Below are 67,883 nucleotides of genomic sequence, written 5' to 3' on the forward strand. Positions count from 1 at the left end.
TTTGATACTTTTTTAGTTTTGTACGTACATTTGAAGTTTACATTTCCGATGTATTTGACAAGGGAAATGATGCATCTACCAAGAATGTATCCTGACAAAAGCTATCGATTCATTTTTTTTTTTAACTTAATTGTTAAGGAAGGATTTTAAATGAGCTTGTGATTTTTTTTTTAAAAATGTTTAAAGGGGTTCAAAAAATGACTGAAAAAAACAAAAAAAGTGCACTTTGCACTCCTCTATAGAAATCCTCCAGGCCACTCTCGGTTGCCCTAGCATGATTTATTTGACAATGTTTGCTGTGTGATACTGGGTTTCTGTGGCCCAAAATGAGTTTTAGAGTTATTTGATCGACAACTTTAGATGTCTTATTCAAACTCATAATACTCTTTTTTACGATTATCTAAAATTATCCATTTATACGGTCTAAATTTATATAGTAAGAAAATGCCCACTAAAACTGAACTACTCGATTAAAAAAGAAAAAAAAAATTACAGGTGACCTAGATTTTTTAGATATAATAGTAAAAAAGAGGGCCGGAATTTTATATTTCACTAGTGCTCTTGGTGTGAGGCCAATTGCAGGTTACTTTTTCCTTCTTAAATGGTATCTTGGAAAGGCCTAGGATGTGGTGAATATAGGTTTGATCGTTTTGAGGCATTCCCCTTCGAATAAGAATGACCAGAATCTTTTGAGTAAGGGAATTCACTACAAGAAATTTCCACGTTCCCCGAGGGGGCTTTTCGTGGCAAAAAGCCAATTTTTGGCGGGGATATACTTTTTCCCACAAATTCTGCCCGTGGGAGTCTCGTGGCATATAATTCGCCGCAAATGCTTCAATTTCCCATGATAACTCTAATTGGTGGGGACTGAATGTTTTTAACCACGGAATGTTCCGTGGTTAAAAACTCTACACTTCATCGCAAAAGCCAATAAAATTGCTATCAATATTATGGGTAAAAGAGATAATGCCACTAGATCCATCCGTGGGAAAAGGTATAATTCTCACGTGTACAACTCATAGGCAATAGAGTAATTCCCACCAGCGCTACCTTTGTGCAATGGTATTTTTCCCATAAGTTGTACTCGTGGGTAATGAAGCAAGTCCCTCCTTAAAAATTCGTGGGGAAAGATGCAACAGTGACAAATGAATTTTGTGGGTATACTTATTAGCCACTACTTGTTTTGTGGCAAATAAGCCCTTCTCCATTCATATATTTGCTGATTACCCATGATTGGTTTCGGTGGGAATTACATAATTTACATGAATTAAATTGCCGTGGGAAAAATCTTAATAAACAAAGAGTTTATTTTTTTCCCCACAAAACGTCACTCCTAGGAATAAAAATTTGTCCATGAGAAATACCTTTAGGAAATGTGTCGAATTTTAAGTGGGTGATTTTTCCCCACAACCATATTCCATGTAATACCTATATTTTACATGGAAATATCCTGTGGCAAGGAACCTTTTATGGATTCTTGTACTATATCTTGATACCCACGAGTTATTCTCCATGAGTTGATCGAGATAGACACCACCATTTACCAACAATTCTCCCACAACTAACAATGTAAGCATAATTCCCATACATTAATTACGTTCCCCTGTTTCTTACAACTAAACACCCATTAAACATAACTGTGCTGGGATACAGACAACAAATCCATTCAAAACTATTGCCCCATATATATATTTATAACATTGATCAGGAATGTTCCAATATGCATAGTCTTTGAGGGAAATGGAAAATTAATGTTTACCTTGTGGGAAGGAGAAGAGGGTCATCAGCGTTTTTAACAAACTTTAGCCTATATGCATACAACAACTACACAATTCTGCATGGGGGATACACTTCCAGCAGAATAACCTCCCTCCAACGTAAAGTTCACTGGTAGCTCCATTGAAAGCAGGTATGACATATGTAACGGTTGATCTCACCATTTTTCTTTGATACTACCAGCTGATCCTGATGCCCACATGCCTCTCTATACCAGAAAATATCCACTGGCTGAATGAATATTGACCTGAAAACTTTATTCATACATGATGTTATGAATTTTTTTAAAACACTAGCAGCAGCAGTAGTAGCCCTACAATTCTAGGAGAATCAACAATCTAACTTCAACAAATGACAACAAAATCATAGGAACCATCCTACTTAGCACTAATTAATATATCTGCTCATGAACAATATTCCATCCAGGGATGTTAGAATGCAATCCCATGATTGCATTCTGAAAATTCCTGCTGCATCAGTAGGTTTTTATCCAACAATTAAAGTTTACATTCAGATATTGACACCAAATACAAGAGGGTGCAGTCCCTACAATGAAGGTGATGGCACATTGTTATCAATTACCCTTGGTATCCATTTGTATACATGGTGTTACAACATGATATCTATGTAGATGTCATTTCCATATGGAAGAACTGGCCAATATAGTGGAGAAGAATTTATTGGGATTCTGTTGTGTAAATGCCAAGTCCTAACCTATCATAATGAAATGATGTATTTAAGGTGCTAATAAAAGCCTATTGAGGTGTTTAGTTTTTCTTTCATAAATTGTGAATTCCTGCAAACTAAAGTTAAACTATACTTCTTAAACCCCATTTTCCATCAACAGTTACCTGCTGAGTTAGTAATCCCTAATATTTTTGTTGGTCATTTGCTGTTGAAAAATTAAAACTTGAAGCTGCCTTTTTCCCAGCACATTATGCAAAACAGGGCAATATTCATCAAGTTGCTATATTCATGCTACAAGCATCATAATTCAATGTTATATAATTACCTATGGTATCCTGCTGCATTCAAAATCCGGTTTTGAGTGCACCATGAAAAAATCATACTTAAATATAAATTGTGATATCTGTGTCCAATGAGGATTCATTACAGCTCCAACACATGTTTTTAAAACAACCAATCATAACCAAAGTCATCGATATCATTATACACATCCAGTTATTGTGGTAGTTGCTTAACTTGCCATTCAACTCTAGTGAGTGACCTAGTGAGTTACAGTGCACGTGAAAGCCTGAGGATTTTTTAACATCCATATGGATTCCTCATTCAGATTCTGATATAATATCATGAGTCTTAAGTAAATGAATTTTAAACCTTTTCACTCTAACCTTTTCAATTTTAACATATATATAGCCCAAATCTGGACTTCAAAATGTAATAATCTGATGTGGGTTACAATATGAACCACCAATTTTGATCAAACCAAACATATGAAGGTGGCTTATTCTCTAAATACAGATAATTACTGTGGTTCCCCCCCAATTCATACTCCACCTAATTACCTGTATCAACCCACTAGTCATTTCCTAAGCAGATGCATTTTCCTAAAACATGTACAATGATTTCTAATAATCAAATTGTTATGGACTACCCTAAGGAGCATATAACATCATCTATTGATTGAAAATATCAAAAATCATTGTACATAAACCAAGAATTTTGACAGAAAATTTAAGCTACCATCACCCAATCTGGAACTTGTCCAATTACCTTATATAGGTCACTTCGCATGGTGGTTGCCAAACAATGTTACTTCCATGACTTTCCAATAATGCCTTCCATCACTGAAAAATAATAAACCTGCTGGAACCCTTATATGCAGATCCATTGATGCACTACTTGTGTTTCCCTGAAGTGAAAAAATCAAAATGATTTGCATTTAACTGTACCCAATCATTTTACAAATATCCAGGAACTTCCAAACACTACTTCATAGTGTTTTTGAAATATATACTCACTCATTCAGCAGCAAACCATCACCTGATGGTAACACATATGATAATCTAGTACCCATTCCCATATTAAAGTAGTTTATGGAATTCCCAAAACAAAAACCTGTGTCCACTTACATGGAACACCTCCCATCCCTTTTTTCACAAAACATGACCCCCAACCTTTCCCCACAGTTGATCAAAATAAATACATTATAATTGTTTCCAAAAGCGATAGGGGGAACAAAAACTAGTTATATCCCCATGACCTTCTTCAAAAAACCTTTACAATATATTAGGAATTTTATAAATCTCCTTGAGTCTCTTGTTGAGACTCCCTACTTGACCCCAAATGTGAGGATATGGCCATGATTTGTTTGTCATGCTTAGAAAACTGTTTTCGCAGCTCAGCCATATCACCCAGCAGTGCTTCTAGTTTACTCTTATATAAGTCAGCAGATTCCTTGTTTCTTTCATTCTCCTCAGCTATACGTTTGAATGCCTTGTTCTTTTTCAGAAATGGGGAGGGCTCAAGTATGACAAAGTGGCCCAGACCTAGTGCGTAGCCAGATTTGAACCCCAACACCTCTTTGAAAACATCACCATTGTCGAGTTCAACATCCTCTTCAGTTTCTTTCTCACCCAACCTCTCAAGCATCAGATTCTGAAAGAAAATACAATAACACCGTAAATGCTATTTTAAAATCTGCCATGCATAAGCCCATTATATAATTAGAAATCAGAGGGAAATTAAGATAACTCACATAATTGTGTTCACTAGCTGCATTGATCCATTTACCCTTCTTATTGGACCAGTGTGTTTCTTTGTAAAACTCTATCATATTACAAGCCTCCTTACCCTTCAAATAAACATGATCTAGTTAGTTAAGCCTCACAAACAATAATGAATCCATAACACATAGGACTCACTTCTACAAAGAAACATCTAGCTTACCCTCTCTTCCATAAGCCTAACAAATAATTTCCTCCCACTTGTATGTTTAATCTTCTGTTTTTTCCTGTTGTTACTGTTCCTACGAGATTGCTCCTGAAATATGACAACCAATAAATATTGTCATGCACTTAGAGTTATGTATGAGATCTCCTGAAAGTGTATTTATGTATAAATACATATATATTTGTAGATGGATGAAAAAAACTGGACCCAATTGTATGGACTCAAATTGCAACTGATTATAAAACCAGAATCCCAAACCTTGAATTTGGGGCTGGCCCACATTTCACATAGCCACTCCCATACGTGTGGCTCCACCCATTCCTTCCGACCAGCTAATGCCTCCTCATGCGAATCAAATTTCTTGTAATGTTTGTGTAATTCATAGTGGTAAGCGTTGTACCTATTAGCTAGTGTGTTTACTACAGCTTCGCGATGATTGTCTCTACTCCAATCCAACACGAAGTCAGCCTGCATAGACATAGTAATAAATTATCACATTCAAACTGTCATTCAAAATGTACTATAACCAAGTTGTTCATAAATAACAACATAAACCACAAATTTGGGAACCCCTACTCTAACACGATTGATGAGCTCGTGCTTCTCCTTCTCATCTATCACACTCCAACTTGCATGTCTCATATCAGCATGTACTCTTATAATCCAGCTCACCCGACTAGTGAATATTGTGGCATTTTCGCATGATGGGCCTCTATGCCCATCCTTTATATTTAATGGGATCTTCCCCATCTTTCGTAACCTCTCAAACATAGTACCCTTAGCAGGCCCTCTGCCTCTTTTTTTAATGGGTGGCACTGTAACTGTGAATAACATAAATAAACTAGTTAAATAGGGAAGCTGGTTCACTACTAAATACAACAAGTAGAACCAGCTTATTTACATGTTATGAATGCAAACCAAGCATACTATACTAACAAACCTGTGCTGTTGGCCCCCTCATTTCCATCCTGCTGTTCAATTGCAGGTTGAGACTCTTCTATGCCCACTGCTGGTGGTGCTTCCTGTGAGGCATCAACATAAGTATCCTCCTCATCTCTTAGGCTACTCGTGGGAAGCACCAAATCTGGAACTTCTTCAGAAACTGCTGGTACTGCTCCATTTGATGCATTAAATATGGGATTGACATAATCTCTTAGGCTCCTTGTTGGAGGCACCTGAACTGGAGCTTCATCACTAGAGCTCGCTACTATGAGCGGACGTCGAGGTCTAATTCTTCCCCTCCGGCCTCTTTTTCCAAATATCACCATTAATACCTACAATGTTTATTCCCATAAGTATAATATGTGACTGAATATATATTTGATAATCATGTATAAAGTAACAATATTTATCCTCTGCACCTAAATATTGTTGTTTCTTTTTCTTCTCTTTATTTATTCGGATTATGAAGCCACCATTACATTGTTGTAAGTAAATAAGGATGTTTGAAAGTGCCTGAAAATTTGCCATCGTGTCCTCAGGTTACAAAACTCAAATCATTTGTAGTTGACCCCTCTTTTTTTTAAATGTGAAAAGCTGTTCAACTTTTCACTGAAACCTGCAACAGGGGGAAAAATATTTCCCCCCTTTCATTTCCCAAACACAATGTAAGGCATCTATTCTCTCTAATTTTTACTAGTTATAATCTAGTACCCATTAGCTACTTATTTGGAACTACATTGCTGCCCCTTTTCACATGACAAATATACTTAACACCTTGGATGCAGTTGGAAGATCAAAAAAGATACACCCTATACTGTAAACAGTTCAGTTTAGCACTCAACTTCATGGATTATACCAGGAAGTTCAAACTATTCCAACTAGAGTTAGGAAGTTTAGGGTGTACTCTTAAAATCTCCGGACTTGTCACATTTTTGCAACTTTACTTTCTCGGCCAAAGTACCCATTATTTGCTAAAACAAACCCCAAGCACCTCAATGAGGTTTTGCTCTAAACAACTCTTACCCTGCCGGGTATGCAGCTAGCCTGAATGGCTTCACTAGCAACAGCAACAATGCTTGACAAAAACCCAACTAACATTAACCACTGGGTCTGAATCTGACTACCACCCCACCAAACTTGTTTGTACTCTGTTCTTCTAATTATGGGTAATATGCAAACCCATATGTTAATTATCCAAACAGGCAAAAAGTCAGATTTCCTACAATATATGAAAAGTGCATTGTACTATATCAACTTTCATAGCAACCTGAAAGCTTTAATCTTCTTTAAAAGGAGGCATTTTTGACATGAACATTATATGTCCCACAGAAAAACCATCATGCAAAAAAGACATTTGCTTAGTGGAAACTAAGGATGTGATTGTGGGGTGAAAATAGGGTTTACCTTTTCTATCTTCAATATGTTGGTCTGTTTGGTTGCGAAGAGGAAGAGCTGTGTGCAGTCTTCAAGGTTTTCTTTCGGATCCCAGGCTTCAGTGAGTACTTATCAACATATATTCAGTGTGTACACCTTTTCTCATTGCTTATATGAGAAAAGCCCTACTGGAACCTAGAGCAAACTCACCACTTTTCTGCCCTTAGGTACCCGACCACTAATCTATGATGAAAAGCCAGCTTCTGTCACTTCAGCCTCAGACACTGGCGCGAGCTCACATGTTTTCCAAAGTTAAAAGAACCGCTAGCAACATAAAAATTTTAGTTTCCCGCGTATGGACTTACAGCTTAGCCATGTGTCTAATTATATATGTGTACGTGGTTAAGTGTTATCTCAAGCACCTTGGCATTGGGACAGGGGCTGCCCAGCTTTGTATGTGGTGTATATTAAAACGCACTGGGTTAGTATTTATGTGAGTTTTAATAATGAATCAGCCGCCAATGATATCTATTTCTTTTATTTAAGGCTGCAAGCAACATGCTTTATACAACTAAATACCTTTTTTGGCTGGCCATGATAACCGGACTTATGTATATTATCACGGTGAGTATCTTGTCAGGATGTTATTGTTGTGTCCATACAATTTGGACACAAGGCCAAATCTATTAAATATTGCTGGGCCCCAGTTGGCATAATCATTTATATAAAACAAGTATTTGAGACACCACTTTTTCTGCCCAGTTTACATTACATATACCTCTGATGAGACGTTAGTTGATTCAAGTCAAGACTTGTCTGTTTGGACACCACTTGTCTAAAAGCCTCAAAATTTACTCCTGTGGGACCCATTGGCATACAAGGTGCACTTAGTGTGTGTTTTGGACACCACCTTTTGTAATATGTTTAAAAGTAATTTTTTGGACTTGTCCCTTGGCATATAACAAATCTACCAAGGTCTTGTTTCAATTATAAACTTTGGTAAAATGCTTGCTATATCTCATTATCAACCTATTCTACTATAACACATACACGTATACCCATGCACCATGCTTGTTTAGCCATTCCGGTGCCTTATACCATCATCACTACCACTGCATTTGAATTGTTTCAATGTAATTTAGATAAGCGTAGTTCACATTACGTAAGTCAGCCACTTATGGAAGTAAAACCCTCTTCGAAATATTGGTTTATGCCTAAATTTTTTAGATGCTATTCTAATTCCCTTTTAGCTCGATTTATCAGTGTAACGTATTCTTCATTTAACTTTCCAGATTTATGCCTTTTTTCCAATATGTCCGATACATCGACCGTTTACCGCGTTGTAAAATTATGACTTTGGAATCTATTTACATCCAAGATAGCCCAATATGGTGAATACATGTCCATTATATGGCAGATAACATGTAAAATAACAGTCTTAACAACCTTGCATCGGTCCAAAGTTGAACAGGCTTTGTATTGGTGTGCGCCTTTTTTATAACACTTCCATTTCATGCCTTTACCATACTGATAATAGCATAATTACCAAGTATATCTTCAGTTTTTGTCGGTGTTTACCTTATCCTCCTTTCATACCCTTTTAATCTCAGTAGGTTTGTACAAAACTAACATTAATAAATTCCTTTTATTAGGTCTATTTCATGCCATTTCCATTCTGCTACTATCATAGCAGTATGTCATAGTAGCAACAGTTACCTTATCCCCCTTTCATGCCCTTTTAGCTCAGTTTATTGTACAAAACAAATCTAATTGAACTTTTTGTACGCTCAAACTTATATTTTCGTCCAAATGTTACATACTCAGCTTGCCATACGTTTGCTCACACCATTTAAATTTTTATAATCCATTTTCTACTCTGCCATGTACTATGGTGAATGCTATGACAATGGTGGTCAAAGACTTCCACCATTGGCTGCATCTTTCCCACGTACGTCGCATTGAGGTCATCTTTTATGCTGCATGCAGTCTCTACTAGTTCTTCTAATTATTTCTTGACTACTGAGGCAATGCTTGCTTTAGCTAATCCAATGCCCTGTATATAACAGGTTTCCAATACATGCTACATCCATTATTTCAATGATATCTGTTGGTAACTGATTTGACATTGTTCAGGTCTGAAAATGGTGGAGACAGTGAGTAATTTTAATTGAAAGCAGCATCCATTCCAACATTTTCCAGAGGCTTTTTATGTAAAATCAACCAACTGTGCTCCACCACAAACCACTATGTCATTAGGCTTCCATGTAAGATTTATTTGAACTACTCGATGTCATTGAGTTAGATGGGACAACATATTCCAGATTATTATACATGTTTTTGTCAGCAACATATTATTCTATACAGTTGGATTCATCAGTCCAACTGTATAGAATTGATCCGGTCATTTTATAAGGGAGTGAATTTGGTCAGTAAACTGATATCCAGATTTGATGCCTGTACCAGATTAATAAAATAAAAATAACACAGATCTGAATCTTATTATGCTTCCATCTGTATTTCATAACCAACACTAAATCTGTAAAGGGCTCAGGTATTCAGTGTGACCTTTCAACCAGGGGTAATTTTTCTAGCGGAAACTAGTTGGTTTTCCAATCCCTTCACTCGTGAATATGTTCTAGACCTTCTACTAATTTCCTGCCCAGCTTATATTCAAAGCACCAGAGTATGATGCCAGACCATTTCCACCAGTGGTCTGCTTATATCTTAATGTAGATGGATATAAGAGGCAGTGCATCTGTATTTCATGACCTTTTCTAGTTACTGAGGGGTTTACAGCTTAGTGTCTGTTTTGGACTCTTCTTTCTTGAAAGTGAATGTATGGTCATGGTTAACAAGTATTTAAATAAGACTAATAATCAAATCTATCAAAAACAGGCAATTGGGAGAAAATTTGCACAAGCATAGCATGGAAGATCATAGGCATGTTAGAGCATTCACATTGGTCTATGCATATGCATATGCAAAGTCATATTTGCATAATATGAGCCTAAATTCATCTACATTAGATTATGCATCTTCAAATATTTGCATAACTATGAACAGTACCTTTACATGTTTAAAGATCTACTATTCACTCTCCAAAACATATTTTATTTATTCTTTTTCTCTCCTCCCACTCTCTTTCTACATATTTTACCTTTAAATATTTTATTACATATTTTACTCATTCACTCCCCAAAAAATATTTTACTTAAATATTTTACATATTTGAATATCAAACCCTATTAAAAAAAAAGCAGAAAAATAAAAATAAAATGATAATATTTTATTATTATTTTGTCTCAAATTTGCATAAGCCAATGTGGAAATTTTGCTTGTATGGCAAATTAGATCTCTAAAAGATGTGATTTTGCATATGCATATGCCTAAACCAATGTGAATGCTCTTATATTCCAAAATCATGTCTAGTATAACAAGCAACATTCAGCATATACGAAATGGGATAACTAATCCTCTGATTACCAAAGTTTCCTCATTCCAAGTCAAAGTAGAGAGAGCAACCACGCTGGACCACTTCTTCATCTGTCTTATGCTTCACACGGGCGTACAGTTTGTGCTCATATGATCTTGGAAGAAAGAACAGTCAGGCGCTGTCTGCAAACGGAGGAAATAAAAACAGATGTCAAGCACCGATAAAAATCAAGATACAATATATAAGATTATGTAGGTACATGATAGTACTATAATAGAATGGTACAAAAAGCTTGTGTGTCAAACATCTTTTTCTCCTAATTTGCATGTATTCATGAAAACAACAATGGAAGCATTTAATGCCATTTCAATAGCTATGTAGAATTGATTAACATAAGCCTCCATTAATTAGAGACTACATGCATTAAATAAAAGGAGATGATAAACCATCAATCTAAAATAGTCCAGGCAATGGAATTGAGGTTTTAGATCAATACCATCACTATCCACAGCAGGCATGTTCTCCATATCAAATTGCCGGTTAAGGTCTTCATCATCAACACAATCCTCATCGTCAGTTTCTCTACACAATTGTTTAGGTGACATGGTTGACGAATCAACCGGCAAGTTGTCTGAATCTCCTCGGGTCACTGGATTGAGCGTCTCCGGGCTAGTTTCATTAACTGAGACATAATGAATAACATCAGTATCACTCTCATCTTCAGTTTCAAGAGTGTCCGACCCATCATCGTCATCATCAGCATCATCATGCACGTCCGAGGTCTTGTGGCGAATATTATAAAGATTCCTATTGGTTATCTTGTGTACCGCATGCCAACTTCCCCCCCAATTCGGGTCCTTGATGTAGAATACTTGCAACGTTTGGCAAGCGAGGGCGAACGGCTCATCTTTATACCATTGCCTAGAAGTATTAACACTCATGAAGTGGTCCCCAACATGTATCCCCCTTCTTCTATCACCAATGTCCCACCAATCACATTTAAACAAGAAAACACTTACGCCACCCCATATAGCGTAATTCTATGATGTCTTGCAACACGCCGTAGAAGTCAACAGGCACTCCTTCATGGTCGCCATGAACAACAACCCCACTGTTTTGGGTGCGGTGATGCCCTTCAAGCTCCTTTGTGTGAAATCGAATTCCATTCATTATACAACTGGCATATCTCGCGACCAATGGATCTGGCCCACATGCTAAAGCAAATATGTCATCGGTCACCGCGGGGGGAGTCATTGCATGCAACTCGGCAATCTAACATTAAAGTATTTGACATGTCATTACAGTAATATAGAAAATGACGTTATCACTTTTATAAATGAAAATGATTGGTAAATGAAAAAAGAGAATAACATACACGTGTTCTGAACCACATTGGGAATTGCATTTGGTGCCTATGCTTGAAGTTACTTGGGTCCTCTTCTTGCATATTGTTACGGTGGTCCCTACAAAGATTCATGCTTTAATAACGTATTCAACATGACGTACACGAAGTAGAATGTTGAACATGCTTTACAAGGGTGTACTTACTCTAAATAGTCCTCAATCTCCGGGCAATTATTAAGGACATACCACGTGGCCTTGGCCAACAGAGCTTCATCTAATTTTGAAATTTGGGCTGCCCCTAGAGGGCGAACCTTTTGGGAGAAAACCGATAAACTTGGCTCTAGGGAGCTCTGCCCAACTGTGTCAATGTTCCGTTCCTCTCAATTATGTCTAGTCTCGATATCATTCAAGTACATAGAGCAAAATGTCAGGCACTCCACATGCAAATAGGCCTCTGCAATTGAGCCTTCTGGATGGGCTCTGTTGCGGACATACCGTTTGAACTTACCCATATACCTCTCGAAAGGGTACATCCACCTGTATTGGACAGGTCCTGCTAGCAAAGCCTCATCTGGCAGATGAATAGCAAGGTGCACCATGATATCGAAAAATGCAGGTGGGAATATCATTTCCAGTTTGCAAAGAATGATGAGAATATTAGCTTGAAGCCGTTTCAACACTGTTATGTCTAGTGTTCGACCACATAATTCCTTGAAAAACGAACACAACTCTATTAAACATCGACGCACATCGGGTCGTAGGTACCCACCAATAACAACCGGCAACAAATATTGCATCAAGATATGACAATCATGACTCTTCATACCCATGATTTTTCCTTCAGAAACGTTGACACATCGGGCAATATTCGAGGCAAAGCCGTCAGGAAATTTAACTTCTGACAAGCGTGCACAAAAACTCCTCCTCTCATTTACGTTTAACATATAACAACCAAGACTCATAGAAGTTTGATTACCATGATGCTGTAAATGTAATTCTTTCCTCAGTCCAAGATCTTCCAAATCCCTACGCGCAGTAGCGGTGTCCTTGCTTTTGCCTTCAATATTCATCAAGGTTCCCAAAACGTTATCACAAATATTTTTCTCAATATGCATGACATCCAAGTTATGTCTCAATCCCAAGTCTAACCAGTATGGTAGGTCAAAGAAGATACTTTTTTTTGTCCAGTTTAGTTCATTCAGTGTACGTTTTCTCTTCTTTAATAATTTACCAAACTGCAAATTTGAGACCTCATGTAATTGCTCCATTAAAGCTTGTCCCTCCAGAATTTTCGGTTTGAGACGGTGTTCGTCCTTACCATTAAAAGCTGTCTTTTTCCTTCTCCAAGCATGATCTAGCACCAACCACCGACGATGGCCCATATAACAATGTTTCCGGCCATTCACAAGCCACAAAGAATTTGTTTCTAAGTTACATGTAGGGCATGCCAACTTACCCTTCGTGCTCCAACCGGACAGATTTGCGTATGCAGGAAAGTCATTGACGGTCCAGAGTAACGCAGCCCTCAATTGAAAAGATTCTCGTTTGTATGCATCATATGTATGAATTCCCTCTACCCATAATTCTGTCAACTCATCTATTAGGGGACGCAAGAACACATCAATATCATTTCTCGGTGCCTTTGGTCCAGGGATCAATAATGACATCATCACGTATGGATCTTTCATGCATAACCAAGGTGGCAAGTTGTACGACACAAGTAGCACTGGCCAAATGCTGTACGGTTTGCTCATATTATTAAATGGGTTGAACCCATCACTTGCTAGACCAAGTCTAACATTACGAGGATCTTGAGCAAACCAAGGATGTTTGTTATCAAAATCTTTCCATACAGTAGAATCAGCTGGATGTCTCATGAAGTTGGGGTCGTCAACACGCTCTTCTACATGCCATCTCATGGATTGGGCAGTCTTTTTAGACATAAACAGCCTTTGCAACCGCGGCTTCAAAGGGAAATATCGGAGGACTTTTTGGGGTATCCTCTGTTGGTTAGTTGTACTTAAGGCCCACCTAGATGCATTACATTTAGGGCACTCGTCTTTATTAGCATGATTCTTCCAAAACAATGCACAATCATTTGGGCATACATGGATCTTTGTGTAACTAAATCCCAAACCCTGCTGTAAGCGGCGAGCATCGTGGTATGAGGCGGGGAACAGTGCTTGAGGAAATGCTGCTTGCAACAGCTTAATAACCATGTCAAAAGACTTCACAGTCCAACCCCCAACTGTCTTTATGTGAAGCAACTTGACTATGAATGATAGTTTCGAAACGTTGGTGCAGTTTGGATAAAGTGGCTTTCGTGCATTTTCCAGTAACTCGTCGAAATTACCCAGTATCGGAGCCTCAGCGGTGTGTCGTGACAGCCCGTCGTCTACATAAAATTCTGTTCTACCAGAATTATCCATAAAGGATCCCACACGGATGTCATCTAACATCTCATCTACATCATCAATGTAGTCATTGTAGTTATCATCATCAGGAACTTCTTCATCAGAAAATGCGGCATCATTTTCTGTTTCCTTCTCGCCGTGGAAAATCCATGCAGAATAAGATGTATCAATACCTACGATGAACAAGTGATCCTGAACCAATGAAATGGGATGGAAAGTTCGATTTCGACATCTCCTACATGGACACCTAATGCAGTCTCTACCCGGTGAATGGGCCTTTGCCAGCTCTATGAAATGTTTGACGCCTTCAGCATATTCGATAGAACGCATTCTATCTTCAATATGCATCCAAGCCTTATCCATCTGTATGTGTGACAAGGAATGGTACGAGTTAACAAGGATATGAGAAAATTCTGGTTTGAATATGACGGTTAAAGAAAGCAAGTATATCCATTATCATGAAACTAGTTGAAGGAAAGCCCCAACCAGCATGCGAAAGTAAATTCAAAGTTTCATTGGAGTGGTAAGATCGAGAGCAATACGTATGGATTTATAACTGTTAGTACATGATATTGAAGGGGGTAGCCAAAACTTTTTGGTGAACATTGGATGACTCTAACACAGTTGTTACTAAAGGCGGTGTCAAGATACCTGGTAAATGGGCTCAATCCTATTGGACACCACCAATTTAGTTTTATGGATGATATGCCCTACTCTCATAGATCTGAGTATACATGCAATATAGTGAACTGTGCATATTCTAAATTGCTCCTTACTATAATGAAGAAGAAAGAATGTTGTCAAGGAATACAACATTCCTACCCTCTCTTCTATAATTACCATACACCACATGTTCCAAAAAGTACATTTATATATATACATATAACTGGTTTATATGTACAACAACAGGCACATTTTATAAGAGTTTATCTATGAATAACACCTAGAAAATAAGAAAATTCGAAAAGTAATGCAATATACAGCTTAGATGCTAATGGCCTATATAGATGGTGGTATTAATAGTTTAATAAAACTTGCATTATCAAGTAGTGAAATATCCATAGTACAAGCAGATAAGGCAAGCATAGTAGGATTACAACAAGAGAGATTCTTGTAGCAAGCAGGTTTCATCTGCTATGGGAAGCAGATTTCTTAATTATAGATTTCAGTTTTCCAGATTGATTTTTGTTGCATGTAAATGGCAAGTTCCAAACTAAACCATAAAGTTGCTATAATTTATGGGTAGACAAACAATGGGATATTTGTTCTCTATTCTCGCATGCACTACCTATCGAGATATCCATGAGCTCCTGCTGTATATGTCACCATGGGAAAAGAGGGTCCCATGCATATATTTCAGGACTGCAACTGCTTGGGAAGTAGATAGGCTTCAAATATTCCATGCAAAAGTTTACAGTTTCAAGGCCAAATGTTCTAAGTATCATGAAATTGTTCTATGAATGCAAATGCATTACGCACTAGTTATATGGCTCTGCTTGCTTACGTCATCAGTATATTTGCATTTAAACCTCACAAACTATACATTAATGTCAGCTGGAAAAGAGCTTTCAACTTAGATGTATGTTTTCAATTTGAGGAAAATCAGCCCCATGTACGACCTTATTTGGCTTGTAATAAATTAAAAAACCTTATATTACCTATTGGACAGTGGACATAACATAAACCAATATAACCCCCAGAAGACACTAATTTGGGGCTGTATCATAATGTAGCCTTATATTCATGCTTATATGGGGTGTGGATTTGTAGAAACACCAAGGCTTTCAAGAGGGTTTACCTAATCCAATGTACTCTATGACTTCAAAATAGCTCCATTGAAGTCAGCAGTCCAATGTGCATGGAAAGACATATAAACGTAAAATTGGGACAATCCATAAAATCTAGAAACTCTAATGTCAATGAAGGGGGACTTGCTACAGAAAATTCCTTTCTGGATTCTATTTACATTTGGGAAAACTTTATGCGTTGGCTCCTTTTAGTCTCTACTAGCTCCATATTGCCCACACGAATTTGTCATGGGATTTTACAATATTCGTGGTAAAATCCCTTATTTTATGTAGTGTATATATAGTATAGTTAAGTGTCAAACTCCATGTTTCTTTGCCAAATTAAGTGCTGGCAAACTGGAGCCTGAAGCCAAAAATTAATGCCTCTCTTTTATAGTTTTTGTCTGCCTGTGTATTAATTTCTTTGCAAATATATTGTAGTAATTCCTACACACTACGTAATTAATGAAGGTATGTACGTACGTAGGCAATGATTCATTATAAAAACAGGAAATTAATTAAGAAAGAAGTCAGAAAGAAAAAGAAGATCATGGCCGGCATCATGTATATATTCTACATGGTATAATGCATATAGAAGTAGTAGACAATATATTAATTAATTTCTCTACTCTCTGAACAAAAGTGATATTTATGTATAAGGCCAGTCAAACGGATCATTCGATCAATGAGACACGGTTTGATGATGTTCTGGTGAAGATATCTATCTACATAGGAGCAGTACTTTAATTCCATATATATATATAGATATATAGAGTAATATCTGAATTTGTGGTACTGCTTGCATGGGGACAGCCATTTAATATATTGAAAAACACATTCAGCTCATGATGTCTTTTTGCTACTTGTCCTACGTAAACAAGGCAAACAAAAGAGTTTCCATGGCCTCAATGTTTCATGTGATTAAAGAAGTTCAGATGCTCCTAGCTATATATATTTATATATATATTGACTAGGTCAGACAAGATATATAAGTGTATATATATATCATGTATAACAGCTTGACCATCATATATTTAATTATTCTAATGCTCAAGCTAGCTACTGGTTCTTCAACTTATATTATTCTTAATGTGAGTTATAAATTGCAGTGCAATTGATCTGAAGGAATAATAAAGTCGATCCAAAAGTTGAAAAAATGCGTTGAGAAAAAGACAATACCATATTGAAACAAAGTGCGAAACCATCAAAGGAAACATGCATGTATGATTCTGCTAATGTGGTCTTGGTATGTGTGTTTGTTTCCAAATGAACACCAACAAGACCAGAAAAGATTGACAAAAGGGGAGATTATGAAGATGCTATAAATTCGTTGTAAGAAAAAAACAAAGTATAATAAATAGCTAGCTAGGTAGGCTGCGCCCTAGGCCGTGGATATTCATAACCAAGTTGCCTAAATTAAGTTTATATCCTTGTAGATACATAGCATCAGCACTAAAATATGGCCTAAATCAATCCAAGACATTGACAAAAGGGGGCAGTTTCTATTCATATACTGGTTTAAAAATTCAACTCCGGAAGCTTGGAAAACGTAGTCAGATAAAATATCAAGACAAGGTCTTTGAAAAAAATCAATAAACGTGGTGTACTGCAAGTTATTGCATGCTATGCTAGGGCATCTAGAAGGAGAGAATGTGGACAATTCTTTAAAGGACGGTAGGTTGATTCCCCATTTTTCTTGCTATTTCTGTCTAAGGGGCTGGCATCTTCTAAGCCTTCAGAACTACCGAAGGACCCCCAAGAAAAAACCCTTTCATAGATCTCAAAAGCAACCCAATATAATAAGGAAATAATTAATTAGGCTCTTGACCAAAGACACAGATTTTGAAGAATCAAAAGATACCCGGCCATCTTAATCCCTCCATCTTATTGCAGAAAGGATAAAGAAGAAAAGGGAAAAGATCCAATCTCTCTCGTCTCTGGTTCTATCCCCTTGGGTTACACTAAGGAATATCTATGAGTTATTCCCCACCTAGTGCCTCCAATAAATAGTCAAACGTGTCATTCGTGTCCCATATCCCAAATCTCAGCACTCACAATCTCTCTCTCTCTCTCAAATGGAAATGATAGAATACAGAGATGAGGAGGAGCTTTTGAATCTTAGCCTTGGAATTGTCACAGATTCAAGTGTTGAGAAGACAAGAAAGAGGAAAAGATCAAAGGATGCTTCAATTCCTACACATCCATTTGAAGGTTGTGATGGGAAGATATTCAGCCTCCTCCAAATGAGGGAACAAATGCTAAAACTAGACCGCAAGAGACAAGCACCAGTAGAAGATGGAAATGGCCTCAACCTAATTCATTTGCTGCTCATAACAGCCACTGCAGTTGATCAAAACAAGGTGGGCTCGGCGTTGGAGAACCTGAATGAATTGTAGGGAAATGTGTCCTTATCTATAATCTCATTGCAACGAGTCGTGACCTACTTTGCAGATGGTTTGGCAGCAAGGCTTCTTACACGAAAATCTCCCGTCTACAACATGATCATGAAGGATCCTACAGATGAAGAAAAGTTTTTCGCATTTACTGATCTCTATCAGGTTTCTCCGTATTACCAGTTTGCTCATTTCACTGCAAACCAATCCATTATAGAGGCCTTTGAGGAGCAGGAGGAAACCAACCACAGAGCATTACATGTAATTGATTTTTATGACTTTTATATGGATGTCAATGGCCTTCTCTGATTCAGTCTCTTTCTGAGAAGGCATCCAATGGAAATCAAGTATCCCTCCGAATAACAGGATTTGGAAGCAGTTTGGAAGAACTACAAGAAACAGAAAGCAGATTGGTAGGCTTTTGTAACGGGGTTTCGGAACATGTAATACTTCGAATTCCAAGGATTGTTAAGAGGCTCTAGCCTCATTAACATAAGGAAAAAGAAGAACGAAACAGTTGCAGTAAATTTAGTTTTCTATAACATCACCATTGAATAATTATACGAAAGTTTCTGACACATTGAAAACTGTACATTCACTCAACCCCTCTATCGTAATCCTAGTAGAACAAGAAGGGAATATCAAGAATTTATGCTTATGGTCTTTAATTTTCTGCTAATATCAATTGCCAGAAGCAGAAAAAATTAGAGGCTGTTCTTGAAGCAGTTTAAGTCTTTATAAATTTCTACTTATGGAAAAAAATTCTACATATGGCAGTTGAATAAGCAGTTGCTAACACTAAACCATCATCCCAACCATCACAAAGGACATCTATGCTAGCATAGAATCCATATCACAAAGACAATGGTGTTTCTAAAGCAAGGTTATTGGGTTGAAAGTCAGGTCATTGTTCATAAACTGTACATGCTTCAAAGATATGGACATAATGTTTAAAAATTCAAATAATCATAATTTCTACCTCATAAATCATTCTTTTAATTTGTTTCCAAACAAATGTAACTTGTTTAAAAGTATTTTAAACATAGGGTTACCAAACAATAAATAATTTTTTAATAATAAAACTTATTACTTAAGTTATAAGCCATAATTCCTAAAGATATAAGTTATATTTTCTTTCGTAATCCCAAACATGCACTTATTCATAGACTCTTGGTTTGTTCACTAACTTAACCATCAAAGATATATATTCTCCACTGGGATCACTTGAAGTTGTTTCTCCATTTCGCATGCAGCAATCATGAACGTGGAGGGCACTGCAGGCACCACTGAAAGTTGTCTCAACACTTACTATTACAATTTTTGAAAGAAAATCCAACTTATTTGGCGGGAATTCGCTTTCTACACTTGTTTTGGGAAGATGAAATGGTATTTGATAAACTCTACTGTGTAGCTTCTAATATAGGATTCAATGTAAATCATTTTAACAAAGTCAATATATCTTATATATTGATTTAACACAAGAGGAAATATGTTCTTCCTCCTTTAATCAGACTAGTCACTTGGGCTGTATTTTAATTATATTTGAGGTCTTTTTTTATTTACAGGACTCACCCAAACTCTATAAGAACTTAGTTATAGAGTCTGATCTTGCACTTGAGCATGTCTCCTGAGTGAGATTAATTACCAGCACACAACCACTTGAGACGATGATATAATAATATAAAAGTGGTCGATCTAAAAGCCTCAGATTCATACAGAGTAGCATTTTCTTTGTTCGGTTGTTTACTTTAATTAACCTATCTTTGGTTCAGATCACTTAAATTTTCCTTAATTTGAAGTGATGATGATCAAGAAGTTTTCCAACATCCCTCTCTTCCAACCAAATTATTATTGGAAAATATCCTGAAAGATCATTGTGCAATATGATGTGATACTTCATTGATCTCTTGATGGAAATGACAGTACATAACAAAATAATAGGGACAATCTCTTACAAAAAGGTCAAAAGGGTGTTCATTTCTCTCTAAATAATAGCTGGGATCGATGAAATCTGAAGATTTTTATCAAATCCATCTCTTTTCCAAAGAAGCATACAACTTCAAATAGGTTCAACCTTGTCTGGTTATCATTTAATTAATACGGTAGTATCCATCAAACACAACTTAAGGAAATCATATTACCTAAGCAGAATTTCTATTAGATTCTATCCAACAATTCAAGAGCGTTCTTGAATTCTCCTAAAGAAAGGAAATTAAAATTTGGATTTGGCATTAAACCCCAAACCTACTTATGTATAGTTATGGCTAAACATAATACAGCTCCAAAACTGTGAAGAATAAACCGGACTCATGAACCAGATCAGATAGATAGACACAGAGAAAAGTCCAACGATTTACCAGGCGGAGAGGGATACGGCGAGCCAAATTTGAGAAGAGAACACGCCCCTTCGTGCGTGGCGTCAACTGGCTGTAGAAGAGAGGAACAGGGCGGCAACTGTCGGCAGCGACTGGACGTACGTCGAAGGGGGCCGATGCAAGCAACCCACTGGCGTTGATTCCACTAGATGAGAGTATTCGAAGGAAGTGGGGGATGAGAGTATTCGAAGGACGTGGGGGATTTTGCAGGTTGGGAGTCGGGGAGTAAATGGGTGATTTCCAATATTGGTACGTCTGGAAGAGGCAAAAGACTTAATTGCCAATTGCCAAAGCTTTTAACACGACATATATGTTGTCGTTGAAGGCCACATTTACCCACGGCTTATGGCTCGCCGCACGCAATCTGGTGACATTTGGGAAAACTTTACCTGACGGTGACTTTTTATGCCATAAGCTTCATATTGCCCACCAGCGGTTGTCATGGGATATTAAATTCGTGGTAACATCCCTTATTTCTTGTAGTGGAAGAAAAATTGCAGATTGTGAGCCTAGAAAGCAACCTCTCCAGCAGATTTTCTAATCTTTGCCAAATCGAGTAACAATGCAGAGAGCAGTGTAAGCAAAGTTATCTTAGGGTCCTAAATTTGCCACTTCAACAATTAATATATAAGAGTATAGACCCTATGCAAGTTATCTTTGATCGGGCCAATAGAAAACGCAAGTAAATTTTTACATCATGTGGATCACGAACAAAGATAATTATGTTTTAGGACCATTAATTATAGAAATTCTTAGAACCAAGCTCTAATTATCAGCCAAAACTAGATACAGATAAACAAGAAGAACCAAAATCCAGGCATTAAAAAAAAAAAAAAACTAAAAAGCATCCAATCAAATTACAAGAGATGATAGGACAAAAACCAAAACCAGACCCAAAACCAAACCTAGCCTCTAATTCATATTGAAATCATGTAAGAAGGGAAACAAATATAAACTAAAATCGAATAGATTATCTCAAGTACCCAAACATGTGACCTCATGCATGTTAAATGAATAGACATGCATTATAATCACTACAAGAAATATGTGTTAAATATTTAGGCCTGAATATTTTTTGCACTGATTTAATATAAAGGGGTTGAATATTCAAGCAATTTATTTGACATGATTAACATAATTAATGCATATTTTATATATGCTAGTCAAAACAAACAAATACATGATACTAATAAGGTTGTTTTTAAGGTTTTTGATCAAAATAATCAAATAATAATGGGCTTTAGTAATTGATTTATTTATTAACAGGGTTTGATTAAGTCAATTCATTTTGACTTGAATCTTATAATTAACGCTAAACGCTAACTCTTGCTTTTATATTGAATTTGTATCGGGATTGTGTATCTTGCATGTTAAATATATATTATGTACTTGTCCTTAGACTTGGGAGTTCTACTCTTGTGTGTATGGGACGTACATGTCATGGTATATATAGTTTCTTAATGTACGTACGTGTAGGCCATCTACAAGATAAAGGAATTGTATATGAGTAACACGATATACCATATTTTCATTCTACTATGTAAGATATGATATACACTATAAGAGATATGATTTTTTGAGACAAAAAATTTTGTCTCAAAAAATGGAAATTTCGTCCCTAAAAGTTTTGGGAGACGAAAAAATTTCGTCTCTATTTTCTTTCAAAAAAGCTGTCTCAGAAAGTTTTTGGAGACGTCTCTGACAAGTATTTTTAGGGACGAAATTGGGCGGAACCGGTTGAAACCGTTCGAACGGAAAATTTTTTCTGAGATAAAAAAATGTCGTCTCAAAATCAAGTTCGAATGAAAATATTTTTGTTCGAACAACATGAAATGTTAATTTGAACCAATAACCATATCTGATCAAGTCCGTTCGAACAAATAAGTTCGTAAGTGACTTTAGTTCGAAGAAAAATATTAACTGTTCGAACAAATGATCTATTTACAGAAATCTTCTATTCGAACGGACTTTTAGAAATGAATTTATTCGAATGAGTATTTAATTGTTCGAACGAACGCATGGATTGTATTTCCCGGTAAGTTCGAATGGGTATATTTTTCTTCGAATGAGAATTTTTTGGTTCGAATGGATATGTTTTTGTTCGAATGTATGCATAAATGATAATTTACCATTCGAACGACATTGATCAAACAAAATGAAATTGATACTAATACAAATTGTAATCTATATACATCAATTGTTCAAATGTTTACAAACATCATAAATATTAAAGGCAATTAAAAAAAAAAATCAAATGAATTATGATTGTGGTAGTAGTGGTGGTATAGGGTTTTGAGACATCATTAATTGAAATTGTTCAAACATTTTTTGGTTATTTAATTATAGCCTCTCTTCTAATCTTGCTTCTAAATCTGCAGCTTGATCTAATCGGGTCAGCAACTCTTTTTCCTTCGATCTCAATCGTTCTATCTCAAGTGCAGCTTCCTCTAATTTTTTAGTCTTGTCGTCATTCGATCTGGTTTTAGAAGATGATGAAGATGTTGAGGATGGCTTCACGCAACGTCCTAAGCCCCTCAAATATCCAGAACGTGATCCAAGAACTTGAGAAAAGATTTGAGCATCGTTGACAGATGATTCATCAGATGGATCCGCAACAGTGTCTTTAAGAGATATCATCTTGTCCTGGAAAAAGAAAAACATTAAAATTAGTATATGTAACAAAAGTATATTTAGACAATGAAATTAAGTAAACTTAAACTTACATAATTTGCATCTACCCCAAGATTGCTCCAAACACCATCACGATTTTTATGTGCTTTAGCATACAATTGGGTCAGATCATAATCAGTAGAATTTTTTTCTTGCTGCAAAATGAAAATTAATATCATAATTTATACGAAAAAAGTGTATATATTAAGATTTAATGGAGACAATAAGAACTAACCATTTTTTTTGACAAGCGATGAAAAGATCGAGAACCCGCATGATGGTGTATCGTTAAATTTGATCTATTTGCTTTGTTCACTGTACTCCGTTTCTAAAAAAAAGTATTATAATTTTTATTTAATACATCTATTATATATTATTAAAAAAAAGATAGTAGCGAAATTACCTGATAAGCAGGATCTTCAAACAGATCACAAATTTTCTCCCATACGTTTGGTGTAATTGCTTGGAATGGATTTTGACGCGCCTCTATCGTAGTACTGAATTTCTGATAGTGTGCATGGCATCGATCTTTGTACCTTCGGAATGCATTCGACATTAGTTCTTCAATCGTTAGTCGATCCTCCCGCCGACCAAAATTTAGTTCAAAATCATCATTCAAAGAATTATAAACAATTAGTATAATTTCAAACATTCAGATTTAAATAAAAATGTTATACGAAGTAACTTATTACTAGACAACGATTTTTGATGTGGTCTTTCACATCTTGGGGAACTTTAGCCCAGGAGGATGTAGCCATCGGTGCATACGTGCGAGTAAGTGTACTAACATAAGAAGCAAGCCAAGCTGCCGAATCCCCAGAGCCACCGATGTGATCATCAAATATATCAACTTTAATTTTACCCACTTTCCTTACTTTTTCTATGCAGACACCCCTCGTAATGTCTTTAACTCGGCGCTGGTTTACAACAGCTATATATACAAAAATTAAAGCATATATTTTAATTAAATTAATTTTATTTGAAAGATATACAATGAAAAAATACCTTGTTCTGGTTCTGGTGACGGTGGCCCACCATTGTTGGCAGGTGAAGCACACGGGGATTCGCTAAGTGGTGGGGATGACTCACGTGTTCTTTTGCGTTTAGGAGGCATATCTGTTTGAAATTATAATAAATTATTATTCGAACAAAATACATGAAATATTTTTATAAGAATTTTACCTACACAAATATCTATTTGAAAATCATTCGGTATCAATATTGCTGGACCAATCGCTCTCATCCTCAGTAGACACTTCAGTTGATTCATGTTCTTCCGACATGTCACCTTCAATTACTTCGGCTTGAATATCTTCTCTGCGCAATGGGACCATGTCATAATGGCTTAGATCAACAAATAGATTGATGCCTGATTCATTTTCTTGATATGCTTCTTCATGGTCTGGACTATCAACTTCTTCATGTGGTTTGTCTGCCTCTGGAATATAATCATATACATTTCTTGGTGCAAATTTCTCGACTATTCTCCATGGATTTCTTAACTCCGGATCATCTAAATAAAAAACTTGATTTGTTTGGCATGCGAGAAAATTTGGGTCATCCTCATACCATTTGCGAGATGTATTGACACTTACAAAATATTTATCCTTACGCACTTCCAACCTAGGATTTGAGACATCCCACCAATTACATTTAAATAACCAGACCATATATCCCCCCACATACTTTAATGCTATGATATCATCCACAATTCCGTAAAAATCAATATTATCATCTTTATGGCTTCCTTCGACAACAACCCACAATTTTGAGTTTTCCTATATCGTTCTTTGTCTACTGTGTGAAATCTATATCCACGCACCAAACATCCTAAATATTGGATAGCCCACTTAGACGGACCACATGCCAAAGCATATACTTCTGGTGAGATTTTACTTGAATGTTCATTATATTTCGATGCAACCTACATAAATAAATTTTATTCTACTTATATCAATATCATATATAAATATGATGACACCTACAAATTAAATAAAGTTTAAAATACTTTCAAGCATAATTTTTTCCCGAATAATACCGTATGTTCAAACCATGAGGCAAATTCTTCTTCGTGCGTCTTTTATACGTCAATCACACCATTCGTGTGAAGTAGTTGTATATGTTCTCTGCATATGTTAATGTGAGTTATTAATTTATCAATATATACTATATTATTGGAAATGCACTTAATACTACTGCCAAATTAGATGATCATCACGAATCTCAAATACTGTTCAATCTCTTCACAATTATTTAAGACATATCATCGAGCTCTTTCAAACTCTCGCCCACATAGGTCATAGCTCCATTGTGCACCTATAGGACGTACTTTATGGGAAAACACAGTAAATGTTGACAAAACTCCCATTTGTCCACCTTCATAGTTTCGATCCGGTCTCGTAAATCTAGTATCAACCCCGCGAAAATACATTGAACAAAATGTATGCCACTCATTATGAATATATGACTCTGCGATCAATCCTTCCGGACGAGCCTTATTCCCCACAGATCGCTTAAGTTTTCCCAAAAACCGTTCAATAGGAGACATCCATCTATACTGAACGCCAGCATCTAAAGCCTCACGAGGGAGATGTACAGCCAAATGAACCATTACATCAAAGAATGAAGGCGGGTACAAACTCTTCAATTTACACAATATCAATGCAATGTCAACTTCCATTTTTAATAAGGCATCAACTTTCAACGTTCTACTGCAAATATTTCTAAAAAATCGCCCTAATTCTGTGATAGTTGTACGAACATTTGGAGTAAGCTTTCCGCGCACACAACTGGCAACAATCGTTGTAAAAATATATGGCAGTCGTGACTTTTTAGACCAGTTATCTTCCAATCATGAGGTCGGACACATCTTGACATGTTCGAAGCATAACCATCGGGTAATTTGATTGTCATGAACCAATTACAGAATTTCTTTCTCTCATCACTTGAAAGTGTATACCATCCAAGGGGCATATAAGCTGATGACCCAGTATCTTGCAAATGCAACTCTGATCTGATTCCCAACTCTTTCAAATCTTTACGAGAGTTGACTGTATCTTTTGTTTTTCCTTGTATTGACATCAGGGTACCCAAAATATTCTCACATATATTTTTTTCAATGTGCATTACGTCTAGATTGCGACGCAGTGTCTTTTCAATTCCACTGCTTGTCTTTTCCTCTTTCGGCATCTTGCATTCTTTCCAAATCTGTTGTCTGGGACATCTGCCAATTGAGTGAGAATATCACTGCCAGAATACTCTGGCGGTGATGACCTACGATCAACCGTTCCATCAAACATTACCCTATTGTTTCGCCATCTATGATCATGAGGTAGATATCGACGGTGTTCCATGAAACATAATTTCCGGCCATTCGTTAACCACTGAGATTGTGTATCTTTGTTACAAACAGGACAAACCATTTTTCCCTTTGTGCTCCACCCAAACAAGTTCTCGTACGCCGGAAAATCATTTATTGTCCAAAGTACTGCAGCATGCATTTTGAATTCACGCGAAGCGGCCACATCATATGTATTGACACCCTGTTCCCACAACTCTTTCAACTCTTCCATCATCGGTTGCAAATATACATCTATTTCATTTCCTAGTGACCTTGGCCCTGGAATCAATATAGTCATCATAAAATTAGGATCCTTCATACACTTCCATGGTGGCAAATTATAAGGCATTACTATGACAGGCCAAGTGCTATGAGAAGTGCTCATGTTGCCAAATGGATTAAAGCCATCAGTTGCTAAACCAAGACGTACATTGCGAGGTTCTTCAGTAAACCATGGATACTCGTCATCAAATTTCTTCCATTGTAAGGAATTTGCAGGATGAGTGAGAAATTGATCATTTTGAACTCTTTCTGTGTGATGTCAAGTCATATCTTTCGCAGTCATCTGGGAAGTAAATAATCTTTGAAGTCGAGGAATAAGCGGAAAATGTCTTAGCACTTTCTGGGGTATATTACGCCTATCTGATGTCCATCTTGACTCAAGACACATCGGACATGATTCACATTCTGCATATTGCTTCCAGAAGAGAACACAATCATTCTTACATACATGGATGATATTATAATCAAATCCTAACCATCGCTTCAATTTCTTCGCTTCATAAAAATTTAGAGGTACTACGTTATCTTCTGGCAGAGCCTCTTTAAATAATTCAAGCAGCATATCGATAGCCTTTGTAGAAATATGACAAATAGACTTTATATGGAGCAACTTGACAGTGAATGACAACTTGCTATGACGGGTACACCCTTCGTACAATTCTCGTTGTGCATCCTCCCACAATGATCCAAAGTCTTCATTTCTCTCAAATGACTGGGTAGATGTTCCTTCTCCAACCCTGGCACCAAATATGCCTCCGCCAAGATCTCCTAACATTTCAGTCATATCTTCTCCATTATTATAACTATCATCAGAAATATCAACATTTATGTCCTCCTTGTCGATCTCGTTACATTCATCCATCTGGTTTAGATGACTGCCAAATCTAATTCCTTGGGGAAATGGTTCTCCATGTAAAACCCAATGTGAATATTTAGAATCAATTCCATTTACGAATAAATGATCCTCCACAACCGTCATATTATATGAACTAAGGTTTTTGCACTTCTTGCATGAGCATCTTATAAATCCTTGACTATCAACACTCCCACAAGCAAATTCTAAGAAAGACTTCACCCCTTGTGCATATTGCTTATAGTCTCGACCAAGTCTATCTCCCAACAACATCCAACTCTTATCCATCTATAAAAGAAAATCCAAGTCATGGGATAAACACTATCATTCAACTATTACAATACATGTGTTTAATTACCCTGTACTTTTAAGGTAGTTGGTCATATCCCATTCGAGAGACTATCATCTATATCGCATATATACTCAGTCTAAAACTCGTATGTTAGTAAAAATTTCGGCAGCATTTCCCTACAATTCTCCAAATATGCTAGTCACGATAAGTCGTCGACCCTATTCATGAGTCAAGAAACTTATGAACTACATACTCGAAGAATGTAGGAAAATGCTAAACCAAAATTTAAATTGACTAACACAGGAGTTTTAACTAAGTATATATGCCATATAGATGATAGAATCCCAAACTGTCAACTTTGGACAATTCAAGAGTTATACCTAAATATTCTTTAAGAGAATATTTGGCCACAACTCTCGAACGGGTCTAAGGTTTGTTTAACTGCATGTAAAATAACTACAAAATCCAAACACTCAGTAGTAAACATAACAAGCATACATCACAAATACATGGGAAGATTACATTACAAGTATACATGATGGGCCATTAAAGATTTTGAAATATTTAGTACTTGAGTACTTACTTATGTTCAAATATTTAATTATAATTTTTTAATTAAATATCTTATTATTATATTTGGAGTATTAAGCTATTTAATTAGTGTACTTAGATATCATTAATTATACATTATGTATTAATCATCTTAATACTTGAGTACTTAAATATTTTCACATATTTAATTATAATTTTTTAATTAAATATCTTATTATTATATTTGGAGTATTAAGCTATTTAATTAGTGTACTTAGATATAATTAATTATACATTATGTATTAATCATCTTAATTAATACTTGAGTACTTAAATATCTTCACATATTTAATTATAATTTTTTAATTAAATATCTTATTATTATATTTGGAGTATTAAGCTATTTAATTAAACACTATCATAGATATAATTAATTATACATTATGTATTAATCATCTTAATTAATGCTTGAGTACTTACTTATGTTCAAACATTTAATTATAATTTTTTAATTAACTATTTTATTATTATATTTGGAGTATTAACTGCTATTTAATTATCACTGTAAATAATAAGTATTTAATTGATACTGTTCGAACAAACACTCTATAAGTTCGAATGGAACGTTGGTTGAGTTATATTCTATTCGAACAAATAAAAATACATTCGAATGGTATTCAGAGCGTTCGAATTAAACCAACCCAGAAACCAGTCACGAAACAGATCACAAAACTGAACCACAAAACACGATTTTCACATTCATGATGCCATATTTCAATACAACACATTGAAAACAATATGAATATCCCTAAATATGATTATTAAACAATTTAGAAAACTAATAAAACTTACCTCTTGTACTAGCAATTCAAATTTCAGTCAATCCATAATACCTATATATACATAAAACACATCAAATTGTTTTTCTATCCCAACAAATAAATGCAACAAATATTAAGATATTTGTAAAGGAAAATCAGAATGAAAAATACAAAAAAAAAAAAAAAAAAAAAAAAAAAAAAAAAACTTACCTCTTGTCCTTCTCCTTTCTCTCTCAAGAATCTCTTCTCTCTCAATGCTTTCAAGCTCTCTCTCTCCACAACACTCTCTCACAGCCTCTGCCACACTCTCTCTCCTTTTCTCAATTTTCAATCCGAGTGAAAATGAAGTAAAAGGATCAGATTAATAATATGTGTATTTCCGTTCGAACTAAATTTTTATAAGTTCGAATGCGAAAATCCAAAAACCGCTAATTTTTCCCACAATTTTTTCCCGTTCGAATTAATATTTTTCTAGTTCGAACAAAAAAAGGAATATTCTCCAGCATATACCGATAATTTGGCTCAAATTTTCCCTCAAAAAAAAAATTCATTCGAACATGAATTATCTCTATTCGAACTGACATTATATTAGTTCGAACAGATAATTAGAGAAATACATAACTATACACATAATACACCCAATATTATTATGTGTATATGTAAAAATTATATACACTATATAATACTAAGTGTCACTAATATCATAATACTAAGCTTCTTATCAATCTATAATATTAAGTATTTAAAATAGTATAATATTTTATTTACAATTACTAATAATGTTATACTTATAGTTAGTATCACTATAAGTATAATACTAAGTATTACTATAAGTATAATACTGAGTATCACAAATAGTATAATACTAAGTGATATTAAAGTATAGATAGCATCAAAATATGAAAACTAATAATACTGTAATACTTTATAATATAGTCCAAGTACTTGGTTTATTATTAATATACAAACGAAATATATTAGAAATATGTTTTTTATACTTATAATTAATGCAATGTTTTACTATATACTTACTATATTTACTTTATAATGCAATGCTTTACACAATACTATTTTATACTCATCTAATGCATAATATATATACTATTACATATATATATACTAGTTACTTACAATATATATAAGTAACTAGTATAAAACTCTATACTATCTATATATAGTTATCTAATATATATTATATATACTAGTGAGAAATTTTTTATTAGTACTAATACTAGTATTATATACTAGTATTACTAATATAAAACGTATTGTTTTACCTCTTGTACTTATATATATATTTTTATGAAGTATTATATAATTCATTCGAACTTATACCCTTTTAATTCGAACTTATACCCTTTTAGTTCGAACGGATTATACTTCCATTCGAACGAAATTACGTTATTTAAGCCGCGAACCAGTTTCTTCTCCATTCATTTCGTGCCTCCTCTTATTCGAACTCACTCTTCGATTCCTCCGCCGTTAGCAGCCACAACGCCGCCACCAACTCCGACCAACTCCTCAAATCTCCTAGAACAAGAGGTATGGGTTAAATGAGTTTTATTTTTATTAGTTTTTTGGTTAGTTTTGGGGGGGTCGGATTTTGAATCAATCCGGCCCCATTTTGTTGTTTTGGGGCCAAATGACACAACGTTAATCGGTAGAATGATGAGGATTTACACCTAAATCATTTCTACCGATTAAAATATTGGATTCCTTATGAAAAATGAATGTGTCAATTTGGGACTGAGTTGACTTAGCCATATCTGTTTGGCTCAGGTCCGTTCGAATGAATATTAATTCCATTCGAATGAAAGTCAAGTCCATTCGAATTAAATTTAGGTTCATTCAAATGGAATATAATTTTATTCGAATGGAGTTTAGGCTCATTCGAATGGAGTTATCTGAGATCATTCGAATTAATTTTATGTTCATTCGAATGAATTGAAATTTCATTTGAATGAATATAATTTAATTCAAATGGAATTGAAGGCCATTCGAATAAGCAGTTGTCAAACATGACAGCACAACATCATCATTCCTCTAATTCACTTTAATTAGATCACATATATATTTTATACATCAACAGTATACTAATGGCAAGCAGCGGAAGAAAACGTTCCAGACCCCAGACAGTCGAAAGTACCTCTGCAGCTCCTTCTCAGCCGGCCGTGAGGCCTATACTAGTTGAGCGGGAGATCATTCTAGGTGACTTCCGTGACCTCACTTGGGAGGGGCGGAGCATACATGACATCATCACCGATCGTGGATGGACCCCGATCTGTCGACAGAGAGGCACAGCATATCCTGAGATGGTCGGTGAGTTTTACCGTGCCATGGGTGAGCAGTCTGGTGATGCTCTATGCTATAACTTAGTAGTCCAGGGAGTGAGTATTATATTCTCTCCCCGCGTTATTGCTGAGTTTCTAGATTTGCGGCGAGAGCCCGGTGCCTATCCTGCAACAGCAGCAGCAAGAGCAGCGACTGCACCATCTGGAGAGGACACAACAGTCGCATCCTCATCGCCAGCGCTGGATGTACAGACCGCAGAGCTGGATGCTAGCTCGGATGATAGGGAGAGCGGTGATGAGGTACCTGATGATGGTCTTACAGACGATCAGGTTTGTGACCTAGTACGAGACCCTGAGGCTCCTCCATATGATGGTAGTAAAGTGATCCGACAGGCCGATTGTATAGCATTTTTCAGAATGCTTAATTTGATTGTCGGGTATAACATTGATCCGAAAAAACACAAGACTGATTTCGGGATCGAGCGGGCCAGATTTTTGTTACAGTTAGCACAGGGGGAGCTAATTGATTTGACATTATATTTCTTCCTCTGCATTCGCACAGAGTCACGCTATTCGGGTGGAGGTAGTCTACCATTTGCGTTTTTGATATCTAACCTCTTACTCCATTCAGGGGTTACAGTGACTTTGACTGAGCGGAGGTCGCCACAGATGGGGCCCGTTAACAAGATCACATTCAGTAAGAGTAAGGGTCACTTGCCGAAAACTCGTGCAGTCCTATAGGATCAGCCTCCGCCTACTGATCCGACTTCTACTGCTGCTGCCCCTATTGAGAGACACCCTGCTGGGGCTACTCCGGATGAGGTACGAGCTATATTGGTGGAGCACCACGACATTTTATTGAGGGACTTCATTCAACCCATGATGGAGAAGCTTAAGGACTTAGAAGGACGCTTGCAAACTTTACAGGAGGATTTTGATTTATCTAATAGATAAATATTGTTAGTAATTCTTTTACTTTTTTTTTATGTTGTATAGAACGTCTAACTCATTTTGGAATGTAATTAATACAGAATAGTTTTTATTTTTAGTGTTTGCTAGCCTCTTTATTGTTAATTATATTTTCTTCTTATTATACTTAGTGTTCACGATAATTGAAAAAATGACACTATTTTTAAATTAATATTTAGTTAACTAAAATATTTTTAAATTAATTACATAAAATTAATTTATGAATTTGTAAATATTTTAATTCATTGTAAATCATAATATATAATATATAGAACTTTTTATTTACTTTGGAAATGATAAAAAATTAATAGAAAAAATATGCATTCTTACAATTTTAACAATATATCTTTTCAATTAAATAATACCGTTCAAACACGTTAATACTCATTCGAACAAATAATATTGCATTCGAATTAATTAATTTTCTGTTCGAATTAAATTTCATTAGTTCGAACGGTATAGATTTTTGGAGACGACCTAATTCGTTTCAGAATATCCAGTTCGAATTACTATGTTTTAGTTCGAACGGATTTATAAGGTTTTCCATGTTTTGAGATGAAATTGTCTCAGAAAAGTACTTTTAGGGATGAAATTAATTTCGTCCCTAAAAATTAAATTTCTTGTAGTGACATTTATTACACTTAGATGATTCTTTATTTTTAAAGAATAAATATAAAGATTGATGGATAATGCCACCTTATTATAATGAGATGAAAGTGGGATGTATGGTATTATAGTGCATTGAATTTTCCATTATTAATTAATCATGGTAATTTAATCTTTTTTGAAACCCAATCACGCGTGCAAAATGGAGACTAGTCTCAAGATCAACCAACGGATAGAAAAGAAAGGAAGGAATTTGATCTGGAAAAGTTTCCCAATTTTTTGTGGCGAAATAATCTTTTTGCAACTAAAAATTTGATCTAAAATAAAAACATTTCTATTGTAGCTAGTGATGAATGCGTTCCCATGCATGTTGCTAGCTAGTTATCGAAACGATTTCATCTCACTACAAGAAATTTAATTTTTAGGGACGAAATTTCTTAGGGATGAAATTAATTTCGTCCCTAAAAGTACTTTTCTGAGATGAAATTTTAATTTCGTCTCAAAACATGGAAAACCTTATAAATCCATTCGAACTAAAACATAGTAGTTCGAACTCGAGATTTTGAGACGAATTAGGTCGTCTCCAAAAATCTATACCGTTCAAACTAATTAAATTTAATTCGAACAGAAAATTAATTAATTCGAATGCAATATTATTTGTTTGAACGAGTATTAACGTGTTCGAACGGTATTATTTAATTGAAAAGATATATTGTTAAAATTATAAGAATACATATTTTTTCTATTAATTTTTTATCATTTCCAAAGTAAATAAAAAGTTCTATATATTATATATTATGATTTACAATGAATTAAAATATTTACAAATTCATAAATTAATTTTATGTAATTAATTTAAAAATATTTTAGTTAACTAAATATTAATTTAAAGATAATGTCATTTTTTCAATTATCGTGAACACTAAGTATAATGAGAAGAAAATATAATTAACAATAAAGAGGCTAGTAAACACTAAAAATAAAAACTATATTGCATTAATTACATTCCAAAATGAGTTAGACGTTCTATACAACATAAAAAAGTAAAAAAATTACTAACAATATTTATTTATTATATAAATCAAAATCCTCCTGTAAAGTTTGCAAGCGTCCTTCTAGGTCCTTAAGCTTCTCCATCATGGGCTGAATGAAGTCCCTCAATAAAATGTCATGGTGGTCCGCCAATATAGCTCGTACCTCATCTGGAGTAGCCCCAGCAGGATGTCTCTCAATAGGGGCAGCAGCAGTAGAAGCTGGATCAGTAGGCGGAGGCTGATCCTGTAGGACTGCACGAGTCTTCGACAAGTGACCCTTGCTCTTACTGAATGTGATCTTGTTAACGGGCCCCATTTGTGGCGACCTCCGCTCAGTCAAAGTCACTGTAACCCCTGAATGGAGTAAGAGGTTAGATATCAAAAGCGCAAATGGTAGACTACCTTCACCCGAATAGCGTGACTCTGTGCGAATGCGGAGGAAGAAATATAATGCCAGATCAATCGGCTCCCCCTGTGCTAACCGTAACAAAAATCTGGCCCGCTCGATCCCGAAATCAGTCTTGTGTTTTTTCGGATCAATGTTATACCCGACAATCAAATTAAGCATTCTGAAAAATGCTATACAATCGGCCTGTCGGATCACTTTACTACCATCATATGGAGGAGCCTCAGGGTCTCGCACTAGGTCACGAACCTGATCGTTTGTGAGACCATCATCAGGTACCTCATCACCGCTCTCGCTATCATCCGAGCTAGCATCCAGCTCTGCGGTCTGTACATCCAGCACTGGCGATGAGGATGCGACTGTTGTGTCCTCTCCAGATGGTGCAGTCGCTGCTCTCGTTGCTGCTGCTGCAGGATAGGCACCGGGCTCTCGCCGCAAATCTAGAAACTCAGCAATAACGTGAGGAGAGAATATAATACTCACTCCCTGGATTACTAAGTTATAGCATAGAGCATCACCGGACTACTCACCCATGGCACGGTAAAACTCACCGACCATCTCAGGATATGCTGTGCCCCTCTGTCGATAGATCGGGGTCCATCCACGATCGGTGATGATGTCATGTATGCTCCGCCCCTCCCAAGTGAGTTCACAGAAGTCACCTAGAATGATCTCCCGCTCAACTAGTATAGGCCTGACGGCCGGCTGAGAAGGAGCTGCGGAGGTACTTTCGACTGTCTGGGGTCTGGAACATTTTCTTCTGCTGCTGCTTGCCATTAGTATACTGTTGATGTATAAAAAATATATGTGATCTAATTAAAGTGAATTAGAGGAATGATGATGTTGTGCTGTCATGTTTGACAACTGCTTATTCGAATGACCTTTAATTCCATTCGAATTAAATTATATTCATTCGAATGAAATTTAAATTCATTCAAATGAACATAATTTTAATTCGAATGACCTCAGATAAATCTATTCGAATTAGCCTAAAATCCATTCGAATAAAATTATATTCCATTCGAATAAACCTAAATTTAATTCGAATGGACTTGACTTTAATTTGAATGGAATTTATATTCATTCGAACGGACCTGAGCCAAACAGACATGGCTGAGTCAACTTAGAACCGAACTGACACATTCATTTTTCACAAGGAATCCAATATTTTAATCGGTAGAAATGATTTAGGAGTAAATCCCTATCATTTCTACCGATTATAGTTGTGTCATTTGGCCCCAAAACAACAAAATGGGGCCGGATTGATTCAAAATCTGACCCCCCCCCAAAACTAACCAAAAAACTAATAAAAATAAAGCTCATTTAACCCATACCTCTTGTTCTAGGAGATTTGAGGAGTTGGTCGGAGTTGGTGGCGGCGTTGTGGCTACTAACGGCGGAGGAATCGAAGAGTTCGAATGAGAGGAGGCACGAAATGAATGGAGAAGAAACTGGTTTGCGGCTTAAATAACGTAATTTCGTTCGAACGGAAGTGTAATCAGTTCGAACTAAAAGGGTATAGGTTCGAATTAAAAGGGTATAAGTTCGAATGAATTATATAATACTTCATAAAAATATATATATAAGTACAAGAGGTAAAACAATATGTTTTATATTAGGAATACTAGTATATAATACTAGTATTAGTACTAATAAAAAATTTCTCACTAGTATATATAATATATATTAGATAACTATATATCGATAGTATAGAGTTTTATACTAGTTACTTATATATATTGTAAGTAACTAGTATATATATGTAATAGTATATATATTATGCATTAGATGAGTATAAAATAGTATTGTCTAAAGCATTGCATTATAAATGGAAGAATAGTAAGTATATAGTAAAACATTGCATTAATTATATGTATAAAAAACATATTTCTAATATATTTAGTTTGTATATTAATAATAAAACAAGTACTTGGACTATATTATAAAGTATTATAGTATTATTAGTTTTCATATTTTGATGCTATCTATACTTTAATATCACTTAGTATTATACTATTATTGATACTAACTTATAAGTATAACACTATTAGTGATTGTAAATAAAATATTATACTATTTTAAATATTTAATATTATAGATTGATAAGAAACTTAGTATTATGATATTAGTGACACTTAGTATTATATAGTCTATATAATTTTTACATATACACATAATAATATTGGGTGTATTATGTGTATAGTTATATATTTCTCTAATTATCTGTTCGAACTAATATAATGTCAGTTCGAATAGAGATAATGCATGTTTGAACGAATTTTTTTTGTTTGGAGGGAAAATTCGCGCCAAGTTATCGGTATATGCTGGAGAATATTCATTTTTTCTATTCGAACTGGAAAAATATTAATTTGAACGGGAAAAAATTGTGAGAAAAATTAGCGGTATTTGGAGTTTCTCGTTCGAACTTATAAAAATTTAGTTCGAACTGAAATGCACATATTATTAATCCGATCCTTTCACTTTATTTTCACTCGGATTGAAGATTGAGAAAAGGAGAGAGAGCGTGGCAGAGGCTGTGAGAGAGTGTTGTGGAGAGAAAGAACTTGAAAGCATTGAGATAGAAGAGATTCTTGAGAGAGAAAGGAGAAGGACAAGAGGTAAATTGTTTTTTTTTTTGTATTTTTCATTCCGATTTTCGTTTACAAATATCTATAGAGTTTTTGCATTTATTTGTTGGGATAGAACAACAGTTTAATGTGTTTTATGTATATATAGGTATTGTGGATTGACTGAAATTTGAATTGCTAGTACAAGAGGTAAGTTTTATTAGTTTTCTAAGTTGTTTAATAATCATATTTAGGGATATTCATATAGTTTTCAATGTTTTGTATTGAAATATAGCATTATGAATGTGAAAATTGTGTTTTGTGGTTCAATTTTGTGCTCTGTTTCGTGACTAGTTTCTGGGTTGGTTTAATTCAAACGCTTTGAATACCGTTCGAATTTATTTGTACTTGTTCGAACAGAATATAACTCGACCAGCGTTTCATTCGAACTTATATAGTGTTTGTTCGAACAGTATCAATTAAATACTTATTATTTGCAGTGATAATTAAATAGCAGTTAATACTCCAAATATAATAATAAGAATGATTATTTAAAAAATTATAATTAAATATTTGACCATAAGTAAGTACTCAAGTATTAATTAAGATGATTAATACATAATGTATAATTATATAATATCTATGATAGTGTTTAATTAAATAGCTTAATACTCCAAATATAATAATAAGATATTTAATTAAAAATTTATAATTAAACATGTGAAGATATTTAAGTACTCAAGTAATAAGATGATTAATACATAATGTATAATTAATTATATCTAAGCACACTAATTAAATAGCTTAATACTCCAAATATAATAATAAGATATTTAATTAAAAAATTATAATTAAATATTTGAACATAAGTAAGTACTCAAGTATTAATTATGATGATTAATACATAATGCATAATTAATTATATCTATGATATAGTTTAATTAAATAGCTTAATACTCCAAATATAATAATAAGATATTTAATTAAAAAATTATAATTAAATATGTGAAGATATTTAAGTACTCAAGTAATAAGATGATTAATACATAATGTATAATTAATTATATCTAAGCACGCTAATTAAATAGCTTAATACTCCAAATATAATAATAAGATATTTAATTAAAAAATTATAATTAAATATGTGAAGATATTTAAGTTCTACTCAAGTAATAAGATGATTAATACATAATGTATAATTAATTATATCTAAGCACACTAATTAAATAGCTTAATACTCCAAATATAATAATAAGATATTTAATTAAAAAATTATAATTAAATATTTGAACATAAGTAAGTACTCAAGTATTAAATATTTCAAAATCTTTAATGGCCCATCATGTATACTTGTAATGTAATCTTCCCATGTATTTGTGATGTATGCCTGTTATGTTTACTACTGAGTATTTGGATTTTGTAGTTATTTTACTTACAGTTAAACCTTAGACCTGTTCGAGAGTTGTGGCCAAATATTCTCTTATAGAATATTTGGGTATAACTCTTGAATTGTCCAAAGTGGACAGTTTGGGATTTTATCATCTATATGGCATATATACTTAGTTATAACTCCTGTGTTAGTCAAGTTAAATTTTGGTTTAGCATTTTCCTACATTCTTCGAGTATGTAGTTCATAAGTTTCTCGGCTCATGAATAGGGTCGACGACTTATCGTGACTAGCTTACTTGGAGAATTGTAGGGAAATACTGCCGAAATTTTTACTGACATACGAGTTTTAGACTGAGTATATATGCGATATAGATGATAGTCTCTTGAATGAGATATGACCAACTACCATAAAAGTACAGGGTAATTAAACACATGTATTGTAATAGTTGAATGATAGTGTTTATCCCATGATTGTGGTTTTCTTTTATAGATGGATAAAAGTTGGACGTTGTTGGGAGATAGACTTGGTCGAGACTATAAGCAATATGCACAAGGGGTGAAGTCTTTCTTAGAATTTGCTTGTGGGAGTGTTGATAGTCGAGAATTTATAAGATGCCCATGTAAGAAGTGCAAAAACCGTAGTTCTTATAATATGGTGGCTGTGGAGGATCATTTATTCGTAAATGGAATTGATTCTAAATATTCACATTGGGTTTTACATGGAGAACCATTTCCCCAAGAAGTTAGATTTGGCAGTCATCTCAACCAGATGGATGAATGTAACGAGATCGACACGGAGGACATAAATGTTGATATTTCTAATGATGGTTATAATAATGGAGAAGATATGACTGAAATGTTAGGAGATCTTGGCGCAGGCATATTTGGTGCCAGGGTTGGAGAAGGAACATCTACCCAGTCATTTGAGGGAAATGAAGACTTTGGATCATTATGGGAGGATGCACAACGAGAATTGTACGAAGGGTGCACCCGTCATAACAAGTTGTCATTCACTGTCAGGTTGCTCCATATAAAATCTATTTGTCGTATTTCTGCAAAAGCTATCGATATGCTGCTTGAATTATTTAAAGAGGCTCTGCTAGAGGATAACGTAGTACCTCGAAATTTTTATGAAGCGAATAAATTGAAGCGAGGGTTAGGATTTGATTATAATATCATCCATGCATGTAAGAATGATTGTGTTCTCTTCTGGAAGCAATATGCAGAATGTGAATCATGTCCGGTGTGTCTTGAGTCAAGATGGACATCAGATAAGCGTAATGTACCCCAGAAAGTGCTAAGACATTTTCCGCTTATTCCTCGACTTCAAAGATTAATTACTTCCCGGATGGTTGCGAAAGATATGACTTGGCATCACACAGAAAGAGTTCAAAATGATCAATTTCTCACTCATCCTGCAGATTCCTTACAATGGAAGAAATTTGATGACGAGTATCCATGGTTTGCTGAAGAACCTCGCAATGTACGTCTTGGTTTAGCAACTGATGGCTTTAATCCATTTGGCAACATGAGCACTTCTCATAGCACTTGGCCTGTCATAGTAATGCCTTATAATTTGCCACCATGGAAGTGTATGAAGGATCCTTATTTTATGATGACTCTATTGATTCCAGGGCCAAGGTCACCAGGAAATGAAATAGATGTATATTTGCAGCCAATGATGGAAGAGTTGAAAGAGTTGTGGGAACAGGGTGTCAATACATATGATGTGGCCGCTTCGCGTGAATTCAAAATGCATGCTGCAGTACTTTGGACAATAAATGATTTTCCAGCATACGGGAACTTGTCTGGGTGGAGCACAAAGGGAAAAATGGCTTGTCCTGTTTGTAACAAAGATACACAGTCTCAGAGGTTAGCGAATGGCCGGAAATTATGTTTCATGGGACATCGTCGATATCTACCTCATGATCATAGATGGTGAAACAATAGGGTAATGTTTGATGGAACGGTTGATCGTAGGTCATCACCGCCAGAGTATTCTGGCAGTGATATTCTCACTCAATTGGCAGATGTCCCAGACAACAGATTTGGAAAGAATGCAAGATGCCGAAAGAGGAAAAGACAACCAGTGGAATTGAATTGGACCAAAAAAAGTATTTTTTTTGAGTTGCCATACTGGTCTACCTTAACACTGCGTCACAATCTAGACGTAATGCACATTGAAAAAAATATATGTGAGAATATTTTGGGTACCCTGATGTCAATACAAGGAAAAACAAAAGATACAGTCAACTCTCGTAAAGATTTGAAAGAGTTGGGAATCAGATCAGAGTTGCATTTGCAAGATACTGAGTCATCAGCTTATATGCCCCTTGGATGGTATACACTTTCAAGTGATGAGAGAAAGAAATTCTGTGATTGGTTTATGACAATCAAATTACCTGATGGTTATGCTTCGAACATGTCAAGATGTGTCCGACCTCATGATTGGAAGATAACTGGTCTAAAAAGTCACGACTGCCATATATTTTTACAGCAATTGTTGCCAGTTGGTGTATGCAGAAAGCTTACTTCAGATGTTCGTACAGCTATCACAGAATTAGGGCGATTTTTTAGAAATATTTGCAGTAAAACGTTGAAAGTTGATGCCTTATTAAAAATGGAAGATGACATTGCATTGATGTTGTGTAAATTGGAGAGTTTGTACCCACCTTCATTCTTTGATGTAATGGTTCATTTGGCTGTGCATCTCCCTCGTGAGGCTTTAGTTGCTGGCCCCGTTCAGTATAGATGGATGTATCCTATTGAATGATTTTTGGAAAAACTTAAGCAATCTGTGGGGAATAAGGCTTGTCCGGAAGGATCGATCGCAGAGTCATATATTCATAATGAGTGGCATACATTTTGTTCAATGTATTTTCGTGGGGTTGATACTAGATTTACGAGACCGGATCGAAATTATGAAGGTGGACAAATGGGAGTTTCGTCAGCATTTATCGTGTTTTCCCAGAAAGTACGTCCTATAGGTGCACAAGGGGGCTATGACCTATGTGGGGGAGAGTTTGAAAGAGCTCGATGGTATGTATTAAATAATTGTGAAGAGATTGAACAGTATTTGAGGTTCGTGATGATCATCTAATTTGGTAGTAGTATTAAGTGCATTTCTAATAATATAGTACATATTGATACAAATTAATAACTCACATTAACATATGCAGCGAACATATACAACTACTTCGCACGAATGATGTGACTGACGTAGAAAAGACGCATGAAGAAGAATTTGCCTCATGGTTTGAACATACGGTATTATTTGGAAAAAAATTATGCTTGAAAGTATTTTAAACTTTATTTAATTTGTAGGTGTCATCATATTTATATATAATATTGATATAAGTAGAATAAAATTTATTTATGTAGGTTGCATCGAAATATAATAAACATTCAGGTGAAATCTCACCAGAAGTATATGCTTTGGCATGTGGTCCGTCTAAGCGGGCTATCCAATATTCAGGATGTTTAGTGCGTGGATATAGATTTCACACAGCAGACAGAGAACAATATAGGAAAACTCAAAATTGTGGGGTTGTTGTCGAACGAAGCCATGGGGATGAAAATATTGATTTTTACGGAATTGTGGAAGATATCATAGTATTAAAGTATGTGGGAGGATATATGGTTTGGTTATTTAAATGTAATTGGTGGGATGTCTCAAATCCTAGGTTGGGAGTGCGTAAGGATGAATATTTTGTAAGTGTCAATATATCTCGCAAATGGTATGAGGACGACCCATTTGTTCTCGCATGCCAAGCAAATCAAGTTTCTTATTTAGATGATCCGGAGTTCGGAAATCCATGGAAAATAGTCGAGAAATTTGCGCTAAGAAATGTATATGATTATATTCCAGAGACAGACAAACCACATGAAGAAGTTGATAGTCCAGACCATGAAGAAGCATATCAAGAAAATGAATCAAGCATCAATCTATTTGTTGATCTAAGCCATTATGACATGGTCCCATTGCGCAGAGAAGATGTTCAACCTGAAGTAATTGAAGGTGACATGTCGGAAGAACATGAATCAACTGAAGTGTCTACTGAGGATGAAAGCGATTGGTCCAGCAATACTGATACTGAATGATTTTCAAACAGATATTTGTGTAGGTAAAATTCTTATAAAAATATTTCATGTATTTTGTTCGAATAATAATTTATTATAATTTCAAACAGATATGCCTCCTAAACGCAAAAGAACACGTGAGCCATCCCCACCACTTAGCGAATCCCCGTGTGCTTCACCTGCCAACAATGATGGGCCACCGTCACCAGAACCAGAATAAGGTATTTTTTCACTGTATATCTTTTAAATAAGATTAATTTAATTAAAATATATGCTTTAATTTTTGTATATATAGCTGTTGTAAACCATCGCCGAGTTAGAGGCATTACGAGGGGTGTCTGCATAGAAAAAGTAAGGAAAGTGGGTAAAATTAAAGTTGATATATCTGATTATCACACCGGTGGCTCTGGGGATTCGGCAGCTTGGCTTGCTTCTTATGTTGGTACACTTACTCGCACGTATGCACCGATGGCTACATCATCCTGGGCTAAAGTTCCCCAAGATGTGAAAGACCACATCAAAAATTGTTGTCTGGTAATAAGTTACTTTGTATAATATTTTTATTTAAATGCGAATGTTTCAAATTATACTAATTGTTTATAATTCTTTGAAGGGCGAGTTTGAACTAAATTTTGGTCGGCGGGAGGATCGACTAACGATTGAAGAACTCATGTCGAATGCATTCCGGAGGTACAAAGGTCGATGCCATGCACACTATCAGAAGTCCAGTACTACGATAGAGGCGCGTCAAAATCCATTCCAAGCAATACCACCAAATGAATGGGAGAAAGTTTGTGATCTGTTTGAAGATCCTGCTTATCAGGTAATTTCGCTACTATCTTTTTTTTAATAATATATAATAGATGTATTAAATTAAAATTATAATACTTTTTTTTAGAAACGGAGTACAGTGAACAAAACAAATAGATCAAATTTAACGATACACCATCACGCGGGTTCTCGATCTTTTCATCGCTTGTCAAAAAAGATGGTTAGTTCTTATTGTCTCCATTAAATCTTAATATATACACTTTTTTCGTATAAATATTATGATATTAATTTTCATTTTGCAGCAAGAAGAAAATCCTACTGATTATGATCTGACCCAATTGTATGCTAAAGCACATAAAAATCGTGATGGTGTTTGGAGCAATCCTGAGGCAGATACAAATTATGTAAGTTTAAGTTTATTTAATTTCATTGTCTAAATATACTTTTGTTACATATACTAATTTTAATATTTTTCTTTTTTCAGGACAAGATGATATCTCTTAAAGACACTGTTGCGGATCCATCTGATAAATCATCTGTCAACGATGCTCAAATCTTTTCTCAAGTTCTTGGATCACGTTCTTGATATTTGAGGGGCTTAGGACGTTGCGTGAAGCCATCCTTAACATTTTCATCATCTTCTAAAGCCAGATCGAATGACGACAAGACTAAAAAATTAGAGGAAGCTACACTTGAGATAGAATGATTGAGATCGAAGGAAAAAGAGTTGCTGACCCGATTAGATCAAGCAGCGGATTTAGAAGCAAGATTAGAAGAGAGGCTACAATTAAATAACCAAAAAATGTTTGAACAATTTCAATTAATGATGTCCCAAAACCCTATACCACCACTACCACCACAATCATAATTCATTTGGTTTTTTTTAATTGCCTTTAATATTTATGATGTTTATAAACATTTGAACAATTGATGTATATAGATTACAATTTGATGTATATAATTTGTATTAGTATCAATTTCATTTTGTTTGATCAATGCCGTTCGAATGGTAAATTACCATTTATGAATACATTCGAACAAAAACATATCCATTTTAACCAAAAAATTCCCATTCGAACAAAAATATACCCATTTAAACTTACCGGGAAATACAATCCATGCGTTCGTTCGAACAACTAAATACTCATTCGAATAAGTTCATTTCTAAAAGTCTATTCGAACAGAAGATTTCTGTAAATAGATTATTTGTTCAAACAGTTAATATTTTTCTTCGAACTAAAGTCGCTTACGAACTTTTTTGTTCGAACGGACTTGGTTAGATATGGTTATTGGTTCGAATTAACATTTCCTGTTGTTCGAACAAAAATATTTTAGTTCGAACTTTATTCTAAGATGACATTTTTTTGTTTCAGAAAAAATTTCCCGTTCGAACGGTTTCGACCGGTTCCGCCCAATTTTGTCCCTAAAAATACTTTTCGGAGACGAAAATCACGAAAATCAATTTTCGTCTCTAAGAACTTTCTGAGACAGCCTTTATGAGACAAAATAGAGACGAAATGTTTTCGTCTCCCAAAACTTTTAAGGACGAAATTTCCATTTTTTGAGACAAAATTTTTTGTCTCAAAAAATCATCTCTTGTAGTGTCTCATCTTATTATTATTATTATTTTAAATTTTTACATGAAATATAATAAATAATTTAACATTTTTAAATATCAAAACAATAATAATATCAAAAAATAATATTTTAATAATAGTTTATTCAAATTTTAACTTTCATTTAAAATCATCTCATCTCATCTCAGTATCCTAACTACTTTGAGTCTAAACACACGTACGAGCCCACTAGGGGCAGGTAATGTTTGAAATTTTTTTGTATATTTATTAAGATTATATATAGTTCTCTATAGTTTCTATATATTTGATTCAAGCTTAGGGTTAGATGATCAGTACGACAAAATCAAACGGATCATAAACATGAGTATGGGAACACAAAATGTATTTTTATTTTCATGTATTATTTTATGAATAATTATAATCATTGTGATTAATTAGTTTTTGGTGGAGTTTTAAAAATCTTGAAAATTATTTTTAAGTTAAATGATTAATATATCAATTCTTCTTTAGTTAATATATTTCGTTTAGTATATAGTGAAATGATTGTATATAGAATATTCTTTTTAAATTGTTTTTTGGTAGAGTAAAGACATGCATTCAAAGAATTTTGATCTCATCAATATATATATATATATATTTATAGTTTTTTGTATACTTTCAACTCGAAAAAAATAACGAACTAGCTAGCTAGAAAACTTTTTTAATTATTGGCAGAAGCGGCCTCACACTACTCATACTGTCATACATCATTATGGTGGAGATCGAAGTCGTGAGTTTGCGGTCATGATTACCTTAATGATATTAAATAGATAGGTGTAAGATTAATTTGAGGCTCATAATCTCTATATATTCTCAATGCAGTAAATTATATGTCTCCGAGAAGTTGGTTAGCTAGCTCTTATTTTGTTCTAGCATCATGATTTGGATTGAGAAATAAGATGAGATAGTTTTAGATAAAAGTTAAATAAAATATTATTAGTATTATTTTTTAATATTATTATTATTTTAAAATTTGAAAAAGTTGAATTATTTATTATATTTTACGTGAAAATTTGATAAAATTGTAATGGTGAGATGAGATGGAACACTCTCTAAATCCAAATGAACCTATTTGTAGGTCATTTAATTTATGGCTAGCTGCATCATGATTTGAAAAATGAATTGATCGTGATTTTCTTTCCATGACTCCCCTTAGCTAGCAGCTAAGAGAATGAATCCAATTACTACTTATCCTTTAATTGGTCTATTACTAAACACTCTCTCTCTCTCTCTCTCTCTCTCTCTCTCTCTCTCTCTCTCTCTCTCTCTCTCTCTCTCTCTCTCTCTATATATATATATATATATCCTTATAAAAGAGTATAATTATGAAAACTGATCCATTGATTATTTGCAAAGAGAGGATATCAAGAACAGAAATGAACGTACGTGCGTGTTCAATGAATGGCACTTTTTCCACATATATATATATATATATTCAAAGGTCCAACGCAAATAAATTACGATAAGCTCTCAAGCCTTAGTGCGCTTTCAATTATATATATGCCGGCCGGAGGTTGAAAATCAAATGAATGTGGTTAGAAATGAACATTGCAAAGCAATAATGCTCGTGAGGGAGATTGAGAACTAATTTGAGGGTGAGGAGCTAGCCGTTTCAATATATGATAGATCATCCCAAGAATATACGTCAACTTCAGCTAGCTAGCTAGCTGTCTTTCATTCCCCAGTCCCCCACCCCCCGGCCCAGCCCTCTCTTACACAGTAACTCTTATCCTTTGGCTGGGGATAGATGAGTAGGGGACAAGTAGCATGAAAGAACGGTTGGAGTGACAAGGGCTAATTAGGACTATTAACAAACAGTGGGGACAGCCATCTCTCCTTGTCAAGGTCCCACCGTCGACGGTCGACATATATTGTCTAGTAGTCCTGCATGCAGTACCCAAAATGCAACCCCGGCCGGCCTTCCTACCTTTTTATTAATTGCATACCATGACCTAGTGATCATCATACACACGATCGACCTCTTTCCCCCACCTTGTATATATCATGCATTTATAACTCAGAATTACCCGAACCATAGTACGCCGTGTACGTGCTGCCTCATGGCCGAATTTGAGTCCTCGTGTACGTTACCCCCCCCCCCCCCCACCCAAACACTTGCTTTTGATCGACTATATATATTATATATATTTCTCTTTAATTAGACGACAATTACAATATTATTAAATCCCCATGATCTATTAGTACTAGATAGTTTCGTTAATTTTTTTCTTAAAGGAGGGAGTACTGGAATTACATGAATTACACAAGTCAGCAGGCAATAAAAGCTGATCGATGGACTAATTTCTTGTTTGAGTAATGGAGGCAATTGACAAGATTCAGTAATATATATGATTGTAGTTTAAAACTTATTTACCTTCATCATGAGATCCCTTCAGAAAAGGAGTGAGATATTGCAACTTTACCAAACTAATTAATATCACGACTAGCTAAGTACCATTATAACCGGCCTAGATCAACATTGCAACGACCTCAATGACTCTACCTTAAGCACCTTTCTTATATAGCCTACCAATTTCATTCATTGCCAATATTGTGTACACACGTCACAATCATGTTGTCACCTCCATCCATTCGGGATCATAAAGTTGGATCCACCCGTGATGGTAACCTTCAAACCATGCATCGATCGATCAATATTAATCAATTAATTAATTAATGGATTCCAATTTTCAGACTTGCAATTAAACTATATATTGGCACACGTGTACATGCACACTCATGATTAATTGGTATCGGGTGCATGTCGAGTACTTGATTATTTTGTGATGCAATATACATTAATCTCGATAAGGAGTTTCTTTAGAGGGATTTTTTTCAAGAGGGCAAATACAAAGTTTTATATATACTCCAGGCCATTTAATTAGCATCTAGGCATATTAATGCACATGAACTACTTACATACATAATATCTAACCGAAAGTATATATCCTGGAAAATGTTAACGAATCACCCAAGACAGAACCTAATTATGTTCTTGTATTTCCAAACAGAATATATATTCCAATATACTTTAACCCTAAATTAATAGGCCTGCCTTTATAATCATCAGATCAGTAAGTAGTTGATAATCAACTTATAATAAATATTGGCGACCTATGCTTTAAAAGGCTGGTTTTCCTTGCTAGCTTTATGATCTCACATGACTTTAGTTGATCGGAATATATAGCTAGCTAGGCGCTTGCTGATCACTTGTAATGAAGAGAAAACCGCATTGATCATACCATTCTCAAATTATACGGCCTATTTCAACTAATTTCTGAAATAACAAAATATGGCAATTATCGGATTTGGTTAATGTTATTTTACCAGCTAGCTCTGAACAATATATATGCATTAGTTGACTGAATTTGGACAAGATATATGGTTAATTCCTATACATATATTACAGCAGCACTACTGCAGGTTTCAGTACTTGCGCGCGGCTTTGCTGAACCAGTCTAAAAAATATCACAAAAACAACAGCATAAAAAACCCCCTTCTTTTATAACTTCGCATTTTGTATGAGATTTTTCTATCATTATATTAAAAAAAAAAAAATAGCTACTTGCACAATATCTATGTCGGTCACTGAAACAACTTAATTATAAGGAAAAGCTAGCGAGCTGTCCATCTTTTTGAGATTTTCTAGCGTTCATGACTCTCTCTCCTACTCCTCGCCTCCTCTGTTGCTACTTTTATGTAATATAGTTTTGGGTTTTTGGTGGTGATCAAGGCCCGCTTTTATACGCTTGCATGATGTTAGCTAGGGTTCTAGCTTATATTAATACTATCTCAGTATGCATGGTTTAGAAAATTTACTAGTCCGTAGAATATTCATGCATGTGATCTGGCTGCTTTTTCATTGTATGTATGTATATATATATGTGTGTGTGTGTGTCGTGTGTATGTGTGTCATGCACACACACCATACCCAGACCTTAATTCCAACTTTTTGTCAAAAACTTGTTTATATATATATATATATATGAATGATTCTTCTTCAATATGTATGCATCAATAGAGTAGTACTGCCCCCAGGCCCCGCGCGCACCTTCAGAGTTTTGAAGGTATCCGGAAGAATATTATTGTGAATTATTTGGTGTTGTTTGATTGCTCCTATATATCAAGTGGTATTCTCTCTCTCGAATTCTTGGAGTGGGAAAACTTTATGTCAGGGACATATGCTGCGACGAATATATATTACTAACCTGATTAATTAGAACAATAATAAATTAGGAGGTACTGCAATATCATCATGTATTAAACTACATGCTATGATTCTGGGTTTGTTTTGAGCAAATTTGTACATAAAATTGAGTGGCAATGTATACTCATGATCATCTCCATGCATGATGTTCATGAAACAATCCTAATTTGGGTTTCCTGAAGATCGAGTGGCTCGATCTATGAAATAATTGACAGATGGTACTACTGCTGATCTATTACTTATATCAGAACGTCTATATATACTCATTAATTTGCTAGCTGCTGATCCTTGCATGTATTTTTTTTTTTTTTTCATTCCTACCATATATACGTACGATCGCGGAGTGGAACGTACGTACAAGATTAGCCTGTACATACGTGATATATATATGTATACCCTTAATAGATCATGTCATGCATGAAAGTAGAATAGGGTTTTAATTTTTTAAAAGTTCTTATAATTGTAAATTATACAAAACCGAAGTCACATGGTTATTATGGTATTAATCATGCCTTTTCATATTCATATTATATTTTAGGTATTATATATATATATACATGTTCTTTTTCATTTTCTATTGGACTTGTAAGATAGACATGCAAAGCAGTGCATATTGCAGTATAAAGTCCCATTTAATTAATTAATTAATTAATGATTTAGTTAGAGTCATGTGTTGGGGAAGCCGGGGAAGACGGATTAATTGGATCGACCGGATCATTAATTAGTTTTATATTTCTAATAAACAGTGTGCATGTTGATCGACGGACGAGAAATATATAGGAATTAGGACATGAGAATGGGAGACATCCCCACTCGCTCGATATTATTAGCATGAAGGTCATAGTCATCATTCTTTTTTAGTGTACCTCCCATTTATTACCTTTGTCTTTTGCCTCCATTCCTTCTCCATCCACTAAATACACTTTGCCTTGCTCCTCCTCCATTCCCTCTTGTCACCGAATTTTGCAGCTATCTCTGATCTCTACATCCCTCCATTAGGGTTTCTGGATCCATTGACGACTCACCCAAAAAAAAAATTAATTCAGTGTCCACATCTTTCCTTTGCTAAGGCTACTTTATCTTTGGAGGACACTAAACAACTTTTGAAATAGCTCTAGCAAGAGAAAAGGTGGTTCCCTTTTTATTCATTTGATCAAGAAACCTAAATCACGAACAGGTAAACATATGTCTAGCTTCTTTCAGCTTCATTTTCTATGCTAATAATTGTTTTCCTGTTTTTGTTTTTTGGGTAAGCTAAAGGGTAAAGAGAGACTAGATCCCCCTGCTTAGAGAGTTTCTATGTTCATATATACCCCAATAAGCTGTGTGAACATAATTTATACATCGAGTTGCACCAGTCAGATCCTACGTTCTGCCAGTTCTAAAAGGATACAAGCACCATACCTTTCGAAACATATTTTCAGCTCAAACTTAACTAGAGTTCTTCCGGGAAGAGAGAGAGAGAGAGAGAGATATTTGAAACAAGAGATCATAGAATGGGGAAACCGAGAATTGAGGAATTTATGTAGAACGCCACTAGCTGGTATATGACTCTGGCAAATCCTGCCTCTTCGACTTGTTTGTTGTAGACTTCAGAGAAAAGAAAAATATAGAGTGCTAACAACTAAAATTCTTTAAAATTGCGAGAGAAAAGGAAGATTAATGAAACTAGAATATTGATGATCAGGAAGCTGTGACAGATATTATTTTCCTCATTTACGCAGGAATGCATATATTTTCTTAAATATGTGTATATTTTTCTGGGTATCTGTGTGTCTTTGTGTTTTTTTTTTTTTTTTTGGGGGGGGGGGGGGGGGGGGGGGGGAGGAGGGGGAGTAGTGGTATTAGTGGTTTCCGGCAGAAATTTCTTCAAATCGGTGTTCAACCAAGGAAAGCATGTATTAAATTATGGCATGTTTTGCTGATCTTTCCCTAGATAACCCTAGCGCAGAAGTTGCTGGTGACTCCAGTAACAGATAACATAATATTAGGAAAGATCAGAGGAGGGGAATAAAAGGGGTGCGATTAGGTTCTAGTACTATTTGAAATCTTTCTTCTTCTTCTTTATTTTTTTTGGAATAATTAGCAATTACTATACTCATAGAGAAAGATTCTCTTTAAAAAACTTCATAAATAAAAATTGAATATATTACTCTGAATTGAAAAAAAGAAGAAGAAAAAAGACAACAAAATAAAAAATTTACTTAATGGGTTAATTACGACTCCAATCATCTTGGTGCAGTGAAAATGGCTTCATCCAGCTCCTACAATTCTCCTTGCGCTGCCTGCAAGTTCTTAAGGAGAAAATGCATGCCAGGTTGCATCTTTGCACCCTACTTCCCACCAGAGGAACCCCAAAAATTTGCCAATGTTCACAAGATCTTTGGTGCAAGCAATGTGACTAAGCTCCTTAATGAGCTTCTCCCTCACCAGAGAGAGGATGCAGTTAACTCTCTCGCCTACGAGGCTGAGGCACGAGTAAGAGACCCCGTTTATGGCTGTGTTGGTGCCATCTCATTCCTTCAAAGACAAGTCCAAAGGCTCCAGAAGGAACTTGAAGAAGCCAATACTGATTTGATACGTTATGCTTGCAATGAGATTCCAACGGCTTTGCCTCCACATCCCGAGGTAAATCTAGTTCAACCAAATATGGCTCCAGCTCGTTCAAGACCAGTTGTGCCTAGCAGTAGAATAATTGGTAATGAAGGAGGATCAGGGTTTTATCAACCACAGCATGCTGTGTCTCTCCCTTACCCTCTTCCATGGGATGACACTTCCCCAGAAGGAAATATCAACACAGGAGGCCAGGACGGAAGTATGTGATGGAAATAAGAGTACTGTCAATAAGGAGGAGGCTTTTCTCTCTTTGGGGCATCATGGCCTGAAGAAACGCAAGCTCTTGGTATGGTATATTATATATTTAGCTCAGTTTTCTAGCCTGTTCGGGTTTAAAAAAAAAAAAAACCACCTTAGTTGTCTAGCTAGCTAGCTGCACATGTACTCTCGTAGCTAGATTACCAGCTATGTTCTGATGTTTCCTAGTAATTAATTTTGTGGGCTTTAAGTACTGCATAATTATTCCGTTAAAACCAAGAAAAACACTGTGGGTGTTTCAGTGTCGAGCTCGGGACCTAAATAAGGCTGTAGAACATAGAGTACGGCGTGGCTAAAACTATAGATCTCTTGTTGTGTTATTAGAGCAGCAAGCTAGCTATGGCATGCGCATGCCGTGTTGATGTGTTTGTCAATGTTTGTGTTTGATAATAAATGGTAATTATTAGTTGAAGATCTTTTAAAGAGGATTCTCTAGCCTAAGTCTATGGCTTTAGTTCTGTTTTACCCTATATATTCTCACCTTTGCTTCTGCTTTGTTCTAGAGGACCACTGTCCCATTTTCTTAATTTATACATCAAATCTGGTTGGGCTGATTGATAGCCATTGCTTTCAAGAGAACCATAGGAAAGATGTCAAATTGAACTCCAAGTTGCACTTACTTGACCATTGATTTAAATTCCCATCTGTTGCTACACAAACATACAGACATGCAAATATTTTTGGATCAAATTGATGTAATGGAGATCACTGATATTTCATTGCAGAAAACCTAGCTAGGATTTGCCTTGCATAAGGCTTCAGAAAAAATTTCTTTATGTAATCCACTAGAGCTTAACCATTCTTGATATACATAGATATTACCGTACGTTCATAGAGGTTCAAAAAGAAAATGATATGAATCACGCTATGACGTTGACGTATCAATGAGAAAACTTGCAGTGTTTTCCATAGTGAGAATCTGGTTATTTTGTGGGGTTTTAGTTCTTTTTGTGAAACTCAGCTCCACATGCATATTGTTTTCAAAAACAGCAAAAATCTAAAACAGTGATTCATCAGTCTTTGTCCTCATTGGGTACAATCGATAAGTCGTTTCTTTACCATGAAGGGTCTTTCTGCTTTTCCTTCCCAACCAGTTCATGACTATTAACATGCATCCTCCAACACTCCCCAGGCATAAGGTACAGTGAAATCTTAGCCAAAATGTCACTAACAGTAAAACGCTCAATGCATCCACCGTTGCGCACACGCATTCTTGTCTGTGTGTTTATACTTTTCTGTGTATATTATCTTGATCAGTATTTTATATTTATAAATGCATGCATGTAAGAAGTATATTTGTCAAAACCGACCAAATTAATCAGGAGCCCACCACAAAAGGGGAATAAATAAATAAAACCTAAAGGTGAGATCATCAGGACCGAAAGAGTGAGCTAAAACCAGTGTTAGGTCGGTTTCTTTTTTCTTTTTGGAGAAATAGGGTTGGGGTTTCATATTACAACTCTAGAAACAGTCTCTGAATGATCAGCAGCATATTCTCTCTTTTCTCCAAGGGAAAAAGGTCGCAACCACACCTCCGAAGCCGTCATTCTATCTCTAAGCTTTAAGATATAGACAAGTGTATATGTGATTAGATTGAGCCTGAGAGAGAGAGAGAGAATTTATCATGATTTTACACGAGTGTCTGTTTTTTTCCCAGAGTTATTTTCTACAACCGTCATCTTTTTCATTTCAGTCTCTCACTCTCTTACTCATTCATTTATCCTAACAATCTGTAGCAGTACAAAGCTCATCATCATTAAGCATAGACCAATCCTTCGGTTTCTCCCCTCACTTTTGTCGGTCTCTCTCTCTCTCAGTCGACCCACAAACATGCACACGCGCAACAGCATATAATTAAATCCAGAAAATTTGCAACTGTCCTGTTTCTTTTTCACTCACAAGGGTGTCTCTCTGGATCTGGGTCTGGCAGAAGTTTCCCAGTAGTGAGACTCAGTCACGTCTTCAGTGTCCTCCAATTCATCGCCTCTCTTTCTCTCTCACTTCACTCCTCGAGATCACCAAAACCTCGCCTAACTTATTCTTTCTTGGATATTTTTGTACACAAAATCTAAGCATCTGATCTCCTTCTCCCAGAATATCTACCCCAAATTGCAATTTCTTTTAGTTGTAAAAAACAAGTAAAGTTAAAGACTTTTTACTGTTGGGTTCAGAAAGTCCTCAGAGTTCAGGGGAACAAGTATGGCTTTCTTAATAATTTTCTCTGAAATTGCAATAGTATCAGTAGTTCAGAATGCATCAAATCCACCAATCTTCTTCTCTGCGGAGACGTGGAAAAGAAGCAAACAGATAAAAAATTGCAAGAGAAGTATATAACAAAGGACAAACAGAACAGACTGTGGGGGCCGGGTTCTACTCAATGACCCCACAACAAGAAAAACACTTTGTGATCCTCGTGAGGTTCTTATAAATCAGGGAAAAGGACTCTGGCATGAACATGTTCAGTTGTTCCCTTTAGGTTGGATTTTTTGGTTTTCGGGGAGAACTGATCTACACTCCCTCTCAGACTATCAGTGTGTAAGTCTTAAGTAACAAGAACAGCAGTTGCACTGACCCAACGCATGCATGCGGTGTATATATTTGGTGATTTTATGAGGTTCAAACAAAAACCTAAAAGACTACTGATCGAGCTTATAATATTTAGGGTTGATCCTGCCCATATCATTGTTGGATTAAAACGTAGTAGTCCAGAATCCAGCTATATCAGTACACCTGCAGAGAAATGAAAGAAGTTTAGCAAGCTGATTTGGGTGGTCTATCTTGCTGGCTTTTAAATGAACGGAAAAGTGTACCATTTATATATTTACCTGGAAGCTGAACTGTGTTATGAACTGTAAACTTGACACAAAGAAATAAATAACGGCTAGTTTGCTTATGCAGTTTAAGTAAGATAAGATAAAATATTTTATTAAAAATTAAATAAAATATTATTATAATATAATTTTTTAATTTAAATTTTATTTTAAAATTTAAAAAAATTAAATTGTTTATTATATTTTATGTGAAAAAAATAATAATTAAATAAGATGAAATGAGATAGTTTCTTATTTTGAGACATTTGAATTCTGCTGCACTCATTGAGTTAACCACAAGGTAAAGGAGGTATATCGTAATGCCTATGAATTTATTATTAGCTTGATGCGTCACGATCGGGAATCAACAATATCTTGCTATTTTTTTATTTAGAAGAAGACGGGACCTCCATAAACTTTATTACCCCTCACTTATGGTAAAGAAAAACCCTCAAACATGATAACAAACCAATCAAAACAAAAGAAAGTTCCCCCTAACAATAAAAAACTATACAATTTACCAATTACGTCTAACATATGCTGTGCCCATTTTATCCAATCTATACAGCCCTCTAATCGACCAAGGAAAATGAAACAAATTGTGAACAACCTATTCTTCCTCAAGTCCCAACGCACCACCTTTAGCCAAAGAATCCCCTACTTGGTTCAATTCTCTAAATAAATGCTTAATAGAGAAATCAAAGCCCTCCAACATCAACATCAACTCATCCCAATAGTTTCAAAGATACCACCCTGTACATTTTCTAGCCAATATCCATGAAACAACTACCAAAGAATTGCACTCTATGTCTATGAACACATGCCCCAGCTTGTTGATATCTATACATGAATTATTCTACATACAGTCATTTTTACATATTCTTTGTGTATTCTATTAATGTGATTAGCTGCATCACTTTTTTTAATATAAAATAATTATTTTGACCAATTATATCAATAGAGTGCATAATAGATATGCAAAAGTAACTGTTTATAACATAAACATTTTTTAGATATATATTATACGTAATGAGCCCTATTTGTAAAATTTGCATACTGATCTTTTTAATTTCCATTTTCTTTTATACGCCAACATGAGAAAATCAACATCAAAGAGATGCTTCAAAGCATTTAGAAAAAAGCATATTGTTCGATGTAGGACTATGTAAAGGACTTCTCCATCATTAATGGCTCGATCATTTGATTAATTGAATCCATTCTCTTTCAGCAAGATCCTTATATCATCAACCGACTTTTTAAACCTAAAAATGGGGTCACATGTATTATAAATCATAATCATCCCCTACTTTGGTGATGTAGACATGACAATATCCCAAATTATGCAAAATTACGAATTCCAATAAAAAAATTATAACTAAGAAGCTGGTTTCCAAACAGCCTTCCTGCCTTTTCCCCTCCCGCTTTTTGGCCTCACGCCATTAACTTTACGTAGTACTGCAATTATACGCCATATATATATAATTAATAAATTTTTCGTTTGATTCTACCACATTGACAAGTTTTCTTTTCTTTAGGGAAATGTCATCGTCTATTCATTTATCATAATAAACTTATATTCATCACCGAAACATATGAGAATATCTCCATATCAACTATTTGGAGCTCTATCAGTATATTACTAGACTGATCTGGTCTTCATTATTGCTGATACTCTCTACAGATAAACGTCTAAAAGACAGCACTCTGCCTAACCAGAAACTCAACTTCACCCTTCATAAAAAAGAATGACTCAACCTATACAGGCAAACCTTCCAAGTGACAAACTCCCTTTTTAATTTTACTATAAAATAAGAAAAAAAAAAAAGAACGAAAATGATGGATTACAATTTGGACCTACTCCCGTAGACTTTGACGGCATGTGAAGATAACAAGGTTGTCTCTTTTCAACCACAAAAGTCAGATTTGAAAAGATCTGATTGTGGTGATTCCGGTGATCTGAGGCATGTGGCGTGTGAGGACCGCATGCAGTTGTGAGCGGCATGTGAGGGCCATGCACAGTGATTTCAGCAAAACCGTCACTATCCTATGAATGATTTGTAGCCTAATAGTCTTCGTGTGTTGCTCGTGTCTGTCGAGAGTTGCCGAAAAACTATAGATTTGACTTTTTTGTCCTTGAAAGAAGAAAAATAAACTAAGAAATGAGAGAATGAGAGGGAAAAGAAAGAGGATAAAAGAGTTCAAATGAGGGAAGGAGAGGGGGGAGAAGGAGGCTCCAACAAAACTCAGATCTAGAGGCATTTTTTTTATTAAAGTGAGAGAGGGTTCCAACTAAAGGTACATTGACTAGTTTTAATTTCTAGTAATTATAACTTTACGCCATGAATATCATCAATATTTAAGCATTTGATTGAATAACTATTAATTCAAAACGACGTTTTCTGTGAATATAAAAGGGGAGATAGCGGAAAGTACATACGTTATTGCTTCTATATATAAGATTAGATAGAACCTTATCCAACCAATTAAACGTTTATCCATGCTTAATTATTTCGTGATATAATGCACATTATAATTAACTATAGTATTAATTTAGGTCTAAATTCACTGCAAGAAAAATGGATATTTGTAACCAATTTTTTTGTAATGAAAATGACTATTTGAGACTAAAACAGACATTTTTTAACTAAAAATCTCATTTTGCTGGAAATAATTAGTCATAAATAAGCAGTTTTCTTGTAATGAAATTAAGAATTAATTAGAATGATCTAAACATGATCATGTACTAATTAAAGGATATGTACGCTAGATCCAATGAACAAATATTTCACAATCATTATTGTCATATATTATTGTCAGGATATGCATATATCATGCAATGAACTGTACTTTTAATTTGCTCGATCCGCCGAATGCATCATCAGTACTCAAATCTAATGGAAATGCCTTTTTTTTTTTTTCTTTTGTTTAATTAGTGCTATAAAAAAAGGGTGTTCACACTTCACAATCCCTAGATCTAGATACACATAATATAGTACTGATCAACCAGAGAACTGAAACATATATAGATTGTTACGTGTCATGTGTTATATTAAGTTATCATCAACATGATTACGTACATTATTATCAAGAGATCAAATTGGCATATATATATATATATATACACATTCACATACATACACACATGAGTAGATCGATCAGCTTAATTTGAATCATGCAGGCCACATGCATGAGGTTCTAGAAAAAGGTTTGCCATGTGGCTAATTATAACCCCTGAATTTCATAAGTTTTACTTTTGGCGCTTTAGTTTTATATATTCTTTATCATGATGCCTTTAACTTTCACACATAAAGTAGGCTTTATGTCAGATTACCAATGATTATTGCCATGATGGACGTTGCCATCAATGCGCGCGATAATAAACAAATGCAAGATTACGGGTTGAAGAATTAATCCTATTCTTTTCACACATATTCTGCCTTTGAGGGGTCATTTATAAACTCAAACACCATTTCTTGTTTAAAGAAATTAAAGATCAGGAAAGTAGTACTTGATCATATGAAGAATATATGATCAGAATATTGTATTTTATTTTGATGATCATATAGCCATGCATTCGCACGGAAGAAAGATTGTATTAATGGGTAGTGCATATCGCATAAAGTTGGAGTAAACAAGTCCATCTGTTGAGTTGGTCTGCCCTATTCCAAAGAGTTAAACCCATTGAAATTTCTGTCTATTATATATAATACCCAATTAATTAACAAGGAAAATGAAAGATCGGAACTATATAAAATCAGAACAGCTATGTTGAGAGTGGTAGCTAGCTAGTATGATTATCCATGCAGCTCCTCGATCGATTGATTAATCAGAAGAATAACTTGACTATAGAAATCACCAAAGATAGAAATTAAAATGACTTACTTTGTTTGTCAAGAAGAGGTTTCTAATTGAGATGTTTGTCGTTTGTGGGATTTCCAGGGGTGTCTTTTAGCTAGGTTTGCAGAAAGTCATGTGGAAACGCCGTGCACGCAACACTATTAGTAAAGAGGTTGCAATAATATTAATACTGCTTAAAAAAAAAAAAAAAGGAAAAATTATGTGCCATATACATATATATATATGTATATATATATATATATCCTGATCACTATTTTTTTGGGTTCTATAACTGTTAATTTATATATATATATATAAATAAAGAATTTTTTCTATTCAGAAGTCTTATATATACGACTTGCTGAGTAGAAGTTTATAACCAGCTTCAACTAAAAATACGAGTGGCCTTCGCTCATGGTGCGTGCATGGCAGCCGTGCAGCTGAGGCAGTTCCTCTACTGCTAGCTAGTCTACCACCGTCACCTGATCATCTCCACCCATCCCCACGGCCCTTCGAAACCCCTTAGTTGGAGGGCCACCATCCAAACATGAGTTAAAAAAACTGCTATCAAAAGACAGCTCTTAAATAATTGACTAAAGCTCCCAAGTCGACCTAAACTTCCACGAGTTCTACGCAAGGTTAATTTGTTTTCTCTGACCAACGCAAACTCAATCCAGCTTGCTTGAGGATGACACAATATTTCTTATCAGAACAGAAGACCACTTATAAAATAGAATTTCTATATTGATATAGTTTAATATAGTACCTAATTAGATTAGAAATTACTTTTTATTGTGTAAGATCATATCTGCACATAATCCTTAACAAGTTGGCTCAAGTAGTGAAGCCCTCGGTATTGGTCATGGTATGCTCAGTCCAATGTTTAAGATTCGAATCCTCGTTGATACAAATAATCTCTAAAGATGATCTGGCTGAATGATTTTTCTCTTAAATTAACTTGTGCATCTTCAAAATTAATCAGAATGTCGTTCCTAAATAACTGGGGTCAATTAAAATATATATATATAACATGTCGATTTATAATTTTTTTGTTGTAAGATAAAAATACCGCATTGGGTTAAGCACCATCAAAATTCATAACCAATTAAAGCTTGGGTCTGGCTGCCTTGGATACAAAATAAAACTGCCTAAGTACTGCATTTTATATGTGTTTAGCGGAACGAGGAGGCCAGGCCCAGCCAATTTCCTGACCTGGACGAGGCACGGCAAACAAACATGTGTAGGAATGGGCGGGAAACGAGGGCCTCACTTCCTGTCATAGATTTTGCAGAATTTCAATGTTGCCTGACCAAAGGTTGAAAACATGCCAAGCTTGATCCTCCTGATCCAGGACCAATATATATATATATATATATAAAACAAAAACAATCTATCGATTTGAATCACTCTATATAAGTTGGTCTTTTAACTCACAAAAAAAAAAACGTTAAAAGAGTATAAATCTTCTCCAGCTGTTTAATATACATGAGTAATATAATATATAAGTGTGGAATACGTAAACGTCGCACAATTATTTTAAAAAAGAGTAAAATTTATTATTAAAATATTAATTTTTTTATCATGTAGATCTCATATTTACTTATTTTTTTTTTTAAAAAATTACACTATTTTTACACTCCACGATTACAAATATTATTTCTAATTATGAAACGAAAAATGTTATACAAGATTACAATATAATTTTTTATTATAAGATTGAAAATATAATTTCTGATTATAAATTTCTGTTAATATTTATTATCTGTCATCATTAAAAAGTAGGATAAGTAAACAATGTTTGATCTCTTTGCTGGACTCTGGCTCTGCCATTGGCTATATATACACACACGGGTTCCAATTTACCAAGTGGTACAAACCAAAAGCCATGCACACACGTATCCCCAAAATATTTATGGTAATGCCATCTTTCACAAAGAGACCAACAGCAAATGGATGACAACATGACCTCCCCATAGCTCCAAAGCCCCCACCCCCATCTGAAACGACATGTTTCTCATGCAACACTCCCTCCATCCAACATGTGTACTACCCATCCTCCGCGTGTCCACCCCACCCCCCTCGTTATAAGCCACACGCAACCCCCTCTAAGTATCTATATCCCCCAACCCCTCTCTCTCTCTCAGTAACCGAAGCTACTAGCAGTATCGCACACCCACAAAACACAAAAATATACCGCCATGGCCGAGCAGTACCAACAACAACGCTCCACCGATGCCGGCATGAAAGGCATGTTCTCTGAAAAGGGTAAGGGTCAGGGTCCCCCGACTTCGAAAGTTCTAGCAGTTGTTACTCTCCTACCCCTCGCCGGTTTCTTTCTCCTCCTTTCTGGTCTCACGCTCGGGGCAACGCTCATCGGGCTCGCTGTATCGGCCCCGCTGTTCTTCATTTGCAGCCCGGTTTTGGTCCCGGCGGCAGTAGTCATTGCCTTGGCAGTGACCGCGTTTTTGGCGTCGGGAGCTTTCGGTATCACCGGGTTCTCGTCGCTCTCGTGGATAGCCAACTATCTGCGTCGAACAAGGGTGCCGGAGCAACTCGAACATGCAAAGCGGCGGGCCCAGGAGGCGCCTGGGCCAATGGGTCAGAAGGCTAGGGAGATGGGTCAGACTGTCACCGGCAAGGCCCAGGAAACAGCTGGAAAGGCTCAAGAGGCTGTGAGGGGTGAAGAAAAAAGAACATGAAAACGGTCGACGCTTTAGTGTTATGAGCCTTGTGAGCTAGCTAGTTTGGTCAATGTCTCCTTTGTTTACCTTAATTTGTATGTGTAAGGAAGAAGTCTCAGTGGTAAAGAGTTGGGGGTTTTCAAGTAAATATAAGTGTAATAAAAAAGGGTTATTTGCAGAAGAGAAGGCAAGCTAGGCATGCATGCATGCATATTTGGCAGTGTCTACGCACTTTGTTTATAAACATCGATATCCGATGTTACGTTGGGATTTATGAGTCATGAGTATATACGTAGTGTATGATCTTTTCGAATTAAGTATCATCATTCCTGATGTATGATCAATGATTTTGGTGTCGAGTAAGTTTGCATGCAAGTGCCATCTTGCGAGAAAAATGAAGCCTTCTAAGCACCGGAAGGGAATTTTAAGTGTTTCAAAACCACCACTTATTTCAATAGTGAGTCCATTTCATATATAGACGTAATTACATATTGTATATGAAAAGATTACAAATGAATGGAAATAATAATGAGGGTCAATGAATATACAAATGGAAAGCCTTAGATTTAAGGCAGAGGATCTTCAGCATAATCCTCAACACCCCCCGCAAGCTTAGTGTTGGGTTGGAACGGATGTGAAACTTGAAGTGAAAGAATTCAAAAAGAGGTTTGGACACACTTTTAGTAAAAATATCGGTAACCTGCAAATGAGAAGGCACATATTGGGTGCGAAGCTTCCCAATGAAAACAAGTTCATGAAGAAAATGGTAGTCGAGCTCAATATGCTTGGGCCGTTTGTGAGAAACAGGGTTAGAGCTCAAGAAGATGGCACTCTTGTTGTCACATAGTAGAAGAGGCTGTTGTGAATGAGAGACTTTGAGGTCACGAAGAAGATGCGTCAACTAAAGAAGTTTAGCAGCAATGAGAGCCAAGGCGCGATACTCAGATTCATAACTGAAGTGAGAAACAGTAGGTTGTTTCTTGGCACTTCAAGAAACCAAATTGCCACTAAGATAAATAGAATATCTAGAGGTAGAGTGACGAGTATCAGGGCAACCTGCCTAATCGGCATCCAAGTAAGCAACTAAAGCACCAGGAGCAACATATGAATGAAAAGTGAGACCAAAATGCAGTGTGCCCTTAACATAGCAAAGAATGCGTTTGACAGCAAGAAAATGGTCTTCAGTTGGGGCACGTAGAAACTGACTGACAGAGTTCGGCATAAGCAATATCAGGACATGTGATAGTCAAATATTGGAGGGCACCAACAAGAGATATGTAAAGCGTGGGATCTGAAAACAGAGGACCATCAGCAGACAAATGCTGGGAAACAACCATGAGAGTGTGGACCGGTTTGCTGTCAAGTAATTGAACTCATGTGAGAATGTCCCATACATATTTTGACTGACTGACAAAGAGACCATCAGTGATAGGTGTTGCTTCAATACCAAGAAAGTAACTGAGGGAACCCAAATCCTTAGTGGCGAACTCGGAATTGAGCTTGCAGGTAAAGCTATCAAGAAGAGAGAAGTTGTTACCTGTAATAATGATGTCATCAACATAGAGAAGCAAATAAATCATGTCAGATCCCTTATGAAAGACAAAAAGGGATGTGTCAGCACGACTACAATAAAAGCCAAGGTGAACAAGGAAAGAACTAAAACGTTGAAACCAGACACAAGGAGCTTGCTTGAGGCCATAAAGAGCTTTCTTCAACTGACAAACATTATTAGGGAAGCGAGGGTCAATATACTCAGGGGGCTGCTCCATATAAACATGTTTAGTGAGATGCCCATTGAGCAATGCATTTTTGACATCAAGTTGACGAAGATGCCAATTGTTACAGTAAGAGAGAGGACAACATGGACAATGGTAGCCTTGATAATAGGACTAAAAGTGTCAGTGTAGTCAAGACCAAGTACTTGTGTATAGCCCTTGGCAACAAGACAAGCTTTGAGACGCTCGATAGAACCATCGGATAAGTATTTGGTCCGAAACACCCATTTGGAATCCACAATGTTGGTGTTGGGGGGACGCAAAACCAAAACCCAAGTGTGATTTCTTTGCAGGGTTTGAACCTCTCCATCCATGGTAGCAACCCAGGCAGGATTCTTAGCCACAGATTTGAATCATTTAGGCTCAGTGGATGTAAGAAGAGCATAAAGAAGGCCAAAGGGTTCCACAAGGCTGAGATGGGCCGGGTGGCGAGTTTTGAAAATGCCAGCTTTGGCTCGTGTGAGCATAGGATGAGAGCCCAACAGAACAGCTAAGATAGGAGGGCGAGCAGGGATAGGCACCTCAGTGATAGGCTCAGGAGAAGCCTGATTGTAGTCCAAGGGTGACAGAGATGAACTTGCACGAGAAGGAGCTGCTTGCAAAGACTTATCCACTAGATCAGTACAAAGAGTACAAGAGGTGGATCCAGATTGAGGAATGCGTCGGGGATGTGATGCAGGAGAGGGCAGGGGCATGTCTATAGGAAGAGGATTGGGTTCTAGAAAATTGGAGATTTGAAGAAAGGATATGGGTTGAGCCGAGGAAGTATGGTGGAAAGGAAAGTGGTTTTTATTGAATTGAGCAGGGCGAGTGATATAAATTCTAAAAGTGGAAGGGTTAAGACAACGGAAGCCTTTATAAGAGGAACTGTAACCCAGAAAAATGCAAGGGATACTACGAGAGGAAAATTTGTTAGTCATGTAAGCACGTAAATAAGGATAAACACGACAATCAAAAGGATGAAAATTTTCATAATTGGGAGAAGAACCATACAAAAGCTCAAAAGGAGACTTACCACGGAGAAGCGGCGTGGGCAAACAGTTGATGATGTAAGCTGCAGTGTTAAAAGCGTCAACCCATAAGTAGGTGGAAAGATGAGAATGAAAAAGAAGGGCCAGACCTGTTTCAGTTACATGACGATGTTTCCTTTCAGTGCGACCATTTTGGGCAGGTGTATAAGGGCAAGAGAGTTGTGATGAATGCCAGAGGTACGAAGATGTGCTTTAAAGTGATTGCTAGTGAATTCTGCACCACCTTCACTTTGAAACTTTTTTATTTGAGTGGAATGTTGATTTTCCACGAATTTTTGAAATTGAAGAAAAGTATTATAGAATTCAGATTTCAATTTCAAGGGGTAAAGCCACGCGAAACTAGAATAATCGTCAACAAATAAAACATAATAAGCAAAACTCAAATTGAACTTAATAGGTGAAGGCCCCATATATCCCAATGAATAAGATCTAACACCTTTGGCGATCGATGGTCATTACGAGTATAAGGCAAACGGTGATTTTTTGCAATTTGACATGTACTACATAACATAGGAGATGACAATAAAGAAGTAAGATGAAGTTGTCTTTGTTTATTCAAAAAAGAGATAATAGAATGATTCACATGTCCAAGGCGAGCATGCCATAAATCATATAAAGCATGAAGAGATTTATTTTTTAGGAAAGAAACAAAAACAGAATTTCCTCATTCTAGCACATATAAGCTGCCATCACGTCTATTGGTTGCCACCATCATTCTTGTTTGGCGATTCTGAACAGTGAAAAATTTATTAGTAAATGTAACGAAGACCGAAAAATCATTGGTTAATTTACTAATAGACAAAAGATTTGTAGTGATGTGAGGAACAACCAAAACATCTAACAGTTTAAAATCAAGGGAAGGTGAAATTGTACCAGTGTGAATGATGGGTAGAGATGCACTATTCCCGACAATAACACAATCCTTACTCTTGTAGGAGGTGAATTGATCTAAGTTGGATTGGGCCGAAGCCCCTGTATCTAAATACCAGTCCGAGTCCTCATTTCCCGAAATAGAACATAAGGATGTAAGGGCTTTGGCAAGTTGAGCTTCAGAGGCATGAGGAGCATGATCATATTGCTGCCTATACTGATCGACGTAGTGACCCTCCACATGGCATATCTAGCAGCGTGGAGTTCATATTCCAGAGGAGCGTCCCTGGCCTTTGTCGTGGCCACCAGCACGTCTGTGAGAATGGCAAGAGGAAGGGTTCCTCTGGTTTTGTTCTACAGAGGTACGGTTAGAAGCAAGAAACGTTGCAACGGACGGGACAGTAGGCTCCAAGGATTTTTGGAAGAGCTCAAAGCTCTCTACTTTGGGCACCAAATCTACAAAACAAGGTAAAGGAGTGAGGGTCATTTGGGTTGTTGAGAAGCTTGAGAATTTCGAGCCGAGGCCTCTAAGAAACCAATGCACTTTGTTGGTGCCATCAACAGGATGTCCAATGGCATGAAGTTGATCGCATAGGGCTTTGAAGGCACAAGTGTACTCCGAAACAGACTTGGTGCCACGTTTCATCAGCTACAAATCATCTTTAAGACGGATTTCAAGGGCCTTGGAGCGGTGGCTAAAGGTGTTCTCTAAGGCAACCGAAACCTCGCGTGAGGTGGAGAGACCCACGACTTCAGCCATGGCCTCCTTGGTAAGGGAGGACAGCAAGAGACTAAGGAGACGTTGGTCTGTGTTTTTCCATGCCGTGTGTTTGATGTTCGGCATCTGAGAGTCGGCAGGGGAAAAACGAGGTGGAGGCTCAAGAGTTCCATCCACATAATCGATTAATTCTTGGCTCTCTAAGAGGGGAAGTAATTGGCTTTTCCATAGAAGATAGTTGGAGGATGAAAGTTTGATTGTAACCATGTGGATAAGAGTGTTGAAAGGGAGAAGAGTGGAGGAGGGCTTGGCAGCCATGGATGGGATCGTGGGAGGTTAATCCGCAAGGGCTCTTGATACCATGTAAGTGTTTGAAAACCCAATACTGCTATATACCCCCAGTGAGTAACCCCGCTGCGGCCTCGTGATTGACGTGGCAATTGGCACGTCAGCCGATAATTAATTAAAAAAAAAAGTGGAAAGAAAGCCAAAAAGGTAACGTGGGAGGGGGGAAAATTCATTTTCATGTGATTTTGAAGAACAATGAGGAAAACCTGGCAGGAGCCCCAAACCGAAACCTCCCACCTCGCCGACGAGCTTTAATTGGATTTTAGCTTGTTCTTTCATATGCATTTGTGGGTAAGAGAATGGTTGATTTTGAAGAACAACAAGAAAAATTGCGCAGGAGCCCAAAACCAGAACTAGAGACCTCGCCGACAAGCTTTAACTGGGTTTTAGCTTGTTATTTCATCTGCATTTGTGGGTAAGAGAACGATTTTAACTGAGTTTTTCTTTGAACATTTGATTTGGGTTGTTGCTCTGACTTTCTCGTTTCTTTCTTTCTTTTCCTTATTATTATTATTATTATTATTATTATTATTATTATTATTATTATTATTATTATTATTATTATTATTATTTGTATTTTCTATTGCTTAGTACTCATTTTAAGGAACAAAGAGCGTGAAATGTGTTCACCGATCAAGTTTGTTGCCACTTCAGAATAAAAATAGGTGCGTTTTCGAGTGGCTGTGAGACATTTCTTTCAAAATGAGAGGTACTATGAATAGTACTTGTGAGATGTTTAGGCATAAGATTGGCTGGTTCAACAATTCTGGTAAAATGGAAACAACAAGACCAAGGGGTTGCTTCCATTTAATAATTTCTGTAGATCAAACATTTATTTAAGAAAAAAATGGCGCAACCATAGAGGATTATCCTAAAAAAACATTCTTTAGAAGCTCAACAAACATGAGAGAGATGGTGGAGATATAGACTGACAAAATCTCTGATTTTGCACCATCATATAGCAAATTCAAGATCACTAGGAATCCAATAAACTTGATCGGTGAACACATTAATTCACGCTCTCCGTATCATACAATTTTTGAATGAAGGATGCACCCAAGATACCTTAGTACTCATCAATCTCCACCAAATTTTTATTATATACATTATTTGCATAAACTGTTATGCTAGCATACCGGTTTAGTTTTTTAGTTTCTTTTTCAAACTCATCAGTCTTTACTTTTTACTACTTCCATAAACAAAAATATGGTTTTACTAGTTTTATATATAATGCATGATATTGCTGAAGTGATACTATAAACATTGAGAATGGTTCATTGACTGAAAATAGTAATTGAAACTATTCTGGACAATGAAGGATCTTTACATCCTGGGGTGGAGTTTAATATTGTTTCTATTTTCACTATGTTGCAACCATTAATGTTTTCACCTTTATTTGATACTGTTTAGTTCTTCATTAATAATAGTTGAATATAAATGGTTTCTATCTTAATTGGGTCTTC

At 35.7% G+C, this 67,883-nt stretch overlaps 3 protein-coding genes and 1 pseudogene across 3 annotated transcripts; 3 read left to right on the forward strand and 1 right to left on the reverse strand.

Annotated features, from left to right (window-relative positions):
- Positions 1–10,609: 10,609 nt before the first annotated feature.
- LOC122282129 lies at positions 10,610–14,559 on the reverse strand. The gene is made up of 5 exons (XM_043094089.1): positions 12,197–14,559; positions 11,814–11,901; positions 11,463–11,710; positions 10,935–11,359; positions 10,610–10,620 (listed from the first exon to the last, which is right to left on the reverse strand). Exons 1-5 carry the CDS (start codon positions 14,557–14,559, stop codon positions 10,610–10,612), a joined length of 3,135 nt encoding a protein of 1,044 aa, XP_042950023.1.
- A 3,499-nt stretch (positions 14,560–18,058) lies between these two features.
- On the forward strand, positions 18,059–19,055 carry LOC122282130 (annotated as a pseudogene).
- A 31,229-nt stretch (positions 19,056–50,284) lies between these two features.
- On the forward strand, positions 50,285–52,695 carry LOC122280901 (LOB domain-containing protein 25-like). Its single transcript, XM_043092021.1, has 2 exons — positions 50,285–50,653; positions 51,719–52,695. Exon 2 carries the CDS (start codon positions 51,724–51,726, stop codon positions 52,297–52,299), a length of 576 nt encoding a protein of 191 aa, XP_042947955.1. The 5' UTR covers positions 50,285–50,653; positions 51,719–51,723; the 3' UTR covers positions 52,300–52,695.
- Positions 52,696–61,097: 8,402 nt separating this feature from the next.
- LOC122280548 (oleosin H2-like) lies at positions 61,098–61,995 on the forward strand. Its single transcript, XM_043091498.1, has one exon. It carries the CDS (start codon positions 61,196–61,198, stop codon positions 61,694–61,696), a length of 501 nt encoding a protein of 166 aa, XP_042947432.1. The 5' UTR covers positions 61,098–61,195; the 3' UTR covers positions 61,697–61,995.
- Positions 61,996–67,883: the final 5,888 nt, after the last annotated feature.

Source organism: Carya illinoinensis, chromosome 11 (assembly GCF_018687715.1).
Source record: "Carya illinoinensis cultivar Pawnee chromosome 11, C.illinoinensisPawnee_v1, whole genome shotgun sequence".
Classification (NCBI taxonomy): Eukaryota; Viridiplantae; Streptophyta; class Magnoliopsida; order Fagales; family Juglandaceae; genus Carya; species Carya illinoinensis.

Coding starts and splice junctions, on each gene's coding strand:
- LOC122282129 (XM_043094089.1), bottom strand. CDS start 14,559: ATGGATAAGGCTTGGATGCATATTGAAGATAGAATGCGTTCTATCGAA. Junction 11,711..11,813: donor CAATGTGGTTCAGAACACGT/GTATGTTATTCT, acceptor CTTTAATGTTAG/ATTGCCGAGTTGCATGCAAT. Junction 11,360..11,462: donor ATAGAATTACGCTATATGGG/GTGGCGTAAGTG, acceptor TAATACTTCTAG/GCAATGGTATAAAGATGAGC.
- LOC122280901 (XM_043092021.1), top strand. CDS start 51,724: ATGGCTTCATCCAGCTCCTACAATTCTCCTTGCGCTGCCTGCAAGTTC.
- LOC122280548 (XM_043091498.1), top strand. CDS start 61,196: ATGGCCGAGCAGTACCAACAACAACGCTCCACCGATGCCGGCATGAAA.